The following is a 72,089-nucleotide window of genomic DNA, read 5'->3' on the forward strand; positions in this document are numbered from 1 at the left end:
GGGGACTCAGCAAGTCCAAGTGATTCTTCAACCAACTCGGCGAGTTGGTTTTTGTACTCGACGATTTGGGCATGCAGAGTGCATATTTTTTATTTTTGCTGCTGGAAATGGACTAGAAACATTACCCTAAACTGTTTTGGTGTTTTAAAACTTGTTTTAGATGGTGTAATGGTTGTTCTAATCCATTTACAATGACTAATATCAAAATTACATGATTATATGTTTATGTGTTTTAATGGAGTCCATAACTTGTCCTCAAGTTATGGATAACCAAAAGTCACTTTGTATTAATTCCATTAAAAGAACACATAAGTTACAAAAACAAAGAGTCTACATTTTTAATAACTCATAAGTTATGAATTGAAAGGTTTTGTAAACTTACAAAACTTTCCCTCAAGTTTTGGAACATGTAAAGTCATTTAGTAAACTTTAGTTCCAGTCCCTAGAATTTTAAAAGTTTAAATTCAACCGTTATACTTTATAAATATTATAAGTTAATAATATATATATATATATATATATATATATATATATATATATATATATATATATATATAAGATCAAGTCGTTTTACTGTTAGTAGGCCTCATCACAAAGCTGGTCTATAAGGGGGCTATAAGGGTGTTGCCTATAAAATGGCAGATTAATGGGTGTCCACTCTAACCCACCGCTTCCTTGACTAGTGGAGGGTCGTTAGCCGAACAGGTAGGACAATGACTTAAAATTATCATTAAAATTATAATGATTATTATAAAGTAACTAAATGTTTTATAAATTCTCAATCTTAGTTACTTTATAAAAATGTGAATAAGGTGCTAACCCATGAAATTACACGTTGTACTTTGATTAAAGTCGTTAGTGGAGCGTGTGTGGTTAACCGGCACATGAAATTGGACTTAACAAGGTAGGAAAAGGGTGCCTTAAGGTATTTCATAGGTCGGTGGAGTGTGTGTGGTTAACCAGCACATCGATTAAGTGAAAAACATTAAGGGTACCAAGTAATTTGCATGGTTACTTCACACCTTGTTTTGTGATCCTCGGTATCCTAGTCACAAAACATGAAGGGCACACTCGAGATTGAAACATGCCATTGAAAAGTTCAATGAATCCCAAAAGAATCTAGGAGTTTCTAAAAACCAATTAAAACCTAACAATTTATGTTTCGTTTTCATGGAGAAAATTGGTGAATCGTCATTCACCTACCTTTCAAATATGTTATAGCTTAGATTATGGAATCCCTCTTCTAAGTTATAATATATTGTGATTGGATCCTAGCCTTAATATTACATTTGGGTGTTTTATTAAGGACTATCTTTATATCTAATCTAAACTTGTTTTCTTCTTTTTAGATTGTAACGACCATAAAAATTCAAGCCAATTTAAACTTTTCAAAAACAACACAATTTCATAAAGTTATTACAAAAAGGTTTTCAATACATTTGTTATCAGAGTATTTTCCCATAACCACATCATAAACACATAAAACATGAGGAGCGGTATGATCACACCTTTGCCTTGCCACCGTCTCTTGAAGTACCTGAAACATTTTAAACCACAACTGTAAGGCCGAAAGCTTAGTGAGATACCCCCAAAATACCAACCACATATACCATACACATAACATGCCATATCATAACAGAACATAGAACAACCATGCACTTCGGGTCTACTGTGTGTCTAGTCTACCGCACTGGGCATTCAGTCCACCTGGTCCACCCTCCGAGTCTAGCCATATCCATCGAGTCTGCAGTGTGGTTGGTCCGCCCGCACTGGGCCTTCAACCCACCTGGTCCACTCTTTGAGTCTACAATATGACTGGTCCGCTCGCACCGAGCCTCCAGTCGGCCTGGTCCACTCTCTAAGCCTCGACATGTCTGGTCCACCCTCGTGGGGCCTACAACCGATCCAGATCGCTCGCTGGGCCTTCAGGATATCCAGTCCGCCCTGGGTATGTTGGCCTACAGCACAAAGCAGGACCCGCCTTAACCCAACCCCAGGCAACCAACCATGTGCACATAAACATATAACCACATAGCAATTAATCATCAGTCAATCGATCTAGTAGATCACATACATAGCATACTCTAAACAGGATACCGACCTAACCGATCACTAACATATACCATTCTAACTACCAGGATGCAAACATAGCAAAACAATAACACAAAAACAATACCTGGATTACAATCCGATAAAGGGACGGACTTGGTGCCTTAGACCCTATCGATATAGTGAGGATAACTCACCTCACAACTGCTGAAACTCCGAACTGAAAAGCAGACTCCCAAATCACCGACTCACCAAAAATCCTGAGCTAGCCAACATAGCAGAAATAACCATTAGATAAATCACAATATCCTTCCAAGGGTAAATTGACCAATTTACCCTTAACTCAATCTGATCCATGACTAAGGCCCACAACACTTCATCAAGTCCATCATCCTCTTATTGGGCCAAGGCCCAAAGTCAAATTCTCATACAAAACCCAATATTAGCCAAATTTACTAAATTGGGCCCACCTATACAAACGGGCCTAGATCCAAGGTCCATAATAATTATTAGGCCCAAAATACTCCATCCATACTATGCAGTCAAGGCCCAAGCTTATTAGTCCATAGACAACCCAATCAAATAAGGCCCGAAAATCATGATCCATACAGACGGATTACGCGGAGCGTACTTCAATGTATGCTAAGCGTACAGGAACAATGGTGAGTACGCGGGGCGTACATCAGTTTACGCGGGGCGTAAGTTCACTGAACTCAAAGTCCCCATAAGTCCTTAATGGCTTAAGCTCTTAAGCCCAAACTTCAGATCCATCGACCAAACATGCCTAGGATCCATAAACTCTCAATCTTTATCAATTGGGACGTCCAAAAAGCTCTTAATCCAAGGTCTTAATCCATTAAGACCTATCTATATCACATATGAGACAACCAGAGCCCTTGGGACCTCATTTTTCTTACTCAAGACCTTTCTCCTAAGGTCTAAAAGGGCAACTAATCTCAACCAACTCGAATCATGCATCAATATGAGGTTTTTGGGATAAGAATGGTGTCAAAAATTCACAACACATAGATCTACACAATATGATTGTCAAGCTAGAGACTTTTTACCTCAAAAGGGCTCTAGAAGATGATCCCTTTCCAGATCTACGAGCTTCAGCCACCCCACTCCTTCTTTCACAACTTCCTCTTTCTTCTTCTTGGCTCTCCTTTGCCAAAACAAGCTTTCCAAGGTCAAACATGCCCAACAAAGGAGGTGGAATGGCTATCTAGGGCTTCTAAGGAGGAGAGAGTGTTTATGGAGGCTAGGGTGAGAACCAATATGTTCCTTATATAGTGGTTGGCTTAAATTTAGGGTTTTGAGACTCTGAGCGTACGCTGGGCATACTCCTTGTACGTTGGGCGTATGCCTTGAACATCCACGTCTAATTTCCCCCATTACGCTGGGCGTAACCCAGCTTACACTGGGCGTACCCACGCGTGTCCCAGCTTGCTTGCATGGTCTTCCATGCAAATTGTTTCTATAAGCGCCATTCTTGCCAAATCTTCAAAGTGTCGCAACTCCTTTATTCTAGAACTGATTCTGATGAACTTTATATCCACGGAAAGGTGGCGAGAAGATCTTCGCTTCTAGCAGCACAGCCTGATCCGAAACCTTCCCGAATAATAACCCATCTCTAATGAAAGACCGAAACGCCCTTACTATTGATCTTGGGAACCCATCAATAGATATTTTAAGAATGTGGTGTTACAATTCTCCCCCACTTAAATTAGGATTCGTCCTCGAAGCCTACTGCAACATACACAACATAACAACCCCTGCACTGCAGATTCAGCTTTACCCATCAACTCAGGTTCTTGCAACCTTACTTCTGCATCTTCTCTATCACGGTCTCTAGGTTCTTGGCCTCTGAGCGAAATCTTTTAGACCGTCTTCAGCATCGGTCCAAACTACTCTCAAGTTTGTTAACCTGTTGTCTCACCTCAGTTCCAAATCTCCACTTTGGAGCCACAAACCTCCTCCTTTTCCAAGGAGACTGAAAATATATCCGAGCATCACTCAAAATTGTCGCTACCTCGATGAGCAGCCAACCTGCAGGTGCTTCTGTATATCCGGTACAATCCAGTACCTCCTACTAATGAATGAGGCACGACGGTCATCCATTTACTCCACTTCCTCCCCTAACGAGGACCCACGCTCCTTTCGGAGCTACACACCTTTTCCTTTCCAGGAAATCCACTCGACAACTCTTGTGCGCCTACGCATCTTACTGAGCTAAACTCCACTCTACACCATCCATGTAGAGCAACTGCTACTCTTGAACTTCACCTACTCTGATTCTGCCTGTAAGGACTCTCGGGTTCCTACACCGCCTCCCACCAATATGATCAATACCCGGGGGCAAACCTACCGGTTGCCATTGCATCACAGCATAATCAATCCATCTACTCATTCAGATTTATCAACACCTATCGAGTCTTCAGCATGACTGGACCGCCTTACCAGGCCTTTAGTCAATCTGGACCACTCTCAGAACCTTCAGAATGTCTGGACCGCCCCCTACTAAGGCTTTCAGCCTGTCTGGACCGTTCTCCGAGCCTTCGGCCTGACTGGTTCGCCCACAGGCCTTCAGTCTCCCCGGACCGCTCAGACTATCGTATCTCATCCCGAACTATCCTTCCTAGGACTCTCTCCTGAACATACTGTTCTAACCCTCAAGGGGTTCCGAACTCTAACTCCATTCCGAACCTGGAATCTTCTCCATGGCCTAACCCAGGCCTAACATCAAACACTATCTACCCTAAATCCATGGTCTGCTTCCTTCCCCCATTAGTATGTCAATTACTCATACCAGCCCACACTCATGGCTGACTGAAACACCGCCGACTTCCAAACGGCTAATCGAACTCAAATACTTGTTGATCCTCCTGATAATTTTCCAACTCTCCCCCACTTAGAATACTGACCTCCAAATATCGGTGACTCATCCGGCCGAGAACAACCATCTCTATCCCAAACCTTCCTTATCTAGAAACTGCTTTCCTATGAACAAGTAACGTTCAAAAAACTGCTCTCTCGTCAATTGAACATCTCGAATTCCAAAGGAGTCCAACTTCCATCTGATCACTTCTCACATCGCGAATGCTATACTCAACAACAAGACCATACAACCAAATTCTGACCATCAATCCCTTGGATATTAACCGATTCCTCAATAATACCATAAACCTGAAAATTCGAACAAATACAATACCACAAATTATGTGAACAAGACTAGTAGATATAATACTTCATAACAACCATATCATAACAAGATATCAAGAAGGAAACATACTCGCAGCCGAATCCGACTCTGCCCTGACCTCCTATGCTATAAGCTGAAATGCACGACCCGGAGCCCTCGGGGGCTCTGCTCCACCCTGACTTCCACCCGTAATCCTCAAAGTGGCCGGTGTTGGAGCGTGCACCGGTCCTACAGTAAGTTGTGGACAGTTGGCCCTCATGTGACCAACCTGATGACACTGGTAACAAATCCTCATATCGTGAACCGGGGCTGACTGACGACAATCCCTCGCATAATGCCCCTCTCTCCCGCACTTGCAGCACGCACCTCCATACCTACAAACTTTGGTGTGACCCTTCCCTTACTTCCCACAAGTGCGGCTGCCCTGACTACCAAAACTGAAATCAACGGTCTTGGACCGTTTCGGCACCGGCTGCGACTGTACCAGAGCCTACCTCTGCCCTCTCAACTGTAACTCGATCTCCAACTCCCGCCGCCTAGCGGCTTCCTGCAACTCCAACAATGTCTCTCACCTCTGCGTAGACACAAACTGCATGATATCCTTCTTCAACATACTCAAATATCGGGACATCTGAGCCTGCTCGGAAGCAAACTCAGGGCAAAACATCTCCCTCTCAGTGAACATCCTGGTGATCTCCGTCACCGACTCAGAATCCTGCTTCAGCTCCAGGAACTCCTGCGCTAATCTCTCTGTAGCACCTGGTTCCTGGTACGTGAGTTTTGCTTAAGTACTTGTATTTTTGGTCGTGGACTCGGCGAGTTGGAGGCCCTACTTGCCGAGTAGAGATGAGACTTTGGGGCGCGGATAAGATGGCGACTCGACGAGTCCATATTATGGACTCGGCGAGTCTGCGCTGTTTAATGAAACCCTAATTTCCAAGGGTTTGCACCCTATTTAAACACCCATTTGCGCCCCAACTCCGCCCCATTCACCCCCAGAAGCTCTCCATTCGTTCTAGCTCTTGTTCTTGTGAGTCTGAGGCATTTTAGTGTGTGTTCTTGAAGATTTTGTGAAGGAAGTGGAGTAGATCAAGAGGAAGGGAAGGAAGCCAAGCATCTTAGTGTTCTCTTAGTGATTTCCTTGAGGTAAAACTTGTTTTCCCCCTGTCTCTATGCTTATAACTCCATTAAATTCTTCCTTGAGCCCTTCCCCAAGCTTGTATGTGCATCATATTTCGTAATAAGTTGATTGGCCTCTAGATCTAGGCATGGTTGAGCTCCAGGAGCTCAGATCTACTACCTTTATGGACCCATATTGCATGAAGACCTTAGATCTACTCTTTTGATGCATTTTGAACCCTAAAACCCTCATGGATGAATATCTACACGTAAAGTTGGAAACTTTACGTGTTATTCATGCTCTAGGAACCCAGATCTATGAATGGAATGGACTAGATTCGAGCAAAATCGTGTATATGGCTCTTGCATGAAGTCGACTCGACGAGTCGCTCATCTGACTCGACGAGTCTAGTCGCGAGTCTTCGAGATTGTCCCCTTTTTGCTGTGTCGAGTTGTGTAGTGAGTCCAGGGTGGACTCGGTGAGTTGGAAGCCAAAACTCACCCATAATGGAACTCGACGAGTCGATGCCCAGACTCGGCGAGTTCAAGGCAATCTCCTAAGATTAAGATCAGACTCGGCGAGTTGTTCATACAACTCAGCGAGTCACAATATAACTTGTTTATCGGATGAAGATGAACTCGGCGAGTTGTTCATACAACTCGGTGAGTAGGATGAAGGACTTGAACATGAGTTTGGAAGGAGAACTCGTCGAGTCAACGCCTAACTCGACGAGTAGAAATAGAATCCAGGTCAGTCGTTTGGACATGGACTCGGCGAGTTGGCGAGCCAACTCGGCGAGTCGGGTCAACTGGAAGTTGACTCTGACTTTGACTTAGGGCATGATCAGGGGTAAAATGGTCATTTTAACCAAAGGATAGTTAGCAGTTTTTGACTAAGTGTTTGGTGGGAATTACAGTCGGAGGATTTCCGGAGCAGCAGCAGCAGCAGACAGACTATTCCCACACAAATTAGCAGCTACTCCGAGGTGAGTTACCCTCCAGTAGCGGTGGGTCTAAGGCCACAATGCCAGCCCACCAGTAGGAGATGTATGATAGATGATTGTCTTTGTGATATCATCTAGGTTTGCTGCTACGTGATTTTTTATATGCTAGCATGATATGTTGTATTTGATAGTAGTAGAGTTCGGTTGTTAGGACCGAAGGGTAGTCAGACACCCCAGATATGTCTCATATTATGTTTGTGTTATGATATATGTGATGGTAGTAGTAGGGGGTGAAATAGTCCCCGAGGTTCGATTGTTAGGACCGAAGGGTAGTCAGCACCCCAGAATAGCTCGACATGGGTAGGTCAGCTCCCCAGAATGGCTTGACACGGGTAGGACGGCACCCCAGAATGGCCGCACGGGTAGTCGGCACCCCAAAATGGCCGTACCGGGTAGTCAGGCACCCCAGAATAGCCTGGCAGTATGTATGTTATGTATTGTATGGTATGTGGTACGATGGGGGAACTCACTAAGCTTTGTGCTTACAGTTTACAATTTTGGTTTCAGGTACCTCTTCATCGAAGGGGAAGGAGCTGGCACGGTAGCGGCACATCATGTACACACACTGGTTTCCGCATCTATTAGATTTCTCTGGGATTTATACTCTGATGTTTCGATTGGTTGTATGATTTGGCTTTTGAACATGGTTTATGTTGTGATGTAGTTTGATCAAAAAATGTTTTTAATTATTAACGTTTTCTAAAGTAATGTTTTAAAAACAAAATTTTTGGAAGTGAAAATTGGGTCATTACACTCTCCCTCTCAACTCGCGGAACATAGCGAGTACTGAACATCTCTCTGAACTGATCCCAAGAAACCGCAGCACGCTGCGCATCAGAATACGATCCCGTGGTCAACCTCCACCAATCCTTCCCCCCAAGCCTCAAAAGGTTCAGAGCACACCTCACCCTCTGATCAGTAGGGCATGAACATGTGAAGAAACATCCCTCCACATCTGACAACCATCGCATAGCAACAATCAAATCTTAAACCCCATCGATGGTAGGGGCTTCGTATTATCGAAGTCCCGATACTGAAAACCTCTACCGGCTCCTCCCCCTGCCGCTGCTACAGCCGTTGTAGCTGCCGCGGCAGCCGTCTCAGTAAGAGCTGCATAACGCTCATTAAAATACTCGACCATGGTGGTCTTGATCGACCCAAACAGCTCCGGCAACTCGGCCCGGAACATAGCAGCAACCTCATCATGCAGGATCTCACGAATCCTAGCATCCAACTTGTCTGTGCTCATCTGACTGATATCCTCAGGTGGTGCTGATCCACCCTAACTGCCCTCTCCTGCTCCCGATTCCAACCCGGATCCACTCCCAGCATGCCTCGTAACCACCATACTGAAAAACACCGCAAACATTAGAAACCTCCCACTAACCCGTGAATTGACTCCCAACCCAACCCTAGGGGTTGTGACTTCCTTGATATGCGTATGGATCATGTGCTTTCAGTAGTACGGGCCCATACTACCTTCCACACCTACCCATATTTATATCAAGTATCACCACAACACCCTAGAAAAAAACAGGCATACCAAGCACTCAACGCTCACTCCTAGAGGAGTACTGGAAATCTCATACAAAAGGAAACCCTAGGCTAGCAGGCATCATAAATCAGGCAACTCTATCATGCAATTCCTGAAGATCCTTATCCTAGTTTTAGCATGTTGTTCTATCATATCACATAAACAAATAACTTGCATGGTATTTTGGGGCTACTTACTGGCTCCAGCTGATCGTACCTCCGCGTCCTCCTATACTAATTTTGAAAACCATTTTAAATTCTTATTTTGAAAACTCTCCTTGATTTGAGAGTGGATTCACACGAATGTTCCTCCAATTCACTCAAACCAAGGCTCTGATACCAACTTGTAACGACCATAAAAATTCAAGCCAAGTTAAACTTTTCAAAAACAATCCAATTTCATAAAGTTATTACAAAAAGGTTTTCAATACATTTATTATCAGAGTATTTTCCCAGAATCACATCATAAACACATAATATATGAGGAGTGGTACGATCACGCCTTTGCCTTGCCACTGTCTCCTGAAGTACCTGAAACATTTTAAACCACAACTGTAAGCCCGAAAGCTTAGTGAGATACCCCCAAATTACCAACCACATATACCATACACATAACATGCCATATCATAACAGAACATAGAAAAGCCATGCACTTCGGGTCTACAGTGTGACTGATCCGCCGCACCAGGCCTTCAGTCCACCTGGTCCACCCTCCAAGTCTAGCCATATCCATCAAGTCTGCAGTATGGTTGGTCCGCCCACACCGGGCCTTCAACCCACCTGGTCCACTCTTTGAGTCTACAGTATGACTGGTCCGCCCGCACCAGGCCTTCAGTTGGCCTCGTCCACTCTCCGAGCCTCGGCACGTCTGGTCCGCCCTTGTGGGGCCTACAACCCTATCCGAACCACTCACTGGGCCTTCGGGATATCCGATCCGCCCTGGGTATGTTGACCTACGACACAAAGCAGGACCCACCTCAACCCAACCCCATGCAACCAACCATGTGCACGTAAACATATAACCACATAACAATTAATCATCAGTCAACCGATCTAGCAGATCACATACATAGCATACTCTATACAGGATACCGACCTAACCGGTCACTAACATATACCATTCTAACTACCAGGATGCAAACATAGCAAAGCAATAACATAACAACAATACCCGGATTACAATCCGATAAAGGTCCGGCCTTGGTGCCTTAGACACTGTCGATGTAGTGATGATAACTCACCTCGCAACTGCTGAAACTCTGAACTGAAAAGCAGACTCCCGAATCACCGACTCACCGAAAATCCCGAACTAGCCAACATAGTAGAAATAACCATTAGATAAATCACAATATCCTTCTAAGGGTAAATTGACCAATTTACCCTTAACTCAATATGATCCATGATTAAGGCCCACAACACTTCATCAAGTCCATCATCCTCTTATTGGGCCAAGGCCCAAAGTCAAATTCTCATACAAAACCCAATATTGGCCCAATTTACTAAATTGGGCCCACCTCTACAAACGGGCCTAGATCCAAGGTCCATAAGAATTATTAGGCCCAAAATACTCCATCCATACTATTCAGTCAAGGCCCAAGCTTATTAGTCCATAGAGATCCCAATCAAATAAGGCCCAAAAATCATGATCCATACAGACAGATTACGCGAGGCGTACTTCAACGTACGCTAAGCGTACAGACAGAATGGTGAGTACGTGGGGGGTACATCAGTTTACGTGGGGCGTAAACTCGTTGAGCTCAAAGTCCCCATAAGTCCTTAATGGCTTAAGCTCTTAAACCCAAACTTCAGATCCATCAACCAAACATGCCTAGGATCCATAAACTCTCAAACTTTATCACTTGGGACGTCCAAAAAGCTCTTAATCCAAGGTCTTAATCCATTAAGACCTATCTATATCACATATGAGACAACCAAAGCCCTTGGGACCTCATTTTTCTTACTCAAGACCTCTCCTAAGGTCTAAAAGGTCAGCTAATCTCAGCCAACTCGAATCATGCATCAAGATGAGGTTTTTGGGATAAGAATGGTGTTAAAACTTCACAACACATAGATCTACACAATATGATTGTCAAGCTAGAGACTTTTTATCTCAAAAGGGCTCTAGAAGATGATCCCTTTCCAGATCTACGAGCTTCAGCCACCCCACTCCTTCTTTCACAACTTCCTCTTTCTTCTTCTTGGCTCTCCTTTTCCAAATCAAGCTTTCCAAGGTTAAACACACCCAACAAAGGAGGTGGAACGGCTATCTAGGGCTTCTAAGGAGGAGAGAGTGTCTATGGAGGCTAGGGTGAGAACCAATATGTTCTTTATATAGTGGCTGGCCCTAAATTTAGGGTTTTGAGACTCTGAGCGTACGCTGGGCGTACGCCTTGAACATATGCGTCCAATTTCCCCCATTATGCTTGGCGTAACCCAGCTTACACTGGCCGTACCCACGCGTGTCCCAGCATGCCTGCATGGTCTTCCATGCATATTGTTTCTAAAAGGGCCATTCTTGCCAAATCTTCAAAGTGCCGCAACTCCTTCATTCTAGACCCAATTCTAATGAACTTTATATCCACAGAAAGGTGGCGAGAAGATCTTCACTTCTAGCAGCACACCCTGATCTGAAACCTTCCCGAATAATAACCCATCGCTCATGAAAGACCGAAACGCCCTTACTCTTGATCTTGGGAACCCATCAATAGATATTTTAAGAACGGGGTGTTACATAGATGTCATCCAACAATACTGCTTATGGTTGAAACCCTACCCACTCCTTCTCTCTCATGAATCTTTGTGGGAGAGTCATCTTTGATGGATCCAACTTTATGGATTGGATCAGAAACATCAGGATGGTCACTCGGTATGAGTACAAGGAATATGTCCTAGAAAAGGAGCTTAAGGTTCCCGAGTTGTTTGCTTCTCCAGAGGAGGTCGCTGAATATGAGGCACATGAAAGAGATGCTACCAAAGTGCTATGCATCATGTTGGCCACTATGACAGCGGAGCTCCAAAAGTCCTATGAGGACTATTACCCTTTTGAGATGCAATAGGACATGATGGACCGCTACCATCAGAATGCTCGACAAGAGAGGTATGATATCATTTGCTCCATGATAACAATCTGAATGAAGGATGGTGAAATCATCACCGGCTACTTGCAGAAAATACAAAGGTATGTGGACCGGTTGCTGAAGCTAAATGTAAACTTCCCCGAGGAGTTGGCAATAGATATCATTTTGCACTCCTTACCCTCGTGTTATGATCAATTCCGCATGACATACCACATGAACAAGGAGGAATTTACCCTCAACAAGCTTCAATGAATCCTTAAGACCGCTAAAACAAGTCTTAAAGGAAATTCAGTTATTACCACTCCTACTCCTACTCCAAACTCCGCCCCTGTCCTGGTAATCGGGAAAGGTAGAGGGAAAAAGAAGAAGAACCCTTCGAAGGGTACCAATGGTAAGAACCTTGAAGGCTCCTCTCAAGTGGAACCAAGAAAGTTTCGTTACTCCTTCTTCTGACCCAAAAGAGGCGGAATGCTTCTATTGCCATGAAAAGTCGCGTTGGAAGCGGAACTGCCCAAAGTACCAACAAGATATTAAGGATGGGAAAGTAAAACCCACCCATGTAGGTATTTACACAATATTGTCTAATAATTCACCCTATTCTAACTCTTGGGTCCTTGATACAGGTTGTGGAATTCACATATGTTCTGATTTGCAAGGACTAAGAAGAAGTGAGAATGTGGAGCATGGAAAGATAAACTTGATCATGGGGAATAGCAAAGCTTCACCTGTCACCAAGATTGGAGTTTATTCTTTGATGCTAAGTAGTGCGTTTACATTAGATTTGAATAAATGTTGTTACTCGCCTGAAATGGCAAGAAATATTATTTCCTTTCATGCTTTGTACAAACAAGGTTTTACCTTTTTCTTTTGATAATGAAATTGGTGGAATAAATGCTTTCTTAAATAATGTTCTTTATTTTAAAGCATTACATTGTGATGGTGTGTATGAAGTTGTGTTTGTTGTAGATAACCTAGGAAATAATGTGTTGTGTATTGATTCTTCTAATGATAAATTGGATAAAGCATCATTATGGCATTGTCGTCTTAGACATGTAAGCAAGAAACGCATAGGCCAACTCCAAAAGGATGGATTCTTCGAGTCATTTGACCTAAAGTCATACGATAGTTGTGAATCATGCTTACTTGGAAAAATGACAAATTCACCCTTTACTGGTTCTTGTTCAAGGGGTGAAGGTTTGTTGGATCTATTACACACAGATGTGTATGGATCCTTCAAAAACTACCACAAGGGATGTTAATCGTTATTTGTGACTTTTACAGATGATTATAGTAGATATGGATATGTCTACTTAATCAAGCATTAGTCAGAGACTTTTGAAAGGTTTAAAGATTTTAAACAAGAAGTCGAGAATTAATTGGGCAGAAACATTAAGATGCTTCGATCCGATCATGATGGTGAGTATCTTAGTACAGAGTTCCTCGACTATCTTAAGGAATGTGGGATTGTCTCACAATTGACACCTCCCAGGACTCCACAGTTGAATGGTGTCTCTGAGAGGCGTAATCGAACCTTTTTGGATATGGTTCGTTTCATGAAGAATCGAGCTTCACTACCAATCTCATTCTGGGGGTATGCCTTAGAGACTGCCGCCCATATCCTTAATCTAGTCCCAACAAAGAAGGTTGCCAAAACACCTCATGAGATGTAGACTGGAAAAGTTCCTAGTCTAGCCCACATCAAGATTTAGGGTTGCAAGGCTTTGTGAGGTGCGAGAATCATGATAAACTCGAACCTCGAAGTGAGAGGTGTATTTTCAATCGCTACCCACAGTAATTCTTTGGTTACCTTTTCTACAGACCCAGTGAGAATGTGGTCTTTGTAGCACGAAGGGGTGTCTTTCGAGAAAGAGAGTTCATAAGACAAGGAAACTGTGGGAGGAAAACTGACCTTGAAGAAATTCAAGAGTCAAGTGGTGAAGGAACCTCAAACCCTATCAGTCAACATGAGGAGGAAACTCTTGTTGATCCAATTGAAGACTCTGTACCTCTGAGGCGTTCCACAAGGGTTAGAAATGCACCTGAGCACTACTATAGTTTCCAATTACGACGGAAGGTGAGACACTTATTAGTGATGACACACTGGTAAGTCTGGATGAACCTAACAACTATGCAGAAGCCATGGAAGGCCCCGAGTCTGCTAAATTGAAAGAGGCGATGGACAACGAGATACTGTCCATGTTTGACAATCAAGTTTGGAACTTGGTTGACAATGTACCAGGTCGTAAGATAGTTGGGTGCAAATGGATCTTCAAGAAGAAGACCGACATGGATGGTAATGTACACACACATAAGGCACGACTAGTTGTAAAGGGCTTTTCTCAAACTCTGGGAGTTGATTATGATGAGACCTTTTCACCAGTTGCAAAGATTAAGTCTATTCGGGTTCTGTTAGCCATTGTTGCATTTCATGATTATGAAATATGGCAAATGGATGTCAAAACTGCCTTCCTTAATGGATGTTTGGTAGAAGATGTTTACATGTGTCAACCAGAGGGTTTTGTTAGTACAGAATACCCTAATAGAGTGTGTAAGCTTGAGAAATCGATCTATGGATTGAAACAAGCACCTCGCAGATGGAAACTTTATTTCAATGAGAAAGTCAAAGAGTTTGGCTTTTCGAAGAATGAAGATGAATCTTGTGTATATGTCAAGGCTAGTGGGAGTCTAGTTAGCTTTTTGGTACTGTATGTGGATGACATACTACTCATAGGAAATGACATCCCAACCTTGCAGGAAGTGAAGTCCTGGCTTAGGAAGTGTTTCACTATGAAAGACCTAGGAGAAGCTGCCTATATTCTAGGGATAAGGATTTTGAGAGACCGGAGTAAAAGACTAATTGGACTTAGTCAGAGTACCGACTTGGATAAGGTGCTGAAGAGGTTCAGCATGCAGGATTCCAAGAAAGGAGCGTTACCTATCCAGAGTAATGCCAGATTGAGTAAGACTCAAAGCCCAGGTACCGAGGTTGAGATAGCAGAAATGAGTTGAGTACTTTATGCTTCCGTTGTAGGCTCGATCATGTATGGTATGACTTGTGCTTGTCCTGATGTGGCCTTTTCCTTTAGCATGGTCAGCAGATATCAGGGGAACCCTGCCAAGGCTTACTGGGTTGCGGTAAAGAATATTCTCAAGTACCTTCGGAGGACTAAGGACTGGGTCCTTACCCTCGGTGGGAGTGATGAATTGAGAGTTGTAGGGTATAGTGATGCTATCTTCCAGAATGATAGGGATAATTTCCACTCTCATTCGGGCTGGGTCTTTACCTTAAACGGAGGAGCAATTACTTGGAAAAGTTCCAAGCAGGAGACAATAGCTGATTCAACTTGCGAATCAGAGTATATAGCAGCAAGCGAGGCAGCAAAGGAGGCGATATGGCTAAAGAACTTGATTGGAGACCTTGGAGTAGTACCAGCTATAAAGGATCTTGTGGAATTTTTCTATGATAGTGAAAGCATAGTTGCCTTAGCAAAATAACCAAGGGATCATGGGAGATCCAGACACATCGACGGAAAATGCCATTTCATCAGACATCAAATAGAAGAAGGACTCCTCATGGCAAAGAGGGTATCATCGGATGAGAACACAACAAATCCCCTCACGAAGGGACTGGGTAGGGTTAAGCATCTCCAGCATGTGAGGCGCATAAGGCTGAAGGATGATGTTAGTTTTAGTGGTTAGATAGCTCAGAAATTTGTAAAGTGTAATTAACATTTGATAATGAATAAAAGTTGTGTTTATTTATGAGGAAAGTGTTGCTATCTTTTGTCAATTGTTTACTATAATTTCTTTTGCATGTTTTGACTTCCAGAATATTTAAGTTGTGTATTACATATTATTCAAATTCTCTACATTCGGTCATATGTTGGAAGTAGATATGAATCAAGACTGTCATGAGGTTGGCTTGTAGCAAAGTTGTGCTACAACACTTCATGAGTACTCATAAGTTCTGAGTATTGGACTGAACCCACGCTCATGGGAATCGCTTCATGGAATTTATCTCAAGTGATCGTGAGACGGTAATATCATATAAGTCTTCAAACCTAGAGATATGACTTGTTTCCTATGAGTTGGTTATACATTGATCGTACGAAACCGCATTGGTAACTCGATGTTATAAAACGTACTTTTGTGTGTGATTCAACAAGTAGTAGAACAAGAATATGAGTCGAAGTTTATTTGTTCCTTCTTGGATTAGAAGTGATATTTGGGCCCCTCGATGATTTTTTTTGACCTATGTACCAGGCCCGGTCAGAACTAAATTGATGTGTTTAATTAAGTTCTATGCCAAACAAATCGAAAATCAGGAAACAAACTGCTGGAAAATAAGTAAGACATTGTTCCATGTATTTGTCCGGATGATAGCTAGAACAGAGGATTATATGATCACTTATCTTAAATGGTGTATCATCATCTTCCCAGTTCCGCGAGACCTTGGAAGAGCTACGATTGCTGATCTGTTCCTGAAGTCATACTTGCAGTTATAGTTATTAGACTTATCCAAGTGGGAGACTGTTGGATAAGGTGTCTAAGTCCATAACTATTTCTGGTATGTATTTGACCCGGTTTGGCATGGTCCATTTGGGTTGCATGGCATCATGCATTTGGATAGACTAAATGAGAGAAATAACACTTGTGGTTTATTAATATATTATAAGTTCTAATATATTAATAGTATTATTTAATTAGTATTGATCAAGAATTAATTTGGAATTAATTAAGTGATCAAAAGAAGACTAATTAAATATATCGGTTGATTATGTAAATCATCCATAACTTTTATAGTAGGTTAAGGCTTCATGATTTATCAAGATGGGCTAAGACCCATAGGATGCTCCATGGATGCTCCATGGGAGTTACAAACCCATGGGTCATGGAAATGAAGAGTCATGTCACATTAGGGCTTACATGGTGTAACCCTAGATGTGACACACTATATAAAGAACATGATATCATCTAAAATCGGCTACACTAAGAAAAGAAGAGGGCTAGGCCGATTTTGAAGTGTTATACATTCTCTCAAAGCCATTCCAAAGCACTTGGTGTTGTGTGAAACATTTGAGGCATCACACTTGGGGTGCTAGGCTCTCAAGGTTTCCAAGGAATCAAATCAACTACAAGGTATGTAATTCTAGCTATATTTTTATGTTAAAAGTTCCCAATGTATGCTAGATAGGATTATGAACCATGGAAATCAAATTTTGCATGTATTTTAGACAAACATAGATCCAAGGTTTTCTACGGTTTCTTGTACACTTAGGAGTGTTAGAATGCTCAAAACCCTACAAATATCACTTCATAATACACAAGATAAAAGGACTCCTTGTGGCAAAGAGGGTATCGTCAGAAGAGAACCCTGCAGATCCCCTCACCAAGGGACTAACTAGGGTTAGACATTTGCAGCATACGAGGAGCATCGGGCTGAGAGACGATATTAGTTTTAATAATTAGATAGCGATTTCTGAAACTTGTAAAATGTAATTGACATTTGATGATTAACTAAAACTCGTCATTTATTTATAAGAAAGGTGTTACTATCTTATGTTAATCGTTTACTATTGTTTCAATTTTGCATGTTTTGACTTCCAAAATAAGTATTTTATTCAAAACTCTCCACAGTCGGTCATACATAGGAAGTAGGTATTGAATTTAGACTGTCATGAATTTGGCTTGTAAGATTTGTCTAAGGTGCATTAAACATGGAAATGATTGCTACAACATTCATGAGTGCTCATAAGGTCTGAGTATTGGATTAAACCCACGCTCACTTGTATGACTTCATGGAATTTATCTCGAGTGATCGTGAGACGGTAATATCATATATATCTTCAAACCTAGAAATATGAATTGGTTATCCATTGATTGTACGAAAACGCATCAGTAACTTGATGTCATAAAATGTGCTTTTGTGCATAATTCAACAAGTAGTTAGTACAAGCATATGAGTCGAAGTTTATTTGTTCCTTCTAGCAATAGAAGCGATATATGAGCCCCTCGATGATTTGGTTTTGAATTATCTGTCGGGCTCGGTCAGAGATGTGTTCAATTTAGTTCTATGTCAAACAAATCTGAGATCGAGAAACAACTGCTGGACAATAAATACAACATTGTTCCATGTATTTGTCCTGCTGATATCTTGAGAACGGAGGACTATATGATCACTTATCTAAAATGGTGCTTCATAGTTCAACAAAGTTGTAAAGAGCTACGATTGCTTGTTAATTCCTGAAGTTATACTTGCAACTATAGTTATCAGACTTATCCAAGTGGGAGACTGTTGGATAAGGTATCTAAGTCCATAACTATATTTGGTATGAACTTGACCCGACCCGGCATGGTCCATTTGGGTTGCACTTCACCTAACAATATGTATGGATATACTTTTGAGAATAAGATGTTTATGATCTATTAATATATTATAAGTTGTAATATATTAATATGAAATCATATTATTTAATTAGTGTTGATCAAGAATTGATTTTGGAATTAATTTAATGATCAAAAGAGGCTAATTAAATATGGACTCTTACATATATATGGATTGGGCTAAGATTTATTTAGGATGGGCTAAGAGTATATGGAAGTCCATGGATAATCCATGGAGCTTTTAACCCATGGATCCTAGGTAAATGAAGACTCATGGGTATTAGGGTTTAACCCTAATCCTCCATATTATATAAAGAGGTCCTTGGTTCTAGAATTGGCACTAGCGTGTGTGAGAAACAAGAGTGGGCCGATTTTAGTGAGCGTCATATTCTCTCAAGTATTCCCAAATCGTTTTGGGTGATTTGTGACACCACTTGAGGCATCCACACTATTGGTTCTAGACTCTAAAACTCCAAGCAATCAACTACAAAAGAAAGGTATTTTATTCTACTTAAAGTTTTGTATTACAAGTACCCCAGAACATGCTAGTTAGGTTGTAAACCTTGGAAATCAAAATTGCATGTATTTTAGAGAAAACATAGATCCAAGATTTCTAGGGTTGCATGTACACCATAGGAGTGTTAGAATGCTCAAAACCCATGAAGATCTGCCTTAAATCGTCTGAATAAGGAATCTGATCGAAGGGACTCGCCGAGTCCATGGCCTGACTCGACGAGTCGGTGAGGGTTTGTCCCGATGGGTTTGATTGTGCGATAACTCGGCGAGTTGGGGGTCAACTCGATGAGTTGAGCTGGACTTTCTTGAGACTTCTGAGGAAATGAGGGGACTCGATGAGTCACAAGAGTGCACTCGACGAGTCGGGTCAAACATAGACTGTTGACTCGAGTTTGACTTCTGTTAACTTTAGGGTTTGGTCAACATGAGTATTGGAGACCATGGATGGGTAAAATGGTCTTTTACCCAATTCGAGAGTTAGAGAGAGAAGAGTAACATTAGGTTACTTAGAGCCGAGAATCGAGTATTAATTAGAGATATTTACCTTATGTGTTAGGCAGTGGCTAGTTCGAGATTCGAGTTCGAGGATATCTGCTTGCTGCTTGCAAGGTGAGTCTTCTCACTATACTTTACATAGAGTGGTTATTATGTGGGACTGGAGGGTCTTATTTGCTTACATTGAGTATCATGTTATCCTGCCTTATGTTTTGTGAATCATGTTGTGCATTATGTCTTTGTGATTTATGTTATGCGGAGCTTTACAGACTGGACCAGAGGGTCCAACAAACCATGGGACTGGAGGGTCCCACTGAGACACATTGACCGGAGGGTCTTACAGTGATATAGCCTCGAGTGGCTAATGAGTTGTGTGTGTGGTATTTTGGGGAACTCACTAAGCTTCGTGTTTACCGTGTTATGTGTTATGTGTTTCAGGTTTTTCTTAGGATCGCGGGAAGGCACCGTCTTGATTGTACACACTAGTGAAAGAGTTACGTTTTTTAGGATCCTGAATTTTAACCAAACAATTATGGAGTTGCGAATTATAAATTTAATAAATAAGATTTTTGTGAAATGTGTTATGAGAATTATATGGTTTTAATTGAAAATTTTGTTTTGAAAATTTTCGATGTTACATGTACACATTCAGTCCTTATGACCACAGTGGCTGACCTTAGTGGTGCCGGGGGGGGGGGGGGGGGGGGGGGGGTCCCGGGCCACTGCTCCAATTCCGGCATGTAGTGTAAAAAAATTAATGTTTTTTTTGTGTTTTTTCTATTAGGTGCACCGGATTAAAATACGAGTGTCGCTACTAATTTAAATTTTTTCGGAAAAAAAAAATAGTGTCACCCCTACTAAAATGTTCTGCGTCTGCCACTGTATGACCAGAATCTTCAGGCTTTATTCACGACATCTTATGTGAGACAATCATTAATGATGTGTTTTTAGATGTTGCTCGTACCTATCTTATATTAGTAACATAATTCACAAATCATTCAAATAATGTTGGTGTCATAGTTTTCTCAAGCAGAAAATATATTCGACTTCAGTTTCATCTATCTCTACAACATACAACAAGATTCTTTGTTATTGCTTCCTCCCGATTCGAATTTGCAGTTCTAAGACAAAAAAACATCCTGGAAAAAAGTTTAGAGTCTTCCCTAAGTCGTACATGGTTTATGTATGACTTATGGAAGACTCTAAACTTTTTGCTATGGTATTTTTTTGTCTTGGAAGTGAAAATTTGAGTTAAGAGGAAGCAACCAGAAATCACATATGAGAACACATCATTAATGATTATCCCACATAGGATGTCGTGACTAAAAACCTGAAGAAACCAGTTATAAGGCCATTCACATCAATGTCATTAATCTTTCAATTGTACCACATCAGCTTTACAATAGTTACCCACATAAGTACGATAACACTCATCTTTCAAAAGTGATCCCCACTGCCACATCTACAACTATTTAATTAATCAAAAAATTCTTAATATATTATATATTAATTTATAATTTAAGTAATAAAATATATGATATAATAAAAGTTTTTTTTATTACATAAACATAATTAAAAGACTTATATATCAAGTTGTACGAGTCAATATTAAAATATTCATAAATAATGAGTTGCAAGTCTTTCTATATGTGCAATGTCACAACATATGTGGCAACTACATGTCACTTGCAAGGTTAATTGAAAAGCTTATATCTACCGTTGTGGATGCTCTAATGACTTAATGTGTATAAAAACATTGAAGATTAAATATGAGTAGACTGAAAATTATGTTACCACAGGTTATAATAATAGAATGTATATTAAAAAAACAAGTAAAATGATTAAATATAGACAAAAAATTCCACTGATTTAATGTGTACAAAATGAAAATTATATTATCATATTAAGTATTTTCATATTTATTAATTGTGCTTATTATTATTTTTTAGTTTTATTTATGAATTAAATTATAGTAATTTAACTTAAGTAAAAAAAAATTGGGGAAAATAAATATGACCATTTGCTAAATTTTGAAAAGCAAACAGAAAATAAGCTAAAAAAGAATGAGGGGAAATGAAAGGTAAAATATTAGTACATCCTTCGGTATTATATTATAAATTATTTAACCAAAGAATGAGGGGAAAATAAAATAAGGTTAAGGTGACACGTAAAAAATTAAAAGGTAAAATATTAGTACTTCAGTCTAATGGTATAGATTCTTTTACATCAACCGATAAATTTAGGTTGTTTGTTGTTGGGAATGCTAGTATCATTGACGTTGGTTAGGAAAAATAACCTTTTTTTTATTAATTATATCTAAAACTTTCCATGCTTGTCATCTTTCTTCAATAACTTTTCTTAATTATATCTAAAGTAGTCTTAATTAGCTATACTATACTCGTTGAATTTACATGATATATAAAAACAATCTTCAACCATTCCACATGTGTTTTTCCCTATTGTAATTTCAAAGATTCCAAAACACAAACACATACAAAATGTCAACAAAATCAAATCAAGATCAGGGTCCATTCAAAAGATATTTTTCGAGGCATTTGATGTAATGAAGTGTTGGTTTCAAGGTCTCTCCAGGGACATGAATATGATCAGGTTTCTCATACACAAGCTTCACTTCCATCAGTGTCTCCCCTTCACCTACTTCTGTAAACTTAAATCCATACATGTATGATGAAAATCCATGATCCAAAGGCCCTCCTTCCACTATTTCAAGAGCAATATGATGCAGAGATTCATCAAACTCCACAATCTTCTCCTTCTGATACCTCACTTTTACATCTAACAAAAAAACATATCCAAGAAAAATCAAGAAATCTTCCTAACAAAAACCCACAACCCAAAAAATTCTCAACAAATAAGGAATCAAGGATTACCAGGGCAGAATTTGAAGATGAAAATGCTTCCATGGCCTCCATCTCCTTCAAGCAACTCAGCTTCCTCCACTATATCTGGTATAACCTTGGGCACTATGTGCCTTATGTCACTTGACATTGCCTTCCATAACTCTTTAATGGGGACACCAACCTTCACTTGGGCTATATCTTCCTTCATCTTTCACTGTATGTAGACCAAGTCTTCTCAACCATTTATATTATATTTGTTGGAATGCGAATTATTTAATTATTATATATGAAAACAAAATGAGGTGTTTGTTTGCAGAAGATTAATAAATTGAGATTTTTAGAATCTTTGCTTGTAAAGGACAAAAATAGCATTTAAGCATCCACTTAATCCATTGATATAAGCATCTTTTTACTAATTCGTTGTTGATATTGATACTACCAAATCACAAAGAATAGCAATATATTCAACTCTCAGTAAAGCTATCATCCTATAATATATTTTGTATATCGATCACTGAATAAATGGTTACAAATAGCATAAACAACAGATCTTATTACTACAACAAACAAAATTCGAAACAAAAAACTTTAACATTTTGATTTTTGATCATCTTCCTCGTGGATTAACAAGTTGAGAAAACACAGCACTTGTGGCATCTTCATCTGTGCAGGACTGGGCCCCATCGATCATACTTGTGCTGTGTTCAAAGGGCTCAATGGGAGTAAATGGGATCCCTTGTATATGATTTGTGCTGTTATCTTCAGGTTCCATTAAAGCTGCTGAAGTCTCTTCAAGCTGCAAAGCATACTCCAAGTTCCATAAAACATCTCCCATGGAAGGCCTGTCAACTCCATATTCAGCCAAACACTTCTCAGCAGTCTCACCAAATTTCTTCAGAGAAGACATGTTCACTTTCCCAACAAGATTCCCATCCATAATTTGATCCAACATTCCCTTCTTTTGCCACGTCATCGCCCACTCAGCAATGTTGACTTGGTCTCTCGGAAGAACCGGATTTAAAGCCGGTCTTGTACAGATGACTTCCATCAAAACAACCCCGAAAGAATAAACATCGGATTTTTCTGTTAACTGTTGTCGTCTGAAATATTCGGGATCTAAATACCCGAAACTACCCTTCACAGCCGTGCTGACATGGGTTTGGTCGAGAGACGGGCCCGCTTTCGAGAGCCCGAAATCCGCGACTTTCGCTACAAAATTCTCATCTAACAATATGTTTGTCGTTTTCACATCACGGTGAATTATGCTCTGGTTTGCACCTGTGTGGAGATAATGCAAACCACGAGCAGCTCCGATACAGATCTCCAGCCGTTGCTTCCATGGCAACGGCGGGAGATCTGTACCGTACAAATGGCTCCTGAGGGGGCCATTTGCCATGTACTCATAAACAAGGATCATTTCAGACCGTTCATCACAATACCCGATTAGGGATACGAGATGACGGTGCCGAAGCTTCGATAACATCTCGATTTCGGTTCGGAATTCCGCGAGACCTTGTTCGGATCGCGGGTTTCCTCTTTTAACAGCTACACTGGTCCCATCTTCCATTGTACCCTTGTAAACCCTACCGAAACCACCCACTCCAAGAAGCAAATTTTCATCGAATTTGTTTGTGGCATCCATGATTTCTTGAAAAGTAAAGTTTCTTCCAAGATTGCACGAAGCTAATGAAATGCAACTTGCGGTTGCGCTTTTTTGGGACGCGGTTGACATCTTTGTCATTGTGAGTGAGTTTCCATGTAATGGAAGAGGGAGCCATGAAGGCTTCGGGTGGCTCATTTTCGACCTTCGGGCCACCACACAACAAAAGCAAACACCGAGTAGAATTATAACAGCTGAAACCCCAACAATTAATCCCACAATGACACCTGTCTTCTTGTTCTTTTTCGGAAACACAACAAGATTCTCAACCGAATTAACCCCATCTAAGCTTCTAGCTTCATTGCTAATTTTCAAGATTTCAAGACCATTCAAAAGCACGTTTGTATCTTCAGCAACTAGATCCGGTCCAATGCTAATAGTCAGAGTACTCTGGTCACCAGACGAATTGCATATAAAATCTTTGTAAGCAGGGACATCGAGGTTACCAGTTAAGCTCGATAAATCAAGATCAGTAAAAGCAGTCTCGGAGTTTATATACAAATTGAACACGAGGGTATACAGCGAGGTGCTCACAATATCGCAAAAATGTAAACGCACAAAGTAAGTGAAATCTGGATCCACAGGAAGAACCCAAGTGATGTTGAAATCCAAATTGGCGACGTTGGCATCTCCCATTGTTTGACCGGTTGCGTACACCCAATTCGGTGCGATTTCTGGTGTGACACTTTCGGTGTATTTTATCATCGATGGGCTGATCGAGACATTTGCAGCAGAACCATTCACATGGAGATACTTGTTATCGTTTTCCCATGTTCTTCCTAATGTATCATTTTTAGGAGTTAATTTCGGGCCACCCATATTCAAACGATGCACAGTTTCAAAGGCGCGATCTGATAGACCGCTAATTGTGGCAGATGGGAACACGAATGTAGCCTCGTCGGGGATCATATTGTCAGGGATGGAGATAACTTCAATTGCATTGATGAATGCGACCGAGTTGTTTGAAGGGACGAAATTGAGAAGCAATGTATCGGAAGTCACGTTGATCGAGTATTCTCTAAAGAGATGACTAGAACCGCTGTAGCTTTTGAAACTGTAATTGTTTAAGAGCACGAAGTTTTGGGTGACTACACTGAAGGAAGAAGATGTGAGGTTGTGGGATGGAATTGGGTAAAAGTATAGACGGACCCAATGCCGACCCTGTTTCTTGATGTCGAACTTGTAAGAGGATGTGGTGGTGAACAATCGGGCCGATTGGTGGATGGGTAATGGAACGGTGGAATTGGAATGGAGTGTGTTTGAATTCTGGTTGCTATTCAGAATGATCATTGATGATTCGTCTGAATCAGGAACATAAGTCTGACCAAGAAAAGTTACGTTTTGGGAAGAACCACAAGCGATTAAGTAGCGATCCACAGGGCTGAATGAAGCGGATGATTGATGAACATATGTAGATAGAACAAACGCGAGAACTAGAGAAACCCACTTCAGGAAACTCATTTTTTGAAGAATCTGAGTATTTAAATCACCAAATTGGTAATAATTTGAACTTAAAAGATTCAATCCCCAAATTTATAATAATTTAAACTTGAAGATCCAATCATGAGGCAATCAAGTAGCTATCAATTAGATTGAATATAGAAGAATCAAGCAACCCACCTCAGCAAACACGTGTTCTTGGACATCATAGTCTATAAATTCCCAAATTAGTTGCGAAGTAAACTCAAAGATTCCAGATTCAAGCAAAAAAAAAAAAAAAAAAGCAATGCGGTGCTGTGTCTATAGCTGAAAAATCAAAGAAAGGAAGAAGGTTTAGTTCGATACCATGAAAAGTAAAGAACCCCAGGGATCTATTAGAAGCAGTGTCGAAACCAGTAGCTTAGTTAAACTAAAGAAGATTTTGCTAAAACACAAACTAGGGTTTTGGGTTTCGAATTGAGCAATAGGAATTTGAAGCAAGTTAGCTTGATTCTAAAGTAGCTTTTGTTACCTCATTTGGAACGTAGTGAGAAAATGGGTAGAATGGGGTAACACCGTCATGAGAAAGCTGGAAGCTTTTTGCAATTTGCTCCACAGCTCTTTCCAGGCTGGTATATTAGGCTGGCGGTTTACAGGAAAAGAGGAGAAATAAAGGAACAAGATTAAGATGATGGAACCCACAACCAGGTTTTCCAATCCAGGGTTGTATTTGGTTCCAGTATCCACACATGGGGTCTAGGTGGCGTGTTGCTTCTCGATTTGTGGCAATTATCCATGAAAATGTTAAAGAATTATCATTTTGGATATTTTTCCCGGTTCAATTTTTCTTTGGAAATATGATTTTTTTTTTGAACGGGCAGAGATTTTATTAAAAAAAAACTAGCAAAGAGCTCTTATGACAGAAGAATACAATCAACAAGATTAACAGAAATAAAACAAACGAAATTGAAATATATATATATATATATATATATATATATATATATATATATATATATATATGAAATATACAAGAATCAGTTTGCAGAAAACATACTTGATGGTTTATGCTTACAACAGAAACACAAAACGAAATTATGTAGATTGAGGCCTGCAAATTGCAGTGTCCTAAGACAGAAATTTCCCTGGTGGGGATCTGTCTAGAGGATACAACAATCAATCAAGAACTTCTCTTGATTCTGACGAAATTCCTATGTTCCCTTCATCTTTGGAAGAACGAATTTTTTAAAGAGAATTCTGTGGTGTGAATGATGATTTCTGCAACCCCTTTCAGATGAATGAAACAGGTATTTATAGGTATTAGTTATGACAGTTGGAAACTGTCAAAACCGAAAATAACTGTTAAAAACCTGTCATTCAGTAATTACGAATTTAAAAAAAAAAAATTAATTTCGTAATTAAAAATTATCTAATTAATCAGGAAGACTCCAAGAGCCCCAAGGCCCAAGGCCCATCTTTTGACCATTAAATATTCTCTTGATATTAGCCCATTTTAAGTCCAATTAGGCTAATCCAACACCACAACCCAAGCCCAATATGCTTAACCCATTACTTGACCCATTTAGTTAAATGAGTGGGACTAGACATATAAGGTGGGAGAAGGTTTTCTCTTCCACCAATGTGGGATAAGTCCCACATTGTAATTTTGTAGTCAAAGTTCCAACAATACCCCACATTTTCTATTCAAACTCCAATAATACCCCACATTTGAATAGAAAATAAGTGAACTTTGATATTCAAATAAGGGAAGTAAGATATGACATGCATCTGAATAGGTGTTGTAAAACTTGAACCTTTCATAGTGAGTACTGCTTGGATCTACTTTGTGGGTAGTGAAGTAGAGTCTTGAACTAACCACTTTTTATAGTAGAATAAAAAACAAGAAGTATCACACATATCATATCTAAGCATAGATCATTTCTTACCGTTGTGTTCATTTCGGTCATGAACGATCCTTTCTTCATGAGACTTTTAGAGAGCTTTAGCCATATCAGCTCCCAAAGATGCGACCTCACATCCATCTCACATAGGTAATGCTAATCTGGAATAATCCGTACTTATTCCACTGTAGAAGCTATCAGCATTATTAAGAATAAAGCATTCATCCCTATAACATCAACGGAAAAACACAAAACAAATATCATGGGAGTGAGCATACCTTTGTGTTAGTGCTTCTTTGAGTCTTCCCCAACTAGTTGTCCTATTGAACCTAGACCATGGGATCTCCAATGTTGCTAGGTTAGGTTTCCGCCAGGTGGTGACTCATTGTGTTGGCTTTAAGCCCATTCCCCTCGATGTGAAGAGAACTTGCTCTCTACTCAGGCCTTTTGTCAAGGGATCAGCTATATTTTCCTTTGACTTTATGTAACTAATGGAAATGATTCCATTCTTCAGCAAGTCTCGTATTGTAATATGTCTGCGCCTAATGTGTCTCGACTTGCCATTGTATATCTGACTTTGTGCTCTAGTAAGAGCAGCCATACTATCACAATGTATGCCAATGGCAGTAACAGGTTGAGGCCACAGAGGAATACCTTCTAGGAAGCTTTTAAGCCATTCAGCTTCTTCAGCAGCTTTATCTAAAGCAACAAACTCTGCTTCCATTGTAGAATGAGTATTCACAGTTTGCTTAGATGATTTCCAAGAGATAGCAGCTCCACCAAGAGTGAACACATATCCACTTGTGGATTTTGCCTCAGAAGTATTGGAAATCCAATTTGCATCACAATACCCTTCAAGAACAGGAGGATATTTCGTGTAATGCAGTCCATAGTTCATTGTATGCTTTAAATATCTAAGCACTCTTACTAATGCATACCAATGATCTTTCCTAGGATTGTGGGAGTAACGACTCAATCTACTTACACTATAAGCCAAGTCTGGTCTAGTACAATTCATAATATACATCAAGCTGCCGAGAACTTGAGTATATTCTAACTGAGCTACAGTATCACCTTTATTCTTCTTTAGATGACTAGAAGCATCAAATGGGGTGACAACCGGCTTGTCATCATAGTGTCCAAACTTCTTGAGTACACTTTCAATATAATGGGACTGAGTAAGAGTATATCCATCTGGTCTTCTTTGAACTCTTACACCAAGGATCACATCTACTACTCCCAAGTCTTTCATGGAAAAGGAGGAGTGTAGCATTTTCTTGGTTTGATTGATCACATCCAGATTAGTACCCATTATAAGCATATCATCCACATACAAGCATATGATGACATAAGCATTCTTGTATTGTTTGACATAAACACATTTATCACATTCATTTATTCTAAATCCATTAGAGAGTAATGTGTTGTCAAACTTCTCGTGCCATTGCTTTGGAGCCTGTTTTAGTCCATAAAGTGATCTAACTAACTTACAGACTTTGTTTTCTTGACCTTTAACCACAAACCCTTCAGGTTGATTCATATATATCTCTTCATCTAGTTCACCATACAAGAAGGCAGTTTTCACATCCATTTGGTGTATTTCCAAATTATGAATGGCTGCAATTGCTACTAATGTGCGAATTGATGTAATTCTTGTAACAGGTGAATAGGTGTCAAAGAAGTCTTGACCCTCTTTTTGACGATACCCTTTAGCTACTAAACGAGCTTTGTACTTCTCTATGGTACCATCAGGTCTAAACTTCTTCTTGAATATCCATTTGTGCCCAATTGGTTTTTGCCCATGTGGCAAATCCACCAATTTCCAAGTGTTATTTTGCACAATGGAGTCAATCTCACTTTTGATTGCCTCTTTCCAGTAAGGAGCTTCAGAGGAGTCCATAGCTTCCTTATATGTTTGTGGTTCCTTATTCACTACATAGGTCATGTAATCAGGTCCAAAATCTTTGGCTATTTTGCCCCGTTTGCTTCTTCTAGGTTCTAAGTTGTCTTCTTGAACCTTTGAAGAATTCTCTTCATTTGATTGTAAACTTTTGTCTGGAATCGTATCATTCAGTCCATCATCTAGAGGTCTTTTCCTAGAGTAGGTAACCTCTTTTCCTTTATCCTTAAAAGGAAAAGTATTTTCAAAGAATTCAGCCTCTGCTGATTCCATGATGGTTTGGTTATGGATCTCATCAACATGTGATTTATACACAAGAAACCTGTATGCTGCACTATTCATGGCAGGGCCAAGATAGATGCAATCTATGGTTTTTGGTCCAAGTTTAGTCCTCTTAGGAAGAGGTACTTGTACCTTAGCAAGTCAACCCCACACTTTCATCCTTTTATAAGAGGGTAACCTCCCTTTCCATAGATGATATGGTGATTTATCACTCTTTTTATGAGGAATTCTATTAAGTATTGTATTTGCTGCAAGACATGCTTCTCCCCACAGATTATGTGGTGCTCCAGAAGTAATTAACATTGAATTAATCATGTTTTTCAATGTTCTATTCTTTCTTTCTGCCACTCCATTTTGTTGAGGAGTATATGGAGCAGTTGTTTGATGTATAATACCGTTTAAAGAACAAAATTCAGCAAAGTCTTTGGATTCATATTCTCCTCCTCGATCAGACCTTAGAATTTTGATCTTTTTGTCAAGTTGATTTTCAACTTCAGCCTTGTAATTCTTAAAATAATTCAAGGCTTCATCTTTGGTATTTAACAAATAAATATAACAATACTTACTACAATCATCAATAAAGGATATATAATAATTCTTTCCTCCTCTTGTAGGTGTTGCTCTAAAATCACATAAATCAGAGTGGATTAAGCCAAGTATTTCATTAGATTTTTCAACTGATTTATGAGGATGTTGTGTAAATTTTGATTCTACACAAACCTCACATTTTATGTTTTTATCTAATGAACATTTTGGTAACATGCCAAGTTTTGCCATTCTTTGAATAGAACGAAAATTAACATGTCCCAAACGAGAATGCCACAAAATTGAAGGATCATGCATATACATAGAAGAGGGGCTAGTAGTGCCCATTATTGCATTAGCATTAATATTGGTTACATCATTGTTTGGTGTTTCAACACCATAGTACAAAGGTAATACACTGACTTTGAAGAGACCCTCACTAAGGTATCCCTTTCCAACATACATCCCACCCTTGGTGAGAACAAATTTATCAGATTCAAATACAAGTTTGAAACCTTTGTTACTAAGAATAGGACCAGAAATCAAATTCTTAGTAATTTCAGGAACATGCAAGACATCACATAAAACAAGTTCTTTTTCTGAAGTCAATTGTAGTTTCACTTTTCCCTTTCCTTCAACTTTTGCAGTAGAGCCATTCCCCATAAACATTGGTTCAGAATCCGAGACTTTCTGGTATGTAGAAAACATGGTTCGGGAGTTGCAAATGTGCCTTGTGGCTCCAGTATCAATCCACCAATCCACACAATTGCTAACCATGTTGGTTTGAATCACAGCAACAAATTGATTTGGTGATTCAACCATGTTGGCTTGACCAGAATTTCCTCCACCAGAATTGCCACCATTGTTTCCATTGTTTCCTCCATTGTTCCCTCCATTATTTCCTCCATTGTTTCCTCCTTGACCCCTCCTGAATCTGCAATCTTTGGCCTTGTGTCCAATTTTGCCACAAACATAGCATGGACCAGAATTCTTCTTGAAATTCTTCTTGTTAGGGCCATGATTTTTGCCATCTTTGGAAGAGTTTTTGGAGCCTTGCTTCCCTTTCTTGTTGTTGTGCTTCGTCCTTGAAGTACTTGCTTCTCCAACAAAGTTTGCACTTGGTTCCAAGGAATTTGCATCTGCCTTCTCATTCAATCTGTTATCTTCTTCCACACGAATTCTCAACACAAGTTGCTCAAAACTCATGTCATCAGTTAAGTGCTTAAGATATAATTTGAAATTCTTCCAAGAAGGAGGAAGTTTTTCAATGATTGAACCAACAAGAAAATTAGAGTTTATACCCATACCTTCAACTTCAAGATCATGTGCAATGACTTGAATTTCCTCCACTTGTTTGAGGACAGATTTGGTATCCACCATCTTGAAATTCATGAACTTTCCAATCACGAATTTCTTGGAACATGCCACTTCTGTTTTGTATTTCTTTTCCAGTGATTCCCATATCTCTCTTGCAGTAGTCATGGTAGAGTAGATATCATAGAGAGAATCATCCAGGGCATTCAGAATATAATTTCTGCAATTATATTCATTTGTGTTCCAAGTTTCCACAGCCCTTTGATGTTCTGCCATTTGGGCTTCACTGGGTGGTGTTGTTCCTTCTGCAGTGGTTGTACCAGTAGGAGGAGAGGGAGAATCATTAGTGAGAACATTGGAAACATGAAGAGTTGTTAGATAAAACAACATCTTCTGTTGCCATCTTCGAAAATCTGAGCCTTTGAATTTCTCAGGCTTTTCCACATGTGTTTTGATGATGGATTGTTGATCCATTCTTCCACTTTTTGATTTCTGTCTTAGAATGTTATGACAGAAGTATACAATCAACAAGATTAACAGAAATAAAACAAACGAAATTGAAATATATATATATATGAAATATACAAGAATCAGTTTGCAGAAAACATACTTGATGGTTTATGCTTACAACAGAAACACAAAACGAAATTATGTAGATTAAGACCTGCAAATTGCAGTGTCCTAAGACAGAAATTTCCCTGGTGGGGATCTGTCTAGAGGATACAACAATCAATCAAGAACTTCTCTTGATTCTGACGAAATTCCTATGTTCCCTTCATCTTTGGAAGAACGGATTTTTTAAAGAGAATTCTGTGGTGTGAATGATGATTTCTGCAACCCCTTTCAGATGAATGAAACAGGTATTTATAGGTATTAGTTATGACAGTTGGAAACTGTCAAAACCGAAAATAACTGTTAAAAACCTGTCATTCAGTAATTACGAATTTAAAAAAAAAATAAAAATTAATTTCGTAATTAAAAATTATCTAATTAATCAGGAAGACCCCAAGAGCCCCAAGGCCCAAGGCCCATCTTTTGACCATTAAATATTCTCTTGATATTAGCCCATTTTAAGTCCAATTAGGCTAATCCAACACCACAACCCAAGCCCAATATGCTTAACCCATTACTTGACCCATTTAGTTAAATGAGTGGGACTAGACATATAAGGTGGGAGAAGGTTTTCTCTTCCACCAATGTGGGATAAGTCCCACATTGTAATTTTGTAGTCAAAGTTCCAACAAGAGCTATGAAAAGAAAAGAGATCACAACAAATTACAAGCTAAAAGGGGATTATGAAACCAAGATGACCAACTCATTTTAGCTTTTCTACATCTATTGGATATCCAAAAGAAAGATCTATCAATCACTTCGTCTAAAATGAGAGATTTCCTAGGATGAGTCGTTCCAAAGATAGTGGAATTACGAAACTTTCATAAACACCATAAGGTAGTCAAGATGACAGTGTCAAAAACTTGTATTTGCCCTCTTTTAACTCGAATAGACTTAGGCCAGGAGAGGAGATGCTCAATAGAGACTAACTGAGGAGGTTGGACACCCCACCAAACAGCAATTCGAGTCCATATCTCAACCAGGTGAATACACCGGAGAAAAAGATGGTCAACTGATTCGACGGAGTTGTGGCAAACATGACAAAGAATTGTGTCCATAGATATCCCACGGAGAGAAAGATTATCTCTAGTCGGAATGCTTCCTAAATGCAATCTCCAAATGAAAATATTGACTTTAATAGGCACCCAGTTATTCCAACGAGTCTCATGACCCCCAGAGTGTAACATATGACTATCCAAAAAAGTGCGGAGAGAAGTAACAGTAAAGGAATCGGAGGCATCAATAGTCCAACCCAAACGATCGGGAATAGAATGAAGAAGAACTCCATGCATTAAAGAAGTGAAAGCAATCCATTGGGTCTCCTCAATACCCCCTCTAGGAGCACGCTTGAGACAGTCTTAATTCCAACCGAGAAGCACCCTATCACGGACATAAATTAACTTATGAAGATCTAGAGCATAGATTCTGTGAAAAGAAGTTGCTAGTTGAATATCCCCCTTCCAAACATCATGCCAAAAAGAGGTACTATTCCCATCACCAACTCTAATAGGGCAGAAGGTTCTGAGATCAAGATCACGATTATTAAGTTGTGCATGCATCCTAATGACACCGTTCCAAGGACCAATCGAACCTCTTCTAGGAGAAAAAGAACTACAACCACCGTCTCGACCATAAAGAACTTTAACAACTTTAACCCATATCAAGTCCGGGTTATGAAAGAATCTCCAGCGCCATTTATAAAGCAAGGCTTGATTAAAGGAATACAGGTTGCCAATACCAAGACTCCCATCTTTTTTTGAGCTAAGACATGATCCCAGCAAACCCAATGCATACATCTCGCATCTAAGTCAGCTCCACAAAAAAAAATCTAGTATGAAGAGACTCTAAGGTGTTAATAATAGAAATCGGGACCATGAAGATAGACATCAAGTAACTCCCAAGACTTCCAAGAACCGATTTGATTAAAGAAAGACGGCCTCCAGAAGAAAGAGATTTGGCTTTCCAACCCGAGAGTTTAGACCGAAAACGATCAACAACCGAAGACCAAGCAGCAATCTGAGACATGTTCTTGCCAACCGGGATACCAAGATGAATAAATGGGCAAGAGTCAAGAGCACACCCAACCTTACGAGCCGCCACCTCCACCTGATACAAAGGAACTCCCACTCCAATCAACTTACATTTTTGAAGGATGATTTTTAGCCCCTAAGCTAAATAAAAGCACCGCAGGATACGTATGATTTGGGAAACATTTCTCGGGTCCCAATTCGATAGCAAAACATCATCAGCACAAAACAAGTGTGAGATGTCAATCCCACTAATAGAGATGCCTCAGAAAATATTTGCATTGTGAGCTTTCCGTAAAGTAACATGTAGTCCTTCCATAACCATAATAAATAAAAAGGTGACAATGGGTCACCTTGACGTAGGCCACGTTGGATTTGAAATTCATCAGTGGGAGACCCATTAACAAGAACCGAAGCCCTAGCAGAACTGAGAAGCTCCATAATCCAATCACACCACAATTTACCAAATCCCATAATCTGCATAATCTCCAAAAGATACTCCCACGAAACGGAATCAAAGGCCTTCTCAAAATCCACTTTAATAATCATAAGTGGATTGTTCGTGGATTTACTCCAAGCCACAACCTCATTAAGAAAGAAAGGTCCATCCAAGATTTGTCTACCTCTAACAAAAGCAGACTGCTCCAGGCTAATAATAGAACCAATAACCTCTGACAACCTATTAGCTAATAATTTACCAATAATTTTATATTGACACCCTATTAAACTGATAGGTCGAAAATCTTTGATGTTCTTAGGATCACGAACTTTGGGGATGACCGTAAAGAAAGAAGCATTACAACCCTTTGGGATTGAGTAATGACCATGAAAATGTTGAACGAAAGCCACCAAATCATCAGAAATAAGATCCCAATATCTTTTCAGAAAGCCAAAAGAAAAACCATCCGGCCTAGGAGCCCGATCAGAACCACAATCCCAAAAAGCCCTTTTAATTTCATCTCGAGTGAAGGGAGCTTGAAGAAAAAGAACTTGATCATCCGTGAGGGTATTAAATAATTTGGAATCAGTACTAGGTCGCCTTCCTTTTTTCTTCAAGAAAAGGCTTTTATAATATTTTTGGAACTCCTTCTTAACCTTCCCAGGGTCATCCTCCCAAACACCGTCAATCATGATACCCCTTATGGCAAGATGGCGCCTCTTCCGATTAATAGTACTATGGAAAAAACCAGAGTTCTCGTCCCCTTCAATGGCCCATTGAATCTTCGCTTTCTGAATCAGGTCAATTCTAGAAAGATGATCTAAATCAGTCATTTCTTTTATACCCGAAACTCTTTGTTCATGAAGATCAATACTACCCCCATCTAGCATTAAAGAAGCATCGATCTCTTCGACTTTGTCTTGAAGGATTTTCCTTTTGCTAGCTAAACGATCACAAGCACTAGAGTTTCATTGTCGTAAATTAGATTTGATAAGTTGGAGTTTTTTTTTAAAAAAGTAACCCAAGGATTATCAATCCCATTCTGAACAATATTAGATTTCCAAGAATTAAGAACCACATCATCAAAAACATCGTGCTCAAACTAGGAATGAAATATACGAAAAAGAGATGGACCATAATCCACCCGATGGTCTAATAAGACAATAGATCGAGAATATTTTTCTTTAGAACTAAACCTATAATATGAGGAAAACACTGTAAAAGACCTTTGGTGACCAGAAAACGATCCAACTTGGAAAACATAGAGCCCTATTTGTCACTCCATGTATAACGTGCCCCCCCCCCCCCCCCATAGGAATGTCAAATAAATCGGCCTTGGCAATAAATTGATTGAATATTCTAGCAGGAGTGTGATCAAACTAGGAACCAAACCTTTCCGACTCGCTTATAACTTCATTAAAATCCCCCATGACTACACATTCACTAGGGAAGGAAGAAATCAAGCTAGAGAGCTGGTCCCACAGTTGTCTTTTACAATCATCTCTTTGGGGAGCATAGACAGAGATCAGCAAAACATCCATTCTAGAGATAGCCCAAACCCCCTCCACCGCCACATACCAATCCGAGATGGATACTGTAACGCCCGTAGATCTGGGCTAGTCAATTTAGAGACGATAAGCATCAAAAATGACTTTTTTATGGAAGATTATTTAGAAGGATTAATCTTAACCAAGTTTTAGTATATGTCACAAGGTTTCCGTTCATATAAAGAACGCCAAAATCCAAGTTATAACGAAGAAGTTACGACCTGTCGAAGTTTCACGACAGAACCGGCATGACCCAGTGCGACCCAGTGCGACCCAGCGCGACGTAAATAGTGAATCTAAGGTAGATAGATATCTATCCTTAATGATCTAAACGAGAGTCGAAGATGTCTTCGATAGTATTCCGACGATAAAAAGACAGACGAAAATGGAGTTCAGGTGAAGGAGTTATGAATTTCGAACGAAATTTTCCTGTCCCGGCCTACTAAAGATAATATATAAGTAATATACTTATAATATATTAAAAATAAAGTCAAAATTAGCCAATGGAGTCTAAACGAGAGTTATAGATCATAATCTTACCTTCGCGTCGATATAAAGAACGTCGAAAACGGAGTTCGTATGCGAAAGTTATGAATTTCTGAAGTTCGGGGCGCGAACCCCAAAGTTGTGTCAGAGACCACGACGTGGCAAGAAGTGCCACGATGTGGCAAGTCTCCTGACACCTCCAGGAGTCCCCCAGATGCAACTTGGGATGACGCATGCAGTGACGATCAAGCCTACGATGTGGAAAAGGCCAGTTTTGCCCTATAAATAAATTTGAAGGGACAGCCAAGTTTGGTTGCTCATTCTCTCATCTCTCTCCAATATTACATCGTTTTAGGTGCAATTTTAACCCCCGAAGCCCCGGTATCAACCCCGAGACCCGAAGCAAGTCCCGAAGCCCGAAGATCCCAAGAAGAGAAGAGTTTTCGAGCCGAAGCTCTGCCCGCGAGAAACTAGGTGTGTGAAGTGATCCCGGTTTCACCGAAGAATACTACTTCTACAAGTCGTAGTGCTATCCGATCATCTTCTGATCAAGTGAGGGTATAGTCACTTTCATCTTACACATAGATATGAAGTATTTTATAAAATACGTGTTATGTGTATATATATTGTTGTTTGTACGTGTGAGTATGTGATCACTTTCTTCTAACATATATATATATATATATATATATATATATATATATATATATATATTAAGTATTTGCTATGAAATACGTGCTATGTGTTTATATATTGTTGTTTATTTGAGATGAGTGTGGAATGGATGTTTTATATAGGTATTAAATGAGTTAATATGTATATGTATTTTATATCTACAAATATGTTGGGTAGAACATGGGTAGATGAATTAGATGATGTGTGATGATAATTAGGTGATGATAAATAGGTGATGATAATTAGGTGATGAGAAATAGGTGATTATAGAAAGGTGATGATAGATAGGTGATGATAAATAGGTGATGTGAGATGCGAGGAGATACCATAACCTTGACCGGCGATGTGGCAATTTGACGATGTAGTCATCTACCAGAGTATAGATGGCGACCACGGACTATTCTAGATGACCATGTGGAAACACCAGTAGGCTCATAACCTGTAGGTGATGAATTACGAGTCTAGGCGATGTTGTGGCTACGTATTCATGCGATGATACTCTAACCCTTACTATGAATTATGAGTCCAGACGATGTTGTGGCTACGTATTCATGCGATGATAGACTAACCCTTACTATGAATTACGAGTCCAGGCGATGTTGTGGCTACATATTCATGCGATGATAGTCTAACCCTTATTATGATCTACGAGTCCAGTCGATGTTGTGGCTGCGTAATCATGCGATGATACCCTAACCCTTACTAGACATATATTAAGGGATTGATCCCCGAATTAGTATTGTCTATGTAATGTAGGCGATGATCCTTAGGAAAAGTTCTTAGGAACAAGCATATAAGGATATAAGATGTAAGGAGATGAGCGGTAAATATGATTTAGGAAATGACCCTTAGGATAATATCTTTAGGGAAGATTAAAAGAATATAATGGGGATGGGTAATTGAGTTGATTGTTTGATAATTAAATATAATAATTATATTATTGTGGGTTGAAAACCCTATATGCTCACCAGGCTCCCAAGCCTGACCCACTCAGTTTAATTGTATCACAGGTATCGATACGAAGCTGCTTTGCATTGAGAGATTAAAGGAGATGTAAATCACTAGAGTAAATAAATGTATGTTCTGTTTATGCTTATGTGTCTGTATCGGAACATGACATCTCGAGGTTTTATTATTTAATGAAAATACATTCTCTTTAAGAAATGTTTTGATAAGTTTTTATCATATCTTGTTTTGGGAACAAATTCCGCAACCGTTTTCTTTAAATGAATACTCTGATTTGTAAAACAAAGCATAAATAAATCGGTCTTTTCTGGCCGTGAAATTGGGGATGTCACAGATACTTTACTGTGCATAAATGTATTCGGGTCCCAGACAACCAAAATACCACCCGAAGCACCATGAGAAGGAGAAAATGCATGAGAGAAAGCAAGGTTACCCCAAAAAGAACGAACAAGAGAAAGATCAATTAACTACTTCTTCGTTTCTTGAATAGCTAGGAAATTAACTTTAAATTTGCTACAGATATTTTTTATCCACACCCGTTTGTCAGTGGATCCCGCTCCTTGAATATTAATAGATAAACAGTTCATAACTAGATTTTATTAACCCGCTCCTCATGAATAGTATTTTTAACATGCTCAAGACAACTATTCATATTTAAGCCAATACTTCCTCCTAGAGCTACTGTTTTTCCGGATTCGACCTCAATTGAGGCCGTGCTGAAAGAACCTTTTGAGAAGGCATCATTCTCTCCATATTTCATATTTGAAAATCCAGGTGGGTGAGATAAAGATTCGTTTGTGGATGGAATGCCCGACATGCAAGTATATCCACCTGAGAAACCAATCGGAATTTGTGTTTTAAATTGTTCTGTTCCAGTTTGAGAAGACTCTGAATCATCAAAATGAACTGGAATTTTGGGGGTAGTAGCTGTCGAACTGGAGGAGACAGCAGAAGCTGCTTGCAATTCAATAGCAACAGCAGCACAGGCGATCAGATCTATCTCTGCAGCAGTAGGGTGGCCAACAGCAGGTCCAGGGATATCAGATAGGCGAACCTGGGAGGCAGCACGAGTATTAGAATTATTATGTTCCACAGGAGAGTGAGGAAAGGCCATGCCCATATCAAAATTCCCATTTTGCCCCTGAGTGCTCTCTCTATTATTATTAAATTTTTTCCCATTTCCCCAATTATTAAAACCTTTATGAATTTCATTGTTGGCCTCATCCTTTTTCATTTTTTCGATAGCATCATAGATGCCAAAAGGATCCAATGAAACCTCCTCATTCCTTTCAGAGAAATAAGAGTTGACTTCATTTTGTTCACTGTCTTGCAATTCACTCTCGGTCAGATCAGCAACAGGAAAGTCGTGAACAAAGGATGGAGTCCATCCCAGGGCTTCTTTTACCCGAATATAATGTATAATCCCATCTACACGGACTTTTATTACCTCTGAAATGATAGTTTTTATGGTTGTAAGAATACAAACTCTATTCTTAAAAATGTCTTCTCCCAGATCATCGTCTAACTGTGCTATTGTTCCCCATTTTGAAAGAATTTTTCTAAATGGGTCTTTACTCCAAGTTGAAAGTGGTACTCCTTCAACATCCACCCACACTACACGTTTTGATGGAACAAAAGTTCTATCCCATGCTCTCTTTTCTAAAATCCAATGATTTATAGCTTGATTGCTCATAAAATTATTGCATGCATTCTTGGTAGTGAATTCAATTAGCACCCATAAACCTCCAACGTATTTCATCTCAAAATTATCAAATCCCTCATCTAAACATAGCACCCTAAGATTAGGAAGAGTAGAAAAATATCTTTCCTTAACAAGGCATGCCCTTTGTCTTTGTTCAACTATGAAATCTCCGGAAAAAAGGTCAATAATCTCCTCCGTAGTAGAATTGTTACTAATATTATTAGTAAGGCCTCGGACAACATTAGCATAGGATTTCACGTTGAATCTATGATGGAATGTTGTGGGGAGTCCAGTAGATTGGAAGGCATGATTATTATTGTGCAGGGATCGAGGGAGGGAAGCAAAAAATTTATATGAACCAAACCAAACTTCACGAAGTTGTTTGATCAAAGAGTCACAATTACCGACATTTGTAAACCTAATGAAACCAAATCGTTTCCCCACTTTTGATAATCTGTTAGCGATAACCACCCCTACTATTTTACCCAACCGAATACAGGCTCGACCACATACCCTCTTGATATCTCCGACTTTTACAGAGTCCGGAAAATTAGTGATGAAGAGTGATGTTATGTCAGACCTTACATGACTAGTTAATGGTTTGTGGCTGCTGTGTTGATCTCGATCACTACCATGCATGTTCGTTTTCCTGTTCTGGTGACCGACAGTCGTCCAATCGTTGGTGCCCATCTTGAAGTGATCTTGATTTCACCGGCGTTTGATCCCGCCGGCGATGCTAATTTGAAAGACCGTGAATTTCGATGGATAATTATTTTTTCGTTTTGTTCACATTTTGATAACTTTTTTTTTCGTAGACATCTAAGTAACGAACTTGTTCGAAGTGTTTACATATAACCATTATGACCAGTTGTAGCAAGTTACAATTAGTCATAATTGTTACATGTGAACACTTCCAACAAGATCGTTACCTAGATGTGTATAAAAAAAGTTATCTAAATATGAACAAAACGAAAATGTAATTGTTTGAAATTCTTTCATTAAACCATAAGTTCCCAATTTATACTTGGATTTTTTTGTTACAATCAAACACGGTAACTCTTAAATAAAGAAGAAAATTTTACATAGACGTAGCGGGTAAACGAGCAACAAGCTATGTCGCAACCCTTTTTGGATGGCAAAACAAATTCTTGTAAAAACAACATCTATAGATCTTGGAGTCATAACATTACTATACATGACCCGTTGGACTCTATTGAGTAGCTCTATAGCTTTTGGCACAAGGAAACCTAAAATATAAAATGCAAAGAGTATAAACATGTGTTGATCTTCCATGCACGCTTTTCTCATGTTTTACCACTTTGCTTGATGTAGCTTTTAAAGTAGCTTGCCCGTAAGAACCCCACTCCCCAAGCCCACAAGAAGGGAAACCCCTGTTAGATCCACACATGCATGTTTTCCTCCAGCCCATCCAAACACTAAAACATTAGTTGGTCTAAGAGTTGATATTCCTTCTAATGGAGCAGTCAGAAAGTTCGCAGGTGCCTCTTTATTGGCAGAAACCCCAACGCGCCTAAATATGTCGAAAAGAACATCTCTAACCAGATTGTGCCGGTACTTGAAACCCGGGAGCTCTTTACAATGAACTGCATGCCCCTCGAAGGAGTCCAAGCATTCCTTGCGACAAACACGGCAAGTCTTGTTAGTCGGAAATAAAGGGATCAAAAGGCGATACTTGAGGATGACACTATACTCCAATGGCGACATATGCTAGCCAAGACCGTTGATAGGAATAGTCATAAGAAAATATTGAGCATGTGGGACCCTTAGACTGTAACATCCAGACTTCTAGGTATATTGTTTATTTATTTATTTTGTGGATTGTGGAGCAAATCGACGACTTGGTGCTACAACTCGTCGAGTAGAGTCGGGTTGTGCCACGTGGGATTAATGATCTACTCGACAAGTCAGAGAGCAGACTCGCCAAGTAGATGCTGTGGAGAGAAACCTTAAATCCCCGGGTTTAGGGCCTATTTAAGGGCACTTATAGCCTCATTTGCGGCTCATTAGCTGCTTTCCTTCACTAAGAGAAACCATAATCGCCCTTTGAGCTAATAGAGAGAGTGTGTGAGTTAACATTGAGTATTTTGTTGCATCTTTGGAAGAGAAGAGAAGGATTTCAAGCAAGGAACAAGAGAAGGCTGTTAGATATGTTGTTATTCATCCAAGAGCTTCTGTAAAAGGTATAAAGTTTGTACCTTTTTCATTAGTTTGGGTAGATCTCATATTATTGGAGTTTAGGGCTTCTTTTCTATCTAATATTAGGACTTTGAGTGTTTAACGCACATATGGAGATTTGGACATCATATTTGGACCTTGTGAGGTCCTTAGAGTCCAAAGATCCCTGCTTTATTCAGCCATAATGAGCCTTGAGTGAAAAACCCTTAATAGAGCATGTTTTTGGCATTTCAAGCCCTAAGTGTCATGCATGAACGTAAAGCTTGTGACTTTACGTGATAAGCAAGCCTTGAGAGCTTAGGTCTACAGTGTGAGAGGGTTTCCTGCCTTGAAATCGTCTGTTTAAGACATGGGTCTGAATGGACTCATAGAGTCGATGAGACGACTCGACGAGTCAGTTAGGGTTTTGTCCTGATGAGTTGGCCATGCTATAGCTCGGCGAGTTAGGGGTTAACTCGACGAGCTGGACCTTCACGAAGACTTCTGAGGGATGAGTGGACTTGACAAGGCAGGTCAAACTTAGACTGTTGACTCGAGTTTGACTTATGTTGACTTTAGGGTTTGGTCAACATGAGTAATGGAGACCATGGAGGGGAAAAATGGTATTTTACCCATTCCAAGAATTTGAGAGAAAGAGAGTGCAACCTTTGGTGTATTTGAGTATGAATAGAGTATGTGACAACCATCAAATTCTGGTCAAGTCAAAGTCAACGGGTCAAACCGATAAACTCATTTAGAACTTGTATGATAGGGTATATTCTATGTTTTCTAAAGTACAACTTTCTATCATAATACAAAGTATCACTCAGAGGTTTCAAATGTTCAGAAATTCTAAACCCTAACCAGGGTGAGTGATGTAATGACTTTAAAATGCACTATTAAGCACCTTCGGGGGTGTAAAACACTAATTCTAAAATATAAAACCAAAATCTTATCATATTAGAGTTAGAATAATATTTTTCTTGTTGATAGCTTGATCTTAACCTTCAAGAGCTTAGTGCCTCAAGCGTTACACCTCTAATGGAGTCACAAACACCACTTAGCAAAGGATGAAGGATAGAGAGGTGATGGAGGCTTTTTGATTTCGGCTAAGGTTCTCTAAGAATGCATATCGCCGAAAACTATAAGCCATGGGTTCTATGTATAGCTGAGGCTGCTGGGGTTTTAGGTGGAAACCCTAATTCTTTGCTTAAGCCTTAAGCAGTCTATGAATACCTTCTAGAAGGCCCCTTGGACGGAATATTCTATGGGCTTCCCATAGATTTCGTTCACTCCTTCTTTTAGGAGTCCATCAGCCCAACTTGCGACTGTTAATGATTTGCAATATCAGTCCCTTTAACTTGAATCAGTTTCTTTTGATCACTAAACTAATTCTAGATTAATTTCTGATCAATACTAATTAAATAATATGATTTCTCAATTAATATATTATTCTTATAATATATTAATAAACGATTAATCAACCTCTTTTTCCATAAGTCATCATGTCAAGTTGCTATGGTGAAGGCAACCCAAAAGGACCATGCTACTATCGGATCAAGTACATCCTATTTATAGTTATAGGCTTAGACACATGATCCCACACTCTCCTAGATCGGGATAAAATGTGCACTCTTGGGTAACCAATCCAAGATGACCCAGATAGAATCTACCCCTCGTGCGGTCCTGGGTAGCTTTGTGATGAAATCCCTAGTGATGTCTTCCCATTTCCACACAGGAATCTCCAATGTCTGAATCTTGTCATGAGGTTGCTGATGCTCAGCCTTGACTTTCCTGCAAGTCAAGCACCGCTCCACAAACCAAGCTATATCCCGCTTCATGCAGGGCCACCAATAATCAGGGCGAAGATCCTGATACATCTTCGTCGCCCCGAGATGAATGGAGAATCTCGACCTGTGAGTCTCCTCCATTAGGACCTGGCGCACACTTCCCCAGTAAGGAACCCAGACCCTATGATGCAGGATCAACAATTAACGACTATCATAGTCGAATGAAGCCACATTCCCTATGATCCGCTCACACTTTCGGTGCTCCTCCTTCATACCCTCGACCTGAGCCTCCCGAATATGCTCCAGTAGTGGAGTAATCACTGTCATCCTTAGGCATATATCCCAAATCGGAGTTGCAACTTCCTTAAGGCTAAGAACATCGGCCACCACATTGGCCTTCCCCGGGTGATAAAGGATCTCACAATCATAATCCTTCACCACGTCCAACCAACGATGTTGCCTCATGTTTAGATTATGTTGGTCCATCAGATACCTCAAACCCTTGCGGTATGTGTAAATGGTACATCGAACCCTGTAGAGGTAGTGTTGCAAATATATTGAAGGCAACAACAACTGCCCCCAACTCCAGGTCATGTGTCGGGTAATTCGCCTCGTGAGGCTTTAGCTACCTCGAGGCGTAAGAGATGACGCGCCCTCTCCGCATCAATATTGTGCCTAAGCTCGTGATAGACATGTCACAATACACTATGAAATCCTCAACTCCCTATGGCAGAGTCAATATCGGTGTATCGTACAACTTTTTCCTCAAAGCCGCCTGCTGCTCAGGTCCCCAACGGAATGTCACCGACTTCTTGGTCAGTCGGGTCAGTGGAACAACAATCTTGGAGAAATCCTAGATGAATCTCTAAAAATAACCTGCCAGACTAAGAAAACTATGAATCTTAGATGGAGACCTCAAAACCTCCCATCTCATTATGGCCTCTACCTTGGTCAAATCGACTAATATACCTTGGCCTCTACCTACCTTTCCGGAGGCACCCCCCGACAAATCCTCCAGGACCACGTTCGGGTACTCCCGTACGATTGGTATGACGTGCACGGTCGCCTTACCCTTCTCACAGGTATCCATGATATAGGCGACATAACCTTCACAAACCTGCTGAAGGTAGAGTCTCGCCCTCGCTGCTGAACACATAACCGGTCCACGTTGCGGTCTCTCACCCTGAATCACCAATTGTCCCCCACTTGGGGTCCTAACCCAAACTAATTGTTGCTTATAGTTGATCACCTCCCCATTAGGGCTCAACCAATTCATACCTATGATGACCTTATTCTCTTGCAGAGGAATAGGAACCAAATCCACGAGATAGCACTTGCCACACATCCTCAATACACAATCTGTGTAAACCTCTGTTGTTGGAACAGATCGGTCGTATGCAATCTCTACCTCTAAAGGATAATCCAACATGCTCGTAGACTCGGCAAACCTCTTGCTAAGTGCAAGAGATCCAAACGATTGAGTATCCCCCAAGTCAAATAATACTAGCACTGGGATACCGTTCACATGGAACGATCCTAAAACAAGATATATGGAACATAAATATTGAAATTGACATATAATAAAAACTAGGGAGGATAAACATACCCATCACCACTTCTGGTGTGACGCACGCCTCCTCAGCGGTCAGCTGGAAGGCTTGGCTCCTCACCACAGGAGCATTTGACTTGTCCTGGCGGCCATCTATGATCCGCAGGGTCGCTAGAGTTGGCGCCACCACTGGCGCTCATGATACCAATCTCAGGCAGTTGGACTTCTTATGGTGTCGTTGATTGTAGTGAAAACAGAGTAGGTATGGTGTTTGAATGGTGGGGGTAGAGGCAGTACAATCCCTGCTAAAGTGCCCTAACTTGCCCCACTTATAGCAACCCGATCCCCCTACTCTGCAAACTCCTTCATACGTCTTGTCGCATTTCCCACAGCGGCTCCGGCCCTGCTGGCCCTTCGACCTCGAGTCGAATCCCTTAGATTTCTTCATCGAAACCCCAGTTGTCTACCCAGTCTCCACCTTCCTCTTCCTAATGTGCTCTATATCAATCTCCCTCTCTCGTGCACTGGCTATCATATCATCCAAAGTCAGGCACACCGAATAGCTGACATATTTTCGAATGTTAGATCTCAACATATCATGCTACCGGGTTTTCTTCATCTCCTCATCACTCGCGTACCGGGGCACCAACAAGGCCCTCTCCCTAAACTTGGCGGTAATCTGTGCCACCGTCTCAGTAGTTTGTCTCATATCCAAAAACTCCCTGGCCAGCTATTGAACCTCCACAAATGGTGAAAATTCTGCCTGAAACCTGGACACAAAATCCAACCAGGTCATGGCATTAATCGTTGAGGCTCCCAAACTATCACCGACTACCTCCCACCAGTCTCTAGCTCGCTCCCTCAAACACCAGTAGCAAATCTGACCTTTGAACCCTAAGGGCAGAAGCTCTTCACCTGTGCAGACTCAATGTATGTGATCCATCTCTTAGCTACAATGGATCTTTCACCCTGCAAAAGTCTGGTGCTCCACATCTCCTGAAATCCTTGAAGGATAGCCTACGAGACTCTGACTGGTCAGGTGCCATGTCACTCCTGAATGCGCTAAGGCGATCCTCCATCAGCTCAATGATACCCTCCTTGATCGACTCGAAAATCACCGTGGTCGACTCAAGGATGCCTCTCATAATCTCGGATGCAATGAACTCGCACAATCCATTATCAATTGGCTCCGAACCCGTACCTGAACCAAACCCAGACTCTGAGCCCCCTGCTCCATGATGCGTCACCTGTTGGGTTATGAGCATTCTAACACTCCTAAGTGTACATGCAACCCTAAATACCTTGGATCTATGTTTTCTCTATTATACATGCAAATATGAACATCCAAGGTATTATCCTAATCTAGCATACAAAACTATCAATATAACAAGATAGAATACATACCTCTTTGATGTAGAATGTCTTCATGAAGCTTGAGTGCCTAGTGCCCCAAGTGTGACACCTCAAATGGTTCACACAACACCAAATACACTTGGAATAACTTGAAAGGATTCTACACTTCATAAAATCGGCTAGCCCTCTCTAGAATAATCTAGTGGCCGATTTTGGTCAAGAATAATATCTATATATAGTGTTACAATTAGGGTAAACTCTAATTGTCATGACTTTCCATTTCCTTGGATCCATGGGTTCAAATACACCATGGAGCATCCAAGGAGCATCATATGGGTTTTGGCCCAACTAGATAATCCATGGAGCATTAGCCCACTATACAAGTATGGATGATTTACACAATCAACCCATATATTTAATTAGTCTTCTTTTGATCACTTAATTAATCCTAGATTAATTCTTGATCAATACTAATTAAATAATCTTATTATTCTTATTATTAATATACTAGAACTTATAATATATTAATAACCATAAGTGTTTTATTTCTCTCATTATAGTCTATCCAAGTGCATGATGCCATGAAACCCAAATGGACCATGCCGGGTCGGGTCAAGTCTTACCAATTATAGTTATGGACTTAGACATTAATCCAACAGTCTCCCACTTGGATAAGTCTAAAACTATTATTGCGTATGACTTCAGGAACCAACTGGCAATCGTAGCTCTCAAAAGCTTCTGTCAAACTCTGACCTTGTAGATGAACTCTGATCTTGTCAATGACTTGTCCATTAGATAAGGGATCATATATTCCTCCATTCTAGATATCATATGGACTGAGACATGGATTATAATCATTCTCTCTGTCCATTAGTTGTTTCCCGATTTCCGATTTATGACGACTGACTACTTGAACAAATCAAATCAGTCCTGGCCCGGCCGAGCACTTCCATTTGTCATCATCAAATCATCGAGGGGCCCACAGATATCGCTTTTATCCCGAAGGTAAAAGGAATGGATAAACTTTGACTCATATGGCTTGTTCTACTACTTGTTGAATCATACACAAAGACACGTTTAATAACATCGAGTTACCAATGCATTTTCGTGCAATCAATGTACAACCAACTCATAGTAACAACTCATATCTCTAGGTTTGAAGAATATAAGATATTATCGTCTCATGATCACTCGTGATAAAATCCATGAAGTGATTCCAATGAGCGCGGGTTGAATCCAATACTCAGAACTTATGAGCACTCATGAGTGTTGTAGCCCTTTGTCCAACATCTTAGACCTCTACAAGCCAACCCATGACAGTCTTAATTCATATCTACTTCCAACATATGACTGACTGTGGATGGTTTGAATAACTTAGTCATTCCGGAAGAATAACCTAGTTTATTCGGGAAGTCAAAACATGCAAAGTGAAACACAATAATAATTGAATCCAATATGGTCTCAGAACTTATGAATATAAATAAAACACCTTTTATTTATCACCATATGATTACACATTATTCATTGTATACTGCTTCAGCTATCAACTTTTATTCTTGAATTTAAAACAATAGTTGTCCAATGCTCCAAGCATGTACACTATGTTTTCTAAACACTAGTCATGCCATACACCAAGTATGCATACTATGTTTGTCTATGATCTTTACTTTGTGAACTAGATCAATTGAACATAGCTTCAATGATTCTCTTTTCACACTCCCAAATCCTTACTGTAAATACAAGAATTCCAAATTCATGTCATTTACTGAAATCTGTTAGATTCTAAAATTATATGCATTGATTCTCTTGTAATGATTATGCACAAATTCACAAAGACTTGGCAACAATCATTACAGAGTATTCCAAAGGAGATCAACTCCTTGGAAACATCCTTCTTGCATTAAGTTTCCTAATCTTAAACAGATTGAAAATTCTAACTTTGAAACATTTCCAGATTCCATTTCGACTATCACTTCTGAACAAGAGTTGCCTCCTTACAGATTATGTCAATATGGTCCTTCCAGAATTATCACTATACTTCCAACTGTCCTTGAGCAACCAATCTTTGGTAAACCTTAGATTTTCCTCGACAATTGTTTAATCCTTTTAGTCACATCCAGTTCTAAACCTTTTCCCTTCTTAATGCCCCAGGCATTTGGAAACTTTTAGAACAGATAATTATAGCACATGTAATCGATCCTATATCCGAAGCATATGGGACACGATTCATGATGTCTCACATAAAGACTAAACCAGTCTTTTGCTATAACATTTCCATTTCTATTTGCCAAGTTCTCATAATTCATATTATGAAAAGGGATGCCGTAATCATAATCGAATTTTAGAACGCAAATAATGGACCCATATACAGAATTTCCTTATCTTGAGCCATTCCAACATGAAATTCATATATATTCTTGACTAAATGATTAAAACCTCACGATCTAAGCTTATAGATTTGAGATGAAGTATAATTTACACTTAGGAGTGTTAGAATGCTCATAACTATAATTGGTAAGACTTGACCCGACCCGGCATGGTCCATTTGGGTTGCATGGCATCATGCACTTGGATAGACTGTAATGAGAGAAATAAGACACTTATGGTTATTAATATATTATAAGTTCTAGTATATTAATAATAAGAATAATAAGATTATTTAATTAGTATTGATCAAGAATTAATCTAGGGTTAATTAAGTGATCAAAAGAAGACTAATTAAATATATGGGTTGATTGTGTAAATCATCCATACTTATATAGTGGGCTAATGCTCCATGGATTATCTAGTTGGGCCAAAACCCATATGATGCTCCATGGTGTATTTGAACCCATGGATCTAAGGAAATGGAAAGTCATGACAATTAGAGTTTACCCTAATTGTATAACTATATAAGCATCTTATTCTTGAGGAAATCGGCCACTAGATTATTCTAGAGAGGGCTAGCCGATTTCATGAAGTGTAGAATTCTCTCTAAGTTATTCCAAGTGTTTATGGTGTTGTGTGAACCATTTGAGGTGTCTCACTTGGGGCACTAGGCACTCAAGCTTCATGAAGACATTCTACATCAAAGAGGTATGTATTCTATCTTGTTATATTGATAGTTTTGTATGCTAGATTAGGATAATACCTTGGATGTTCATATTTCCATGTATAATAGAGAAAACATAGATCCAAGGTATTTAGGGTTGCATGTACACTTAGGAGTGTTAGAATTCTCTTAGCCCAACAGTGGTATCAGAGCCTAGGCTTGTTTTCTTGTTATACTTGCAAATGGAGCTGAAAAATCGAGTTTTGATGCTGTTAGCCCAGCAGACTCGCCGAGTCCATGAAGGGACTCGACGAGTCCAAGGCAAAATGCATCCAACTCGCCGAGTTTTGTTCATGCACTCGACGAGTTGGACCCCAGACAGCATATTTTCGAGTTTTTTGGCTAGAAATGGACTAGGAACATTACCCTAAGTTGTTTTTGAACTTATAAACTTGTTTTTTAATGTGGTAATGTTCATGCTAATCCATTTTCAAAGATTATTGTCAATAGATTCATGTTTTGTATTAGTTTAAAGGTTAGACTAATTACATGAAAAAGTTTGATTTGAATTATCTTGTTCTTATGAGTTGCTTAGATTAATAGAAAAGTTAATTAAAATAGTTGTTTTCAATCCATTTTAATCTAAGAGTTGAGTATAAAATGTGTTTGTGTAACTTGTCCTCAAGTTACATGAAGAGTCACATTAAAGACTCATAAAACTCATAAAATTGGCAAAGGTTACAAAAATGAAGAGTCTAGTTCTAATTAATTGGAGTTATGACTCCATAATTTGTCCTCAAGTTATGGAGGACCAAGAGTCTCTTCATTAAATAAAAAAAATAAAAAAAAGTGTAACCTTAATTAATTCCATAAGTTATAAAAATAAAGAAAAGTTAATTCTTTTATTAGTTTAAAGTCTTCCATAAGTTATGGAACTTGAAGAGTTTTTTTTGGATTAAAACTACTTTAAACACATAAGTTATGGAATTAATTAGTTTTGACTAGTTTCAAAACTTGCCCTCAAGTTTTGGAATTTGTAAAGTTTTCTCTTATGAAAACTTTAATTCCAAGTTAGCCGTTAGAATTTTAAAAGTTAAAATTCAACCCTTATACTTTATAATATTATAAGTTAATAATATATATATATATATATATATATATATATATATATGTATAAGAGTAAAGTCGGTCTTACCGCTAGTACGCCTCATTCACGAAGCCGGTATATAAGGTGGGTATAAGGTTGTTGCCTATAAAATGGCAACTTAATGGGTGTCCACTCTCACCCACCGCTTGCTTGACTGGTGGAGGGTCGTTAGCCGAACGGGTTTGACATGACTATAATTCTCCCTTCATTAGAAGTATTAATGATAAATACTAAGTAACTAAACTCTTATAAATACCCAATCTTAGTTACTTAGGAAAAATGTGAAGAAGGTGCTAATCCATGAAATTACACTTTGCACTTTGTTTAAGTTGGTTAGTGGAGCGTGTGTGGTTAACCGGCACACTAACTCGTATTTAACAAGGTAGGCAAAGGGTAACTTAATGTTTATCATAGTATCGATGGAGCGTGTGTGGTTAACCGGCACATCGATTGAGGGATAAACACTTAAGGGTACCAAGTAATTTGCATGGTTACTTCACACCTTGTTTTGTGATCCTCGGCATCCCAGTCACAAAACCTGAAGGGCACACTCGAGATTGAAACATGCCATTGAACAGTTCAATGAATCTCAAAGATCTAGGAGTTTCAAAAACCAATTAAAACCTAATAATACATTTCGTTTATCTTGGTGGAATATGGTGAATCGTCATTCACCTACCTTCAAATATTTTATAGCTTGGATTACGGCATACCTCTTCTAAGTTATAAAAATAGTTTGATGGGTCCTAGCCTTAATATTTCATATTGGGTGTCATATTAAGGACTTTAAGATCAACTATCTTGAATATCTCCCAAAACATGTCTGGTTTAGACATTTATGATCTTCCCAAATCTCTTGAAACTAGCTTTCCTAAATGAAGATGATGTTCCAATGGAAATCATACTTCTTTCACCTCCTCCAATTATTCTCCCTACCCCACAAGTTGTTGAAAAGTTTAAGGTCACTCAAGCCCTATTGGCAAGGCAAGGTCTAGGTGTGATCACATCTTGGAGATGTAGTCACATATTGACAAGTCGGGAGAGTTGGGTGTCAAAGTCTTGAGAAAGTTGGTGGTTCAATCACTTTCTAAGTCACATAGTGAGTTCTTTTGGAACACCTATGAAACAGACTATGACAAGACCCTTAATGATCTTATCTATTTGCTAAGATCAACTTCCTGAAACTTTATGGAGATTGACAATGGTGACACTGGAAATACAGAAAAAGCATTCTCTTCCCAAGGAAAGGGATTGAACATAGTCAACTAGGTTGACCAAATGGTAAAGAGAAAAGCTAAGTTTGTGATAGTCCCGTGTACCATTATCAAAGGGTCCATATGTTTATATTACCAAAGAAAGGGTCATTAGTTGCGAAGCTGCCAAATTTACCTAAGGATGTTAAAGTTAATAAGTTTGACTCTACTTCAGGTAAAGTCCACTATCTAACTCTGCTAAGTTTCTATTCTGAGATTCTTATTACATGATGTGACTGGGTCACATGTTGATGTTTTAAGAATCAAAGAAAAAGTGAAGGAATTTAAAGAAAGAATATGCTGAATCTGATCGCATAGATGGATTTCTATCGCGTAGTTTGAAGATCGGATTCTTGAGCTACTTCTTAGGAGTTATGATGTATTGCTTAGGAATAGATAACAACAAGTTTTCATATGGATTGTAAGGATAAGTTTTTCCGCATAGTATTAAAATAAAAGAAAATTTTTTGATTTTATTTATTTTAAAATATCCTTACAATGGCATTTGAGGAAAAATTGTTGCTTATATAATTCCATTAATAGAAAGAGTGGAAATATGAAATTGATTCCTTCATTTGTGGTAATGTCTAAATTTACCAAATAAGGAAAGATTCTCATCATCCAAAGTCTCAATTGGACCGGGACTTGGATTCATGCAAGTTCTATAGCATGATGAATGAGAACTTTCAAGTATTGGAAAAATTAAGACTAATTACTTGTTCACATGGATGTGTGAGTCAAGTAATGGACTAAGGGATCGAGTACATAGTCATGTGCACTGATTAAGTCCACCACAAAAGATATAAGGCTATTCGTCATAGTTTACTAAAGCTCAGTAAATATGATTATACTTACAAGCTTAAGTGTAACTCTGAGACATTGGAAAAAGGTTCCAATGTAAGGCAGAGCGAATAAGAAGAATCAAATTAGGCAGAAGGATAAAAGTTTCTCAAATCTGAAAAGATGGGAGAGTACTTTAGTATCAGTTTTGTGATCATCTTAATGATTAAGAAACCATATCAAAATTTGTTCTCTAAGGAAGTCTTAGTGCATTCTTATGACTAAGAAGAAGGGATCTTGAATTGTTGAAATGGTTAAATCAAGAAGATGAGTCATACTTCGTTCCAATACAAGTCTTAGAGTCATACTCCAAGATTGTAATTTGAGTGACATGTCTTTAAGAAGGTTTAAAACACGTGTCAAATGTAAGAGTAAAAGTGTCGTACTCTTGTTCATTTGAAGTTGGTAAGTTGTGATGTTTTGGATAAAACAAAGACCAACTTAAGCCAACTATGTGAAGTGTTTGTCTTGGTTAGAATCCACACTATCTCTTGGATGTTTGACAAGGGAGTCTTATAGGTCAAGAGGACAGTGGGAGTCTTAAAGGTCTTGAAAGTCTCAAGAACTAATCAAGAATAAAACCTAAAGTTCTTCACTAGCACACGACTTGAGGTTTATAACCTATCGTGTTGACATAGTCTGTGCCCATTCCAGTTAAAGTTGAGTTCTTAGAGTTCTCAATTGGTTGCACAACAACTTGGAAGCAATGGCAGGCCCTTGAGCTGCCAGGTGGCAAGAAATTAAGATTGATTTCAGTCCATATGAGTTTGGATTTGTCATTATCCTTGTCTTGTGACTATGGTTATGACAATTCACATGGATAAGAACACATACACCATTAAATCTAAGTGTCATAAGGTTTCTATCCGATTCATGAAAATGATGGTGAGGAAACACTTTCACTAAGTAGATTTTAGTTAGATAGCAATTGTGATATTTGCATTCTCAAAGTCGTTAGTGGAGCGTGTGTGGTTTACCGGCACACTAACTTGGACTTGTGAGAAGTGGCAAAAAGGTCTAACCATTATGATTACAACATCCCTCTTCATAATTGTTTAGACACACAAGTGTGTTATCTAAGGGAAGGTGTATGATTTTGATAAAGTTCTATCAAAACAATCCAGTATCAGAAATCTGAACTTTGGTCAATAAAGTATTGATTTCTAGAAGTCCAGCTGGTTTCTGAGTACATGTCAAAGCTAGTGGGAGCATAATTGTTATGCTAATAATCATCATGTTAGTGGGAGCATGATAATTATGATAAAGATTGCAAGTTAGCAATGTTAATTATAGAAAACAAAAGGTTTCAATTGGGAAAAGTTGTTTTGCTATAATTAAGGGAGAGGAAATTATACTTCATCTCAAATCTATAAGCTTAGATCGTGAGGTTTTAATCATTTAGTCAAGGATATATATGAATTTCATTTTGGAATGGCTCAACATAAGGAAATTCTGTATATGGGTCCATTATTTGCGTTCTAAAATTCGATTATGATTACGGCATCCCTTTTCATAATCTGAATTATGAGAACTTGGCAAATAGAAATGGAAATGTTATAGCAAAAGATTGGTTTAGTCTTTATGTGAGACATCATGAATCGTGTCCCATATGCTTCGGATATAGGTTCGATTACATGTGCTATATTCATCCTTTCTAAAAGTTTCCAAATGCCTGGGGCATTAAGAAAGGAAAAAAGGTTTAGAACTGAATATGACTAAAAGGATTAAACAATTGTGGAGGACAATCTAAGGTTTACCAAAGATTGGTTTCTCAAGGACAATTGGAAGTATAGTGATAATTCTGGAAGGACCATATTGACATAATTTGTAAGGAGGCAACTGTTGTTCAGAAGTGATAGTCAATATGGAATCTGGAAATGTTTCAAAGTTAGATTTTTCAATCTGTGTAAGATTAAGGAAACTTAATGCAAGAAGGATGTTTCCAAGGAATTGATCTCCTTTGGAATACTCTGTAATGATTGTTGCCAAGTCTTTGTGACTTTGTGCATAATCATTACAAGAGGATCAATGCATATAAGTTTAGAATCTAACAGATTTCAGTAAATGACATGAATTTGGAATTCTTGCATTTGCAGTAAGGATTTGGGAGTGTGAAAAGAGAATCATATTGAAGTTACGTTCAATTGATCTAGTTCACAAAGTAAAGATCATAGACAAACATAGTATGCATACTTGGTGTATGGCATGACTAGTGTTTAGAAAACATAGTGTACATGCTTGGAGCATGGGACAACTATTGTTTTTAAATTCAAGAATAAAGTTGATAGCTAAAACAGTATACAATGAATAATATGTAATCATATGGTGATAAATAAAAGGTGTTTTATTTATGTTCATAGGTTTTGATACCATATTGGATTCAATTATTATTGTGTTTCACTTTGCATGTTTTGACTTCCCGGATAAACTAGGTTATTCTTCCGGAATAACTAAGTTATTCAAACCATCCACAGTCGGTCATATGTTGGAAGTAGATATGAATTAAGACTGTCATGGGTTGGCTTGTAGAGATCTAAGGTGTTGGACAAAGGGCTACAACACTCATGAGTGCTCATAAGTTCTGAGTATTGGATTCAACCCGCGCTCATTGGAATCACTTCATGGATTTTATCACGAGTGATCATGAGACGATAATATCTTATATTCTTCAAAACTAGAGATATGAGTTGTTACTATGAGTTGGTTGTACATTGATTGCACGAAACCGCATTTGGTAACTCGGTGCTATAAAACGTGCCTTTGTGTATGATTCAACAAGTAGTAGAACAAGCCATATGAGTCGAAGTTTATCCATTCCTTTTACCTTCGGGATAAAAGCGATATCTGTGGGCCCCTCGATGATTTGATGATGACAAATGGAAGTGCTCGGCCGGGCCAGGACTGATTGGATTTGTTCAATTAGTCAGTCGTCATAAATCGGAAATCGGGAAACAACAAATGGACAGAGAGAATGATTATAATCCATGTCTCAGTCCATATGATATTTAGAATGGAGGAATATATGATCCCTTATCTAATGGACAAGTCATTGACAAAGGTCAGAGTTCATCTACAAGGTCAAAGTTCGACAGAAGCTTTTGAGAGCTACGATTGCCAGTTGGTTCCTGAAGTCATACGCAATAATAGTTTTAGACTTATCCAAGTGGGAGACTGTTGGATTAATGTCTAAGTCCATAACTATAATTGGTAAGACTTGACCCGACCCGGCATGGTCCATTTGGGTTGCATGGCATCATGCACTTGGATAGACTGTAATGAGAGAAATAAGACACTTATGGTTATTAATATATTATAAGTTCTAGTATATTAATAATAAGAATAATAAGATTATTTAATTAGTATTGATCAAGAATTAATCTAGGGTTAATTAAGTGATCAAAAGAATACTAATTAAATATATGGGTTGATTGTGTAAATCATCCATACTTATATAGTGGGCTAATGCTCCATGGATTATCTAGTTGGGCCAAAACCCATATGATGCTCCATGGATGCTCCATGGTGTATTTGAACCCATGGATCCAAGGAAATGGAAAGTCATGACAATTAGAGTTTACCCTAATTGTATAACTATATAAGCATCTTATTCTTGAGGAAATCGGCCACTAGATTATTCTAGAGAGGGCTAGCCGATTTCATGAAGTGTAGAATTCTCTCTAAGTTATTCCAAGTGTTTATGGTGTTGTGTGAACCATTTGAGGTGTCTCACTTGGGGCACTAGGCACTCAAGCTTCATGAAGACATTCTACATCAAAGAGGTATGTATTCTATCTTGTTATATTGATAGTTTTGTATGCTAGATTAGGATAATACCTTGGATGTTCATATTTGCATGTATAATAGAGAAAACATAGATCCAAGGTATTTAGGGTTGCATGTACACTTAGGAGTGTTAGAATGCTCATAACCCAACAGATTCTTCTTATCCGCTCTGCATGGTCCATTTGGTAAGACTTGAAATGATTAAAACCTCACGATCTAAGCTTATAGATTTGAGATGAAGTATAATTTCCTCTCCCTTAATTATAGCAAAACAACTTTTTCCCAGTTGAAACCTTTTGTTTTCTATAATTAACATTGCTAGCTTGCAATACTTATCGTAATTATCATGCTCCCACTAACATGATGATTATTAGCATAACACTTATGCTCCCACTAGCTTTGACATATACTCAGAAAGCTCGACTTCTAGAAATCAATACTTTATTGACTTTCTTACCAAAGTTTAGATTTCTGATACTAGATTGTTTTGATAAGACTTTATCAAAAACATACACCTTCCTTTAGATAGCTCATGGGTGTGTCAAAACAATTTTAAGAACTATGAAAAGGGATGTCGTAATCATAGTCTTGATCGTTTTGACCTTTGCCATTTCTCACAAGTCCAAGTTAGTGTGCCGGTAAACCACACACGCTCCACTAACGACTTTGAGAATGCAAACATCACAATTGCTATCTAGCTAAAATCTACTTGGTGAAAGTGTTTCCTCACCATCATTTTCATGAATCGGAGAGAAACCTTATGACACTTAGATTGAATGGTGTATGTGTTCTTATCCATGTGAATTGTCAAAACCAGAGTCACAAGACAAGGATAATGACAAATCCAAACTCATATGGACTGAACTCAATCTTAATTTCTTGCCACCTGGTACCTCAAGGGCCTGCCATTGCTTCCAAGTTGTTGTGCAACCAATTGAGAACTCTAAGAACTCAACTTTAACTGGAATGGGCACAGAATATGTCAACACGATAGGTTATAAACCTCAAGTTGTGTGCTAGTGAGGAACTTTAGGTTCTATTCTTGATTAGTTCTTGAGACTTTCAAGACTTTTAAGACTCCCACTGTCCTCTTGACCTATAAGACTCCCTTGTCAAACATCCAAGAGATAGTGCGGATTCTAATCAAGACAAACACTTCACACAATTGGCCTTAGTTGGTCTTTGTTTTATCCAAAACATCACAACTTACCAATTTCAAATGTACAAGAGTAGAAAACTTTTACTCTTACATTTGACAAGTGTTTTAAACCTTCTTTGAGACATGTCACTCAAGTTACAATCTTGGAGTATGACTCTAAGACTTGTATTGGAACGAAGTATGACTCATCTTCTTGATTTAACCATTTCAACAATTCAAGATCCCTTCTTCTTAGTCATAAGAATGCACTAAGACTTCCTTAGAGAACTAATTTTGATATGGTTTCTTAATCATTGAGATGATCACAAAGCTGATACTAAAGTACTCTCCCATCTTTTCAGATTTGAGAGACTTTTATCCTTCTGCCTAATTTGATTCTTCTTATCCGCTCTGCCATGCATTGGAACCTTTTCCAATGTCTCAGAGTTACACTTAAGCTTGTAAGTATAATCATATTTACTGAGCTTTAGTAAACTATGACGAATAGCCTTACATCTTTTGTGGTGGACTTAATCAGTGCACATGACTATGTGCTCGATCCCTTAGTCCATTACTTGACTCACACATCCATGTGAACAAGTAATTAGTCTTAATTTTTCCAATACTTGAAAGTTCTCATTCATCATGCTATACAACTTGCATGATTCCAAGTCCCAGTCCAATTGAGACTTTGGATGATGAGAGTCTTTCCTTATTTGGTAAATTTAGACATTACCACAAATGAAGGAATCAATTTCATATTTCCACTCTTGCTATTAATGGAATCATATAAGCAACAATTTTTTTTTTCAAATGCCATTGTAAGGATATTTAAAATAAATAAAATAAAAAATTTTCTTTTTATTTTAAAACTATGCGGAAAAACTTATCCTTACAATCCATATGAAAACTTGTTGTTATCTATTCCTAAGCAATATCTCATAACTCCTAAGAAGTAGCTCAAGAATCCGATTTTCAAACTACGCGATAGAAATCCATCTACGCGATCAGATTCAGCATATTCTTTCTTTAAGTTCCTTTACTTTTCTTTGATTCTTAAAACATTACCATGTGACCCAATCACATCATGTATCAGGAATCTGAAAATAGAAACTTAACAGAGTTAGATTAGTGGACTTTTATCTGAAGTAGAGTCAATCTTATTGACTTTAACATCCTTAGGTAAATTAGGCAGCTTCGCAACTAATGACCCTTACTTTGGCGATATAAACATATGGACCCTTTGATAATGGTACACAGGACTATTACAGACTTAGCTTTTCTCTTTACCATTTGTTCAACCGAGTTGACTATGGCCGATCCTTTTCCATTGGGAAGAGAATGCTTTCCTGGATTTCCTGTGTCACTATTGTCAATGTCCATAAAGTTTCAGGAAGTTAATCTTAGCAAATAGATAAGATCATTAAGGGTCTTGTCATAGTCTGTTTCATAGGTGTTCCAAAAGAACTCACTATGTGACTTAGAAAGTAGTTGAGCCACTAACTTTCTCAAGACTTTGACACCCAACTCTCCCTGCTTGTCAATATGTGACTACATCTCCAAGATGTGATCACACCTAGACCTTGCCTTGACAACAGGGCTTGAGTGACCTTAAACTTTTCAAGAACTTGTGGGTTAGGGAGAATAATTGGAGGAGGAGAAAGAAGTATGATATCCATGGGACATCATCTTCATTAGGAAATCTTGTTTCAAGATATTTGGGAAGATCATAAATGTCTAAACCAGACATCTTTTTGGGAGATATTCAAGATAGTTGATTTTAAAGTCCTTAATATGACACCCAATATGAAATATTAAGGCTAGGACCCAACAGACTATTTTATAACTTAGAAGAGGTATGCCGTAATCCAAGCTATAAAACAATTTGAAGGTAGGTGAATGACGATTCACCAATTTCCACCAAGATAAACGAAATGTATTATTATGTTTTAATTGGTTTTGAAACTCCTAGATCTTTTGAGATTCATTGAACTGTTCAATGGCATGTTTCAATCTCGAGTGTGCCCTTCAGGTTTTGTGACTGGGATGTCGAGGATCACAAAACAAGGTGTGAAGTAACCATGCAAATTACTTGGTACCCTTAAGTGTTTATCCCTCAATCGATGTGCCGGTTAACCACACACGCTCCATCGATACTATGATAAACATTAAGTTACCCTTTGCCTACCTTGTTAAATACGAGTTAGTGTGCCGGTTAACCACACACGCTCCACTAACCGACTTAAACAAAGTGCAAAGTGTAATTTCATGGATTAGCACCTTCTTCACATTTTTCCTAAGTAACTAAGATTGGGTATTTATAAGAGTTTAGTTACTTAGTATTTATCATTAATACTTTTAATGAAGGGAGAATTATAGTCATGTCAAACCCGTTCGGCTAACGACCCTCCACCAGTCAAGCAAGCGGTGGGTGAGAGTGGACACCCATTAAGTTGCCATTTTATAGGCAACAACCTTATACCCACCTTATAGACTGGCTTCGTGAATGAGGCGTACTAGCGGTAAGACCGACTTTACTCTTATACATATATATATATATATATTATTAACTTATAATATTATAAAGTATAAGGGTTGAATTTTAACTTTTAAAATTCTAAGGGCTAACTTGGAATTAAAGTATTCATAAGAGAAAACTTTACAAATTCCAAAACTTGAGGGCAAGTTTTGAAACTATTCAAAACTAATTAATTCCATAACTTATATGTTTAAAGTAGTTTTAATCCAAAAACTCTTCAAGTTCCATAACTTGAGGACAAATTATGGAAGACTTTAAACTAATAAAGAATTAACTTTTTCTTTATTTTATAACTTATGAAATTAATTAAGGTTACATTATTTTATATATATATATATATATATATATATATATATATATATATATATATTTTTTATTTAATGAAGATACTCTTGGTCCTCCATAACTTGAGGACAAATTATGGAGTCATAACTCCAATTAATTAGAACTAGACTCTTCATTTTTGTAACCTTTGCCAACTTTATGAGTTTTATGAGTTTTTAATGTGACTCTTCATGTAACTTGAGGATAAGTTACACAAACACATTTTATACTCAACTCTTAGATTAAAATGGATTGAAAACAACTATTTCATTCAACTTTTCTATTAATCTAAGAAACTCATAAGAACAAGATAATTCAAATCAAACTTTTTCATGTAATTAGTCTAACCTTTAAACTAATACAAAACATGAATCTATTGACAATTATCTTTGAAAATGGATTAGCATGAACATTACCACATCAAAAAACAAGTTTATAAGTTCAAAAACAACTTAGGGTAATGTTCCTAGTCCATTTCTAGCCAAAAAAAACTCGAAAATATGTTGTCTGGGGTCCAACTCGTCGAGTGCATGAACACAACTCGGCGAGTTAGATGCATTTTGCCTTGGACTCGTCGAGTCCCTTCATGGACTCGGCGAGTCTGCTGGGCTGACAGCACCAATTTCGATTTTCCAGCTTCTATTGCAGGTATAACAAGAAAACAAGTCTAGGCTCTGATACTACTGTTGGGTTATGAGCATTCTAACACTCCTAAGTGTACATGCAACCCTAAATACCTTGGATCTATGTTTTCTCTATTATACATGCAAATATGAACATCCAAGGTATTATCCTAATCTAGCATACAAAACTATCAATATAACAGGATAGAATACATACCTCTTTGATGTAGAATGTCTTCATGAAGCTTGAGTGCCTAGTGCCCCAAGTGTGACACCTCAAATGGTTCACACAACACCAAATACACTTGGAATAACTTGAAAGGATTCTACACTTCATAAAATCGGCTAGCCCTCTCTAGAATAATCTAGTGGCCGATTTTGGTCAAGAATAATATCTATATATAGTGTTACAATTAGGGTAAACTCTAATTGTCATGACTTTCCATTTCCTTGGATCCATGGGTTCAAATACACCATGGAGCATCCAAGGAGCATCATATGGGTTTTGGCCCAACTAGATAATCCATGGAGCATTAGCCCACTATACAAGTATGGATGATTTACACAATCAACCCATATATTTAATTAGTCTTCTTTTGATCACTTAATTAATCCTAGATTAATTCTTGATCAATACTAATTAAATAATCTTATTATTCTTATTATTAATATACTAGAACTTATAATATATTAATAACCATAAGTGTCTTATTTCTCTCATTATAGTCTATCCAAGTGCATGATGCCATGCAACCCAAATGGACCATGCCGGGTCGGGTCAAGTCTTACCAATTATAGTTATGGACTTAGACATTAATCCAACATCACCACCATCTGAAACAAACCATACAATCATCATGGTCATACACAATCATCGAGAGGTCTCATACTTTTCCACCCCTGGTTCTCTACAACTCTCCAAGAGTCAAGTATAGATCCTCTACATTTAGTAGTACGGGCCCACACTACCTTCCACATCTATCTGTACTTTCTTCCTAGGTCGTATTGAGTTACCAAAGATGCTTTCTATCCGTTAATACAATTTTCAATCAAATAGCTCCCGACACTAATATTTTCCTAGGCTTGTCGTAGGGTAATATCCGACCCACTCTCTGCCATCAACTGCATAAGAAGTCCCTGCTTTCTCTCCCAAACTAGCTTGCGAATACCATTACATATCACTAAGACCATATAATTCTTCGAATGAGAGGTCCTACCCTCCAACGGTTGGACTCAGACAAGAGCTGCAAAATAAGGCTAGACCTAACCTTCTAAAATTATTTGGTCCTTGTAATATGTAACTTAATGTATTTGTTTACTAGTTAATTAAAGATGACTAGAACTCCTAAAAGCACAAAGCAAGCAGCATTCAAGCATTGAGTAACCAAAACCAGGCATATCCTAAACATACCATCATATAACTGGACTAATCAGTACTAGCATGCAGTTCAATAAGCACATATAATAGGCATACAAGGCATCCTTCCTAGATCCTTAGCCCTAATCTAGCATGCGGTTCACATAATAACACTTCATATCATAATATAACATGTATGGGTATCTTGGGGAAAACTTACTTGAGCTCGGCCGATTGCACGTATTACACTCCTTCTTTATTAAAAACCCTAAATTTTAATTTTAGAAAAAATATTTTTCTTACAAAATCTCTCAAACCCTTAGTATGATTCCATACACACTCGAGGGTGTGTCTGAATCCCTCAAACCAAGGCTCTGATGCCAATTTGTAACATACTATCTAGCATATCTGGGTGCTAACCTACCCTTTCGATCTCTTTTGACCAGTTATGGGGTGTACTTCACCCCTGCCACTATCACGTAATAACATAGCATACAAGCACATAAATCTCAACAACTAGTGGCATATTGGACAATTATCACAAAGAAAATCATCTCTACTATAAACAACTACTAGTATGCCGATATTGGTGCCTTCGACCCACTTATATCGGGAAGGAAACTCACCTCGAAAACTAGAAGTAGCTGAACAATCCCCGACTACGAATATCAACCCAACTCAATCCCCTACACATAGAAGATTTCCTTAATTAACCTTTCATAATCATAATCCATTAAGGGTAAACTTTGGTCCAAGTCAAAGTCAACGCTCCGAGTTGAATCAACTCATCGAGTTGGCCATTCAACTCGTCAAGTTCCCAAGAATCATAGAATCATGAAATCGCGATCCAACTCGTCGAGTTTTCCTCCAACTTTCCGAGTTCACCCTTTTTAATAGAATCATGACTTCTCGATACAACTTGTCGAGTCCTTCTGTGGACTCGTCAAGTTCTTCGGTCTGTTAACTTCTTATTAATGCATTAAGCCATTATTCTTCAGATCTACACCCTATACTCCAGATTTAGACTGGAAATGCCCCTAGAAGGGTAAAGTTTCCAACTTTACCCATTAATACCTTTCCTAAAAGGATTAAGCTCAAACCCTAACCCAAAAAGGCCAAAGTCTTAATCCAAAGACCACAAAAACTGCAAGATAGACCATGAGGTCATAGATCTGGACTCTAGGGACAAAAAGATCACGTAAAGTCCCAGCTTTCTCTACATGCATGGCCATTAGAAGCTTAAAAAGGTCAAAATGATGGTCTAAAGGTTGCATGGGACTTCCATGGCCATAAAGTTGGCACGATTATGCCATGAAAACCCCTCAACACCTTAGATCTAACGTGTTAACCCATTTGGGACGTCCAACTCCCAAGGAACATGATATTTAGGCCAAAACCAAGCAAAATGACCCTAAGAGGAGATCTAAACAACTACAAGGCAAGGTTCAAGCTCTATACCAGCAAAATGTCATGGACGAGGCAAGGATTTTGGATCTTTAAGCTCCTTCTTGAGTCTTCAAGCCTTTCCTTCTTCCATTGGCTTCAACACATACCAAAAACACCCAAAATGGCTCCCAATCACTCAAAGTAGCTTTATGGTTTCGAGATTTTGGGTTAGGATAGTGGAGGCTAGGAAATGAGGCTAGAATGAAAGGTTTAAGGTGTTTAAATAGGGGTGCAAAATCCTGGATTAGGGCTTCATTTTACTCAGCCAACCCGTTGTTTGAGGTCTCCCAACTCGTTGAGTTAGGTTCTTGAAAACCGCGGTTTGTAAAATCTCTACTCGACGAGTTGGGGCTTCTAAATCGTCGAGTTGCTCTGTAAAAATGAATAAATTATAAGTTTAGATACATACCAGGAACCAGGAGTTACATGAAGATATCCTTTCTCAGATTTGAAATATACATAATAACTTTATGTGCTTATTTCTCTTTCAAAATCTCATATATGTTTTCTTTTAGGTTTGAAAAATGATTTATTTCTTGATATATCATGTAAAATGGTTGAATAAACAATTAAACAAACTTTGTCCATTTAATGAAGAAGTAAGTTTTCTACTTTGAAGATGCAATAAGCAACCCTTCCATTTCAGTAATAAATTCCTCCTGCACCTCTTATGTTTCATAACTTGGTGTGTGTATGTTTCTTGATTTGTATGGTTTTTGCAGGGTATGTGTTTGGGGTTTGGATAATTTCCCTTTGTCCAAAAAAGAGTAATCGTTTCCCTTATGTTGATGTTTCTTTTTCTTTTTTCCGATTTTGTTTGTATCGTGAAAATACCGTCTTTTCCCTTATCTATGTTCTAAGGAGTTTAAACTTTAAATGTTGATGGAATCATTGGTACACAAGGTTGTGATAATTATGGTGGAAGATTTTCAGAGATATGGTCAAAGTTTTTTCATTCAACCTATTTGCACTCTCCTTGGCAATCGACGACGAGCTTATGAAATTGTATATTTCAAATTATTTGTATCCCCTTTTTGATAGAATTGGTTTTTTATTTTCTTTTCAATCTCTTCCTTTAACCTATTGCTTGATTTACTTAATTTTGGTTAATTAACATTTTTTAATGGATTGTAATTTCCTATATACTAAATCTAATATATATATATATATATATATATATATATATATATATATATATATATATATATATATATATATATATATATATCCCTGCTTAATAAAAGAGTAGCATATTTGTCACATGTCAATCAATTAGACCTTCACATCAAGGTTTTGAAAACCGGACCGGACATCGAACCGGTTGTCTTACTGGTTCGATGGTTCAACTGGTCCGACCGGTTGGACCGTTCCTAAAAACCGGAAAAACCGGATATATATATATATATATATATATATATATATATATATATATATATATATATATATATATATATATATATATATATATATATATATATAGTGTGCGTGTGTTATGTGTATAAGAATAGATTAAATATGTGCCTATGTATATTACGCAAGTTGTATAAAACAAAGAGAAATTTACAAAAATAGCCATTTACACTAATGATATTATAAAAATAGCCAAAAAAAATCGAAATTACAAAAATAACCACCATTTCGCAGATGAGAAGGTCCCATCTGCGAAATGGGCCTTCTCATCTGCGAAAGTACAAGTGCCTAAAGCACAGTTGTGCTTTAGGCACTTGTACTTTCGCAGGTGGCCTTTTTTTTTTTTTTTTTTTAAATTTTTTGCTGTATATATAGGGGTTATTTCGCAGATGGAATAGGTCCATCTACAAAATCCTCTGATTGTATCTGCGAAATCGTGTTTTTTTTTGAATTGTTTTTTTTTTTTAGGTTGATTATGAAATGGTTTGTTTTGACTACGAAATCAGGTTGCTATATAAATAGTTTTGTAGAAAAAATATCATTTTGGTTTGTTTTGGTTGTTATTTGTTTTTGAATTGCCATCTCCCACCGGTTACAAGACAAACCATATATTCAATCATTTTTTGAGAAAATTGTAGAGAGAGTTCCTAAACAAATAACAACCAAAATGATATTTTTTCTACAAAACTATTTATATAGCAACCTGATTTCGTAGTCAAAACAAACCATTTCATAGTCAACCTAAAAAAAAAAAATTAAAAAAAAAACACGATTTCGCAGATACAATCAGAGGATTTCGCAGATGGACCTATTCCATCTGCAAAATAACCCCTATATATACAGCAAAAAATTTAAAAAAAAAAAAAAAAAAAAGGCCACCTGCGAAAGTACAAGTGCCTAAAGCACAACTGTGCTTTAGGCACTTGTACTTTCGCAGATGAGAAGCCTATTTCGCAGATGGGACCTTCTCATCTGCGAAATGGGTGGTTATTTTTGTAATTTCGATTTTTTTTGGCTATTTTTGTAATATCATTAGTGTAAATGGCTATTTTTGTAAATTTCTCTAAAACAAATAGCCTAAATAAGTGAATGTGAATATATGTAAAATGTGTGTGCTGTGTAAGAAAAAAGATGGTGTAATATGTGTATATCAAAAAGAAAGTAGTAGTTTAAAAAAATATAGAAGAGTTATATTTGAGTTATCCCACATCGGTGGGTGAAAAACAATTAAAAGGTAAACTAAGGCTATAAAATGGAGCCTGGCCAACAACGCTTAGAAAACAAGCCAAATAACATTTCAATCGGCTGACTCTTTAAGTCGGCTTGCTTGTTTTGAGCTGGATATAAGAAAAATAGTATTTTTTTCAATAGACCGGTTTTAATTCCGGTTGAACCAGTCCGGTTTTTTCCGGGTTTCAGTAAAACCGGCGGTTTTTTCCGGTTCATAATATAGGCGGTTTTTGAGAGATAAAAAACCGGTAACCCCATCGGTTCCTGGTTGAACCGGTTCAACCGGCCGGTCCGGTCCGGTTTTCAAAACAGTGCTTCACATTAATTATTTACCACTTGTCATTCTAAGGTTTTTCCTCATTAATTAAATTTCCACTAATTCATCCCTCTATTTTACACATATCAAACACATCAATAAAAAATTTATTTGTAATATCTATTGCCTAATTTATTAAATTATTAATTTTTTTTATCATTACTCAATAATTACCTTATAATTTAATTAAAATTATTTTTACCTTTCTGATCCGTGATGCCCACGGGTTATAAACTAGTGTCTATATATATATATATATATATATATATATATATATATATATATATATATATATATATATATATATATATATATATATATATATATATATATATATATATATAAAGAGAGAGAGAGGGAGAGAGAGAAAGAGAGAGATATTTTTTTTTAATGATTACATTTTAACATAAACCATGGATTGTGAAATGTGACTAAATCTACCATGTAAGTAATTTTTTTATTTAGTTAACTAATCTTTAACAATTCTGATTATAAATTGATGTATTAGTAAGAAAATATATATTAATATGTAGTTAAATTTAATTGGGTTAACAATTGATGTATTAGTAAGAAAATATATATTAATAAGTAATTAAATTTATTTGGGTAAACAATAATAAAATAAATTTTTTATAATAATATTATATGTAAAAATAGTATATCTAAAACGAATGATCATATTAAATCATTTCTAATAAATAAATGTTTTTTTGTTACTTATCACACTCTTATTTAATTTGTCAGATGTTATTTTGTGGTTATAAAGAATTAATTTTTTTTTTCCACATGTTATTTTATGAGTTTTTTTTTAATTTATTAAATGAATATTAATTTACTAATAAACTTATCTTTTAATTTCAAAATCTCAAAATTAAAGTTCATTACTTTTTTTTATTTAAATTATTTGTTTAAATTTAGATAATAAAAAACATTTCCGTTATAATAATTTTTTTTTTATAAATTCAAAGTTTTCAAATATTTTGATATATATATATATATATATATATATATATATATATATATATATATATATATATATATATATATATATATATATATATATATATATATATATATATATATATATAACATGGGTATCACAACTAGTTAGTATGATCTGATATGTTCTAATTGAAGAGTTAACTAAACACATGATATAATTTGGATACAAATTAAAATAACGGCAGGAGCCATATATTTCGATATAAGGGTTGTATTAGTCTATTTAATTTTATTTATTTCTATGAATAATTGAAATAAATAATAAAATTAATAGTTTTTTGATAAAACCACAACATAAAACTTTAAATTCTTAAGTACCATTATAATTTGAAAAAATTTCAGTTTAACTATCCAAAATTTGTTTACGACTCTTTCTTTGATTGTTTTAAATAACAATTTAGCCAAAAAAAAAAAAAAAAAAAACTATAATTTATAAAGTTTTTTACCATTTAATACTAGGAAACATTTAAAATGAATTTTTGAAGGAATAAAACACTCGGTGTCTTTAACGAAGAGGGTATAGTGATTTCAATAATTAAACTAAGTCATAGTGGTTTTTATGGAGTTGACCTCAGGTTTTTTCGGAGACTCACTTTAACGATCCATCTGCTTTTTATTCCTATATGATTATATATTCATTCATTATTTTGTTGATTTCTTCTCCAAACGTTTACAATTTTTAGTTTTAACAAATTGATTAACAAAAAACCAATAATTATTTCTCTTGGTTCGGGTTTAAATCCTAAAAAAACAAGAAAGTGCTTTGGTAGCTAACACATGAATACGGTTCATAGGTTTTTCGTATTCGTATATTTTGAGCACCTCATTTACGTATGTTGTAATTCTATATGTTAATCATATGTTTGTCATTGTATTGCATGAGTATCACGATAATTGTTCATATAATCCTCCATGCAAACTGCAATTACTGAAATGAAAATATTCACCGAAATAAAACTAATAGCACCGAGAGATTAGACTATATAGATTACATATGTAAGGTAAAGTGATAATTAAATTGAAATTTTGAGATTTTTTTTTTAATTTTTTCAATTTCAAAAGTTTTTTAAAAGGGTTTAAATTATATTTAATCACTTAACTTTTAGTTTTATGTTCATTTGGTTACTTAAATCATTCTAAGTTAAACAAGTCACCTGCATTTTACAATTTTGAAATATGTGAAAGGAACAAATTATATTTTGACTTTCAAAGGGAAAAACGTTTATATAGAACGATAAAAAAAGTAAGAAGATATGTCATTTCAAAGTTTATTCCATCATAAAACACGAAATTAATTTAAAGGGCTAATGTGTCATTTCCCCATATTAAACTACCGTGATCAATTTCAAAAGACTCAATCAACCCACCGGAAGACCCCAACCAAAAAATCAACATATTCTCGGATTCAAAGAGGACACCTACAAAAAAAAAAAAAAAAAAAAAGACCCAAAATAATTAGTCTCATATACAACTTTTAGCTTAACCAATCTAATGACCGGTTCCCGGTTCAAAATGATCGGTGGTATGCATCGGTCTTGGAGTTGTGTACACTCCTGATAATGATAACCTTGTTGAGCTATTCAATTTTCTTTGGAAATGAACTGTTTTTCAGTTAGCTAAGTAAAATCCATCTATTCAAATTTAATAAATCGGTTTGAACCGTTTTTTACCGTTTATATTACACCAATTCAACTCGTTTTTGAAGAAATCATCCGGTTCAATCTGGTCTAGAATTTAGCATAAATATGTCGTTATTGAACCGCTCTCGTTGCCGGTTTCAGATCCAACAAGTTCTTAAAACACTGACAGATTCAAATCCAAAATTTAACTTTTAAATTGTCCTGGAAAACGAATATGCACATGAATATCCCTTTCTGTTTATTACGATAATAAAATTTCAAGTTTCAACCTAACATTTTTAGATCGGTTACATATGGCACCAATTATTTGGTTCTTTTTTTTTTTCACAAAACCACAAGAAAAATAATAACCCAAACCAATAGTTTTATGCTATTATGCAATTTTTTAAAAGAAAGAAACTCACTTGATGGCTTAATCAATTTCTTCTAAAACGACAACAACAAAGTCACAAAGATATACAAATTTTAGGAATGTCAACGGGGGTAAAAATGACTTTACTCCCGAAATTTCCCTATTTCCCCTCTCACGAAATTTCCAGCCCCCCGCCCCGAATTCCGCCCTCGCTCTCATTTCCCGTCTCACAACTGATTTTGATATATTTTTTTATTGGGCTAAAAGAGGTGGTTTTTTGGACTTAAAAAAACTATTTTTTTAGTTAAAAATAATTATTTATAATATAATTTTACATGTTTAAAACAAAAATGGTACCACATCTCAAAAAAATTATACTAATATGATTTTTGTTGACTTTTGGAAGCTCAATAACATTGCTATTATTTATTATATTTAAAGAGTTTTTGGGATTATTTTTTAATCTTTTTGTAAAATGATTTTTATAAAAGGACTTTTTGCAAATAAATTTTCTTAAAATATGTTTAGATTAGCTTTTAAGCACAAAAACTAAAAGTTGTTCTTAAAAAATGTTTTGACTTAAATTTTACATGTAAAATGAATAAAAAAGAAATGTTTGGGTAGTTATAATAGGTATAAATGTAATTTTCTTGGTAAGTGTTCAAAAGTCAAAAAAGATGAGATTTCATAATTTTTAAAAAAAATATATTTTTGTTCGTTGTTTTAAAAAAACTTTTCCACTTTACAATTATCTTTTGGACTTTTTTTTTTTTGGAAAAATTAAAAGCTCAAAAATAATTTTAAAATAATGTCACACCCGGTTTAATATATATATATATACCCCGATGGAGGGTTCAGGACAGGACTGACTACCCCATCCTCGCTCCGAAATTAAAACAGGTTCAACTTTGCTCCCGCCCCCACTTCTGCCCCGATTTTTGTAACAAATATCCCAATATGAGATCGAGGGTCATGGATTCGGGGTCCCAAGGTTTAATATCCTAATTCGTAACAGACTTTAAACAAAAACTTTTATATTATCATCATAGCCGTTTAGTAAGATACACACAAATTAGTTAATTTCGTATACAAAAAAAATGGAAATTATCAAACCCACGTTTTTAGGTCATCTTGGAGTCTTCTAAAATATGAATATACCTAATACCTGTACCCACCAGTCAGTTTCTTTCGGAACGACAAGAAAGATAGAAGTGAAGGTCTGAAACCAGCAGTCAGTATGTCTTTCCTTATAAAGACGATACAATTAAATGATTATGAACATCAAGAACGTCTACATTCGTATCAGTTGTATGAAAGATTAAATCATCGATAAGTTTTAAGGGTGGCGCCGCATGAAGTACAGACGATGGCTTTCCACGATCGCCAATAAAATGGGATGTAACAGAACCTCGTCACCGTCGACATATCCGCGACTTTGGCTCCCCGGGCGCACCTTGAACATGATCCGGCCACCGGCTTCGTCCGCCGCATCTTTAGAGTCTGATCGACCAAAAAACAAAACACCACCATGCCGAGATGAAGCGTCTTATTCGATCGATTACTGTTTGAGGAAAAGAACGTCTTATGGATGGACCGTTTGTCCGTTTGGCTTTTCGACAACAAAATTGTGGTCTGAATGAGTTCATGTTGGATGGGCTTTTATAAAAGCGTATGCACGAACAACGTACGCGTGAATGGTGGGGTTTTACTCACAACCGTTGATGATCGCCACGTGGAAAGGGTATTCTGGTCTGTACAACAGGTTCACGTGTCACAATGTTTGTAGATTAGGGGTTTTTTTTTGCTTCGGATTAGATACAAAACTCTCTGCTCAATTTATTTTTATAAAATTAATTTTAAACATGTATAAACTTTGTAAAAGATAATAAATGTATTCTATCATGTTATCTTAATTAGATAGAAAAAAAAACAGGAAACGGTTTTGAACAGGACCGAAATTAGATATTATTGGAATGGTTTCTAGGGATAGCATCGGAACCGAGTATCTGTTTTTGGAAGTGGAACCGCTTCGGGATTGCTAGTTCTGGAACTGGAACTGCCAAAAGCGGTTCTGTTTCCTAAAGTTATGGAATCGC

General features: G+C 37.8%; 3 protein-coding genes across 3 annotated transcripts; all 3 read right to left on the reverse strand.

The window, feature by feature from the left end:
• Window positions 1-21,753: 21,753 nt before the first annotated feature.
• LOC145046808 (phytohormone-binding protein CSBP-like) lies at window positions 21,754-22,502 on the reverse strand. The gene is made up of 2 exons (XM_078995068.1): window positions 22,271-22,502; window positions 21,754-22,175 (listed from the first exon to the last, which is right to left on the reverse strand). The coding sequence occupies exons 1-2, from the start codon at window positions 22,446-22,448 to the stop codon at window positions 21,901-21,903; spliced, it is 453 nt and encodes a 150-aa protein (XP_078851194.1). The 5' UTR covers window positions 22,449-22,502; the 3' UTR covers window positions 21,754-21,900.
• A 213-nt stretch (window positions 22,503-22,715) lies between these two features.
• THE1 (protein kinase family protein) lies at window positions 22,716-26,041 on the reverse strand. Its single transcript, XM_078995067.1, has one exon. The coding sequence runs from the start codon at window positions 25,359-25,361 to the stop codon at window positions 22,848-22,850; it is 2,514 nt and encodes an 837-aa protein (XP_078851193.1). The 5' UTR covers window positions 25,362-26,041; the 3' UTR covers window positions 22,716-22,847.
• A 44,969-nt stretch (window positions 26,042-71,010) lies between these two features.
• Window positions 71,011-71,616, reverse strand: LOC144997456 (uncharacterized). Its single transcript, XM_078957367.1, has one exon. The coding sequence runs from the start codon at window positions 71,521-71,523 to the stop codon at window positions 71,317-71,319; it is 207 nt and encodes a 68-aa protein (XP_078813493.1). The 5' UTR covers window positions 71,524-71,616; the 3' UTR covers window positions 71,011-71,316.
• Window positions 71,617-72,089: the final 473 nt, after the last annotated feature.

The sequence above is a fragment of the Lactuca saligna genome, chromosome 5, assembly GCF_052625555.1.
Source record: "Lactuca saligna cultivar CGN05327 chromosome 5, ASM5262555v1, whole genome shotgun sequence".
NCBI lineage: Eukaryota > Viridiplantae > Streptophyta > Magnoliopsida > Asterales > Asteraceae > Lactuca > Lactuca saligna.

Bases quoted from the DNA above. Each gene is read 5' to 3' on its own strand.
- THE1 (XM_078995067.1), bottom strand. From the start codon at position 25,361: ATGAGTTTCCTGAAGTGGGTTTCTCTAGTTCTCGCGTTTGTTCTATCT.
- LOC144997456 (XM_078957367.1), bottom strand. From the start codon at position 71,523: ATGGTGGTGTTTTGTTTTTTGGTCGATCAGACTCTAAAGATGCGGCGG.
- LOC145046808 (XM_078995068.1), bottom strand. From the start codon at position 22,448: ATGAAGGAAGATATAGCCCAAGTGAAGGTTGGTGTCCCCATTAAAGAG. The intron at 22,176-22,270 runs GTAATCCTTGAT...TTTTTTTGTTAG, and splicing joins CATCTTCAAATTCTGCCCTG to ATGTAAAAGTGAGGTATCAG.